Below are 72089 nucleotides of genomic sequence, written 5' to 3' on the forward strand. Positions count from 1 at the left end.
TAAATATACCCCATTGTATTTTCAGAAAATAATTCTAATGCATCAAAAAAATATGTAACCCAAATGCCCCAAAAAGTTTTTTTATTGACATTTCAAGAAAGGAAACCAAAGTGAAGATGAAACAAGAACTTTGTGGTTCCTGTTTCGCCAGTAATCCACTTTTCCAAAATAGTAAAAAGCAGGATTCTGTGTTTAGGTTTTGCCAAAAGAATCTGCACTTGAAATGAAACTGTATTATTTTATCATCACTGTCTCGATTTACATGCTTCTTATATGTACTAAGAATATGGTAGACCAACAAGGCCTAGGATTTTGACAACTAGACAACCTACGATATTAAATGAGGGATCATCTTTTTTATTTGACACAATCAGAGCCGGCCCTAGCCAATTTGCTGCCCTAAGCAAAATTTTGACTGGTACCCCCTATCAGATAATCCAAACACTAATCTTTGTGTTTATACAAGGACGCCAAAAATAACACATTGGTTTATAAAAAAATTTATTGTTAAAGAAACGTGCAAAAGCACAAATTATACAGTATATAAAAAGGTACCAAACAGCAATATAAATACCAGCCAAACTACACAAAATAAATAAAATAATTGTGCAAACTTCAATCAAAATGTAGTAATGCAAAATACTTAATGCTGATTACATGGGTTGGTTCACAGCGGTACTCGCCTTGCTAAGCTCCCCCTCCCCGCACCCTAAACCTAACCCTCCCCCCAGTACCTAACCCTAACCCTCCCCCAGATGCCTAACCCTTACTCCTAACTCTCCCCCCAACGCCCGATACATACCTTTGGGATGCCTGCGGTTTGGATTCTGGTACCGGGATCCCGACACTGTCGGGATTTCTACATCAGTATTTTACCCATCGGCATCCCGCATGGCCAGATGCTGACCACATCCCTCGATTGCTGCCAGGAAAATTAGTCACAATAAATGTGAATACTAGAAATTAAATTGTCAATGAAAAATATATGCCCACACTGTAGGGCCACATATGCCTTTCCTAAGGTTGTATAGGCCCCAGTAGTGTCCTTAAGCCCCAAAAATGGTGCCTCATAAGCACGGGCAGAATTAGAACTTTGTGAACCCCATAGCAACATTTTGAAGGTGCCCCCATCCTAATACTTCTAGTGAGACACCACTCTTCATAGCTAGTGAGACACCACTCTTCATAGCTAGTGAGACACCACTCTTCATAGCTAGTGAGACACCTCTATTCATAGCTAGTGACACACCTGTATTCATAGCTAGTGAGCAGAGCCGTACCTAGACTTTTTGGTGCCCTGTGCCAGAAAGAGCATTGGTGCCCCCCTCATTTTTCAAAGGGACATAATGCACCCAAAAAAGGGCCATGGTTTCATGGGGAAGGGTCAGGGAAGAGATAGGAGAGGCCAGGAGATGCTGGGGATGAAATAAGAGGAAGCTACAAGCAAGAGTGATAATAAACAGAAATTTGAGAGGCCCAAACAGCACCCCCTGATCTGTGGTGCCCTGTGTGATGGCACCGTCCGCACTACCCTAGCTACGGCCCTTCTAGTGAGATACCTCTATTCATAGCTAGCGAGACACCTCTATTCATAGCTAGCGAGACACCTCTATTCATAGCTAATGAGACACCTCTATTAATAGCTAGCGAGACACCTCTATTAATAGCTAGCGAGACACCACTCTTCATAGCTAGTGAGACACCACTCTTCACATAAGTTACTCATTTTATGAACCATAATAATGCTATAAGGCCTGAATCAGAGTTGCATTCTACGCCAATGTTTTCACAAATGGAGCAATCTGTTGCCACTGTGCGTGTGTTAAGGTACATTACTGTAGTTGCACACTGCAAGTCTCTTATCACAGTGCGCTTGACAGACAGGGAGTGTCATTTTGGGGATGGGGTCTCAGTTGTAGACATCTTCGAAGACTCAGGAGAGCATCTCAGTACAAGTCCCAGCCACTGCTGCATTAAAATATTTAAGAAGATCCAGCTACTGGAGCTTTAGTGTACAACTCTAATTCAGGTCCATAGTTAACAATATGCAACAATGTATTGATGCCAGTACACAGTGCCCCCAATTCAAATTAAGCCACATTCTAATGCCATCATTTGCTATTAATCCACATGTAAGTGCTCAGAATTCATACTATGAAACATTACAGTGCCTCCTTACAGTGGTGTAGCTAGGGAAGGGCTGCCGGGGCTCGTACCCTGGGTGCCGTGGGACTGGCAGCACAGGAGGCGGGGGGGACGGAAACCACGCCGACCATGGTCCAGGCCCGCATTAGTCAGCCAGTGTAGTGCAGACCCCAGTTGATGCAGTCCGCACTACACTGTACACACACATCGCCACCGGCACTGGGTAGTACACTCGTACTACCCGGCGGTGATGTGTGTGTTTCAGCAGCCAATGAGAGTCAGAAAGACTCTCATTGGCTGCTGTGCCCACTGCTGGGGGCACTGTATAAGGGGCACTACTTGGGGCCTGCATAAGGGGGACCGCTACTGGGGGCACTGTATAAGGGGCACTACTGGGGACCTCCATAAGGGGAACCACTACTAGGGGTACTGTATAAGGGGCACTACTGGGGGCTTGCATACTGGGGACACTGTATTATGGGCATTACTGGGGGAACTTTGTAAGGGGACTGTATAAGGGGCACTGTATAAGGGTGCACTACTGGAGGCACTGTATAAAGGGCACTGTATAAGGGTGGACTACTGGGGCACTGTATAAAGGGCACTACTACATGGGACACTGCTACTGGGGACATTGCATAAGGAGCACTACTACAGTGGGCATTGCAAGAGGGACACTGCAATTTTGGGGCATTAAAGTGCATATGGAATGGTAAAGAATGTTCCCAGAGTGATGAGAAAGGGGTGTGAGTCATGCTGACATGCCTCATTTTTTCAGTGGCCATGCCCCTTGTGGCATGTGACCACATTAATTTTTTGCTCACATAGGGGAGAGGGGGGCTACATTTTTCAATTTTCCCTGGGCTCCAAATACCCTAGTAACGCCATTATAACATCCACTACACATACCACTCCTTGAAAGTGTAATGTCACCCCATTCAAGCCAGGCAATGGTCCTGACCCAATTGCTCAGTTATTTGAGCAAACTTGGTAGACATGTATATGCTGTGGTCTGGGGCCCTCTAAACCTCTGAGCCCCAAAGCAATGGCACCCCTATACCGACTATACTAACATGCTCTCTACAGACACTCTTCCACACCTCTTCAAATAAGATATTCAAGTTACACTTACCTTTTAGGCATTTCTGCCTTCTCTTTCTTCCTCTTCTTTCTTCCTTTAGGTGTCTGGCAGAGGACACAATATACTGATTTATTTGCCCTCCTTATAAAATATCTATTACTGTATATCATTCTCCATTCCACACAGATGAAAGTTCTAATTTTATATAATATTATGTCCTCCTCTTCAGGGTAATTTTCAGGCAGTCAACACATATTTAGTTTAAATCATCTCCTCCATCCCCCAATTAATAAGAAAGTGCTGCACTGATTTGGCTGAGCCGCAGCTGCATGTAATTTAGGAAATCAGTGCAGCACTTTATTATCAATCAGCAGCAGGAAGACCGATTGACATCTCTGCCCTGATTGAATGGTTAATTGTTGCAAAAACAGTGATAGGGCTGCAGATCAACTTGGGTAAACAGAAGCTCAACAGTGTCAGTAAAACAACTAAACTGAAAGATAGCAAGAATACCTGTATATATTAGGAATGAGCAGTGGGGATCCGAGTCCACCCTAGGCACGGTTCGTGTGTTCCCTCCTGACTCGGATCCCACTGCGAGGCTGAACGCCATCCTCCCGAAGTCGGATTCTCGTGAGAGTTCGCCTCTACATAAGGTGCCACGATCGGGACTAAGCCCCACTTCACTCCCACTCTCTGCACATTGCGCGCTGCTCTGCTGAAGGTGGCTGTGTCCAGAGACTCACAAGTAGAGATGAGCGGTTTGGATTCTGAGGAATCCGAACTGCTACGAACAGGTGGAATCCGAGTCCACCCGAACGCAAGATCTTGTGTTCCCGTCTGACTCGGATTCCATCTCAAAGCCGAACATCGCGAGACCCGGGTGACATTCGGCCTCTATAAAAGGCGTGGCGCCTGATACATAGCGCAATTTCGTCAGAGAGGAGAGACCTACTGTAGTGTGTGTACAAGCTCCGAGACTGGGCATAAGCCCACTGGGTGTATACAAACTCCATGAGTGGACATAAGCCCACTGTGTGTATACAAGCTCCGTGACTGGGCATAAGCCCACTGTGTGTATACAAGCTCCGTGACTTTACTGGGCATAAGCCCACTGTGTGTATGCAAACTCCGTGACTGGGCATAAGCCCACTGTGTGTATACAAGCTCCGTGACTTTACTGGGCACAAGCCCACTGTGTGTATACAAGCTCCGTGACTGGGCATAAGCCCATTGTGTGTATATAAGCTCCGTGACTTTACTGGGCATAAGTCCACTGTGTGTATACAAGCTCCGTGACTGGGCATAAGCCCATTGTGTGTATACAAGCTCCATGACTGGGCATAAGCCCACTGTACTGGGCATAAGCCGTACTAGGCATAAGCACTGTGACTCCTTGGGCCATAGCTAACTGTGTATACAAGTACTGTGACGCTGCTGGCCGTACCTCACCAGGTGGGTGGGAGGGCCCAAGGACAATTCCATCTTGCATTACCTTTCATTTCTGCCACTTCAGTGTGGCAATGTTTCATAGATGTGCTTTAAACTGTGGTGTCTATGCCACTGCGCCACTGCTCTGACGCTTGTTAACCAGTCAGCTCACTGCAACCTTTGGCCAATAATGGTGAAAACAATATTATAAGCTGTGTGGTGGTCTAAATTGACTGTAAATGACTGGGAATTAATGTTATTGCGGTTTAGGAAGAAAAAAAAGCCCAATTTATGTGATTTTAGCTTTTTTTGTAAATTTTTTTAAAAATCCAATTCCAAAACCAGTCACCGCAGTTTGGCAAATCCAAATCCAAAGCCGGACGACGAATTAGACCCAAATCCAAATCCAGCAAAAATGGTCCGGCACACATCCCTACTCACAAGTGTCTGTGCAGGCAAAGTGACTGTGTATAGGGGGCACATTGCACTCTGATGTATGCTGCGCTATACTTTGCTGATTAAAGTGTCTGTGTCCAGACTCACAAGCGGCTGTATGTACAAAAAAAAGTATAAAAAAGTAAAAAAATTCAAGACAGCTTAAAAAGTAAAAAAAACACATTTTTTTGGTACTGTACCACACAGTGTATACAGGCACCGTGAGTCCGTGGGCCATACTTGCCGACAATCAGCTCCGTCTTTCCAGGAGGAAGCTGATTGTTGGCTAACAGCAGGGGGCAGGCCCGGTCATTGATGTCACATTGGGGGCGGAGCAGCACGATTGTGTCATTGTGGCCTCGCCCCCTCTTCACAATGCCGTTATTTTCAACATTGTGAAGCAGGGGGCGAGGCCACGATGATGCGATTCAGCGCGAATCGCATCACCAGCCCCCCCCCCAGCTGCGGGGGTTTCTAGTTTATTCTGGGGGGAGGTCAGGAGGGTTGCTGGCTGCCAGGTGGCTTGCCTGCCTTTCCGGGGGGCTGGGAGCGGGACCCAAAAACCAGAAGGCTCCCGGCCAAATCGGGAGGGTAGGCAAGCCTGCCGTGGGCTGTACCCCACTGTGTATACAAGTACTGTGACTCTGCAGGCCGTAGACCACTGTGTATACAAGCACTGTGACTCCTTTGGCCGTAGCCCTCTATGTATACAAGCACCGTGACTCCTTGGGACTTAGCCCTCTGTTTATACAAGCACTGAAACTCTTGGGCCTTAGGGGGTCATTCAGACCCACTCGCATGGGAACGCCTACCATCTGAAGCCGGCCCCACTGACATCACTAGTGATGTCAGTGGGAGTGATTTTGGCTCTGATAGAGCCAAAGTCACTCCAGGGCTTGTGGCAGGGAGACCCTACCGCAGGGTCTCCGTCGCAAGTCCGATGGTAGCGATGGTCAAGACCATCGCGACCATCATCATGGCCGCTCGCATATGCTGTGGGTGGTCACCCACAGCTATGTGAGCGGCCAGGAGGCCACTCCATTTTCATGGAGGAGAGCCCTGATTCAGAGCGAGCACTCTGGTCAGAGCGTCCGGCTCTGAATCAGGCCCTTAGCCCTCTGTTTATACAAGCACTGTAACTCCTTGGGCCTTAGACCTCTGTGTATACAAGCACTGTGACTCCTTGGGCCTTAGTCCTCTGTTTATACAAGCACTGTACCTCCTTGGGCCTTAGCCCTCTGTGCATACAAGCACCGTAACTCCTCGGGCCTTAGTGCTCTGTGTAAACAAGCACCATGACTCCTTGGGCCTTAGCCCTCTGTGTATACAAGCACTGTGACTCCTCGGGCATTAGCCTTCTGTGTATACAAGCACCGTAACTCCTTGGGCCTTAGCCCTCTGTGTATACAAGTACCATAACTTGTTGGGTCTTAGCCCTCTGGGTATCCAAGCACTGTGACTCCTTGGGCCTTAGCACACTGTGTATACAAGCACTGTGACTCCTTGGGCCATAGTCCACTGCATATACAAGCACCGTAACTCCATGGGCCTTAGCCCTCTGTGTGTCCATAACACACAAGTACTGTGACTCCGCAGTGAGTGGCAATGTTTCATATATGTGCTTTAAACTGCAGTGTCTGTGCCGCATGCGAAAATTTCTAATTTATTAATCTTTTTCATTCACGAGTGTCAGATCCCTGCAGCCACAAGTATATATATATATATATATATATATAAATTAACTTTTATATATAAATGTGTGTGTGTGTATATATATATATATATATATATATATATACTTATATATACATACATGTATACATTATATATATATAAATAGCGGAGATGCTGGCACTCCCAAACTCCATGATTAGTATGCGCCGGTGCCCTCCATCATCCTGGCCGAGCTGGGAAACAATACAATAAATCCATGGGGGGTTCGGTATGATTTACCGCCGGCCGCATGGCCGGTGGTTCAAATCCCGGCAGCGGAAGCCCGACACAGGTGGAAATCCCGAACGTTGGAAGGAAAGTATAAACTAACCTATTCTACCCCTAACCCTCCCTTAGGGGTGCCTAACCCTAACATCCGCCCCAAGTACCTAACCCTAATACCCCCTGTAAGTGCCTAAACCTAACCCCTCCTTTCCCGCCACCTAAATCTAAGTCCCCTGGGGGGGGCCTAACCCTAACCTCCCCCCGGGGGTGCCTAACCCTAACCCCCTCTTCCCCTAGCCTGACCCTAACCTCCTGGGGGGGTGCCTAACCCTAAGTCCCCCCCGGGAGCCCTAAATCTAACCCTTCCCCCCACACGGCTGTCTGTGCCGGGCACCGGTCTCCCGGGGTAGGTAAAATGACAGGAGTCGAGATTTCAATGCCTGTCATTTAACCCTTGCCGGGATTTAGCAGTCGGGAAGACGGCGGTCGGCATTGCGTCCGCCGGCTTCCCTCCATTAGTGGCGACACTCATAGTGACTTATAAATAATGCAAGGTAAGCCTCTCTAAGTCGCTACGAGTGCCGCCACCCACGGATTTGTTATATCTATTTATCTATATATACACATATCAGGGTTGCCTACCCTCCGGGAAGGCTCCAGATTTTTCGGGTAATCCCCGGAAGGGTAGGCACTTCTCCCGCATTCCGCTCACTTCCTAGTGAAGTGGGCAGAATGGGGAGAATATTCCCGGTGATCAGCGGTTCCAGAGATAGGGGACGGCTCTAATGACGCGATTCTATGAGAATCGAATCATTTTGCCGTTTGCCGCAAATTGTCACCTGGGGGCGGGGCTTAATGACGCTAACCGTACGCCCCCACCACCAACCTGTTTCTCCTCCCCGGGCTTCTCCGGGAAGAAAACAGAAGTCGGCAAGTATGACACATTAGGTACAACCGCATTTTTTTAGGACACTGAGGACACTTTTTCTGACGTCTCTGTACATTCTCGGTATCGCCTGCCTAGTGAAGTGGAATCCAGATGGGATTTGGTACTAGGGACACACTACCTCCATCAATTGTCTAAATCCCACTGCACTAATGGCGGATACCGGATGCACGTGAATATCAGCAACTGGACTGTGGGTGCTCCTTCCAGCACTTGCAGAGGGCGTGCAAATGGTGGAAGGAGCCACCTCTTCCCGTCCAGTGTTGGGAAGGTCAGGCATTGCAACCGCCGCCACACTTGGACTCTCCTTGGGGATTTGTGATATCTTCTTAGAATGCACAGTTCTTTGCTGTGCTTTTGCCAGCTTAACTCATTTAATTTTTCTAGCGTGAGGAGGGTTCCATCGTTATGTGAAGCTGAACCACTAGTCATGAACATTGGGAAAGACCTTAGCCGTTCCTTGCCACTCCATGTCATAAATGGCATATTGGCAAGTTTACGTTTCTCCTCAGATGATTTAAATGTATTTTTTAAGGTCATTTTCCTGAACTTTGTCATTTGGGATTTTATATGCCCTCTACTATGATATTGGGCATCGGCCTTGGCAGATGATGTTGATGGCATTTTAGCATTTATGTCATGACTAGTGGCAGCAGCTGCAGCACTTTGGGGGTTACAGACGAGCCAGCTGGCCCTTTACTTATGACACAGGCGCACGCTTGGCGCTACTTTTTTGATGCACGTGCAGCTACAGCGCACACAAGTCACAAACACAGAAAAATATATATATAATTTTTTTTGGAGCGCACTTTGGGGGTTACGGCACCCTTCAACAGATGAGCCAGCCGGCTCTTTACTTATGACACAGGCGCACGCTTGGCGCTGCTTTGTTGATGCACATGCGGCCACAGCACACACAAACAGAAAATATATATTTTTTTGTACTTGGGGGGAGCACCCCTGATGGACATCGCACCCCTTGGACAACACTACAGTACCCATTTAGGACTACAGCCTTTATGGGACACTGCACAACACAGCCCAGACAGCCCCTATGGACTTTGGAGTGGACACACCCCTATGGGACAACATATATATTAGGGGTGCACCGGCCACTTTTCGTGTTTTGGTTTTGGATCTGGATCTTTCTTTGTGTTTTGGATCTGGAATGGTTTTGCCAAAACCACCCTTCCGTGTTTTGGGTTCTGGGTTTTGGATCTGTATTTTTTGGGGAAAAAAGCATAAAAACAGCTAAAATCACAGAATTTGTGGGTTTTTCTGTTCCTATGCTATCATTAACCTCAATAACATTAATCTCCACTCATTTCCAGTCTATTCTGAACACCTCACACCTCACAATAGTGTTTTTATGTCCAAAAGGTTGCACCGAGGTAGCTGGATGACTATGCTAAGCGATACGAGTGGGCGGCACAAACACGTGGCCCATCTAGGAGTGGCACTGCAGTGGCAGACAGGATGGCAGTTTGAAAAACTAGGCCCCAAACAGTACATAATGCAAAGAAAAAAAGAGGTGCAAGATGGAATTGTCCTTGGGCCCTCCCACCCACCCTTATGTTGTATAAACAGGACATGCACACTTTAACAAACCAATCATTTCAGCGCACGGGTCTGCCACACCACCAGGGCCGTCTCTTCCATTGGTCTTTTTGGGCAGCTGCCCAAGGGCCCGAAGGTTCTAGGGGCCCACCAACCCGACCCCCTGCAGCCGTTTTTAAAACAGAGCGGGTCCTTGAGCCTCAAGGCTTGACGACGCACTGTGGCCTTGATTCAGAGCCGGACGCTCTGATCAGAGCGATCACTTTGAATCAGGGCCTTCCTAGTTAAATTTGGAGCAGCCTTTTGGGTGCTCGCATAGCTGTGGGTTACCACCCACAGCTTATGCGAGCGTCCATGATGATGGTCGCGATGGTCAAGACCATCGCGACCATCGGGCTTGCAACGAGACCCTGCAGTAGGGTCTCGCTGCCGCAAGCCCTGGAGTGATTTTGGCTCTATCACTAGTGATGTCAGTGGGGCCAGACCCAGACGGTAGGCGTTCAATTGAGAACGCCTCCGTCTGGCAGCCACGCCCCCGGCATGCCCACCAAAGGGGGCGTGCTGTCAATCACCATCGACAGCACGCCCCCTTTGGTGCGAGACCCGGAGCGTCAGCTTGGCTGTCGCTATGCGGGTCTCGCGCATGCGCACGACGGAGCTCCCTCCATCGTGCGCATGCGCATTTGGTTACCATCGACCCCCTTGCGAGCGTCCTGCGCTTGCGAGCGGGTCTGAATGAGACCCTGTGTGTGTTCTGTGCGGGGACGCTGACACAGGCAGAATCAGAGGGGGCCGCTCCTGCCACTGCTGCCTGCCGGCTCGCACTAACAGGAGGAGGAATGTGCCTGCTCCAACCTGGGAACCCACCCCCCCATGGACCGATTGGCCAATTTTCCTCTTCAGTTGCTTATGCTGATGACAATGAGGGCGGAGTCAATGCGACAAGCCTAATCATGGGAGTTGCATCCTGCTGTTGTTAAGTGTAAGTAATAGTTATGTATTGTATGTGTTTTAGCATGTGTATGTATGTGTCTAGTGTTAGTGTGTGTCTAGTGTTAGTGTGTATATATGTGTATGTATGTTAGTGTGTATATATATGTGTATGTAGTGTGTGTGTATGTGTTAGTGTGTTTATATGTATATGTAGTGTGTATATATCTGTATGTATGTGTTAGTGTGTACATATATATATATATATATATATATATATATATATATAATTATATATATATGTATATATGTGTATGTATGTATTAGTGTGTATATATGTGTTAGTGTGTATGTATGTGTATGTAGTGTGTATATATGTGTATGTAGTGTGTATATATCTGTATGTGTATGTAGTGTGCATATATCTGTATGTATGTATATGTATGTAGTATGTATATATCTGTATGTATGTGTTAGTGTGTATATATGTGTATGTAGTGTGTATATATGTGCATGTATGTGTTAGTGTGTATTTATGTGTTAATGTGTATATATGGGTATGTAGTGTGTATATATCTGTATGTATGTGTTAGTGTGTATATATGTGTATGTAGTATGTATATATGTGTATGTATGTGTTAATGTGTATGTAGTGTGTATATATCTGTATGTATGTGTTAATGTGTATATATGTGTATGTAGTGTGTATATATGTGTATGTTTGTGTTAGTGTGTATGTATGTGTATGTTTGTGTTAGTGTGTATGTAGTGTGTATATATCTGTATGTATGTGTTAGTGTGTATGTATGTGTTAGTGTGTGTGTATATATATATATATATATATATGTATGTATGTTTATGTATGTTAGTATGTATATATGTGTATGTGGTATACGTTTAATACGCTGGCGGATGGAATCCTGGATGTCAATATACCGACGTCGAATTCCCAACGCCCGGCATAATGCCGACGCTGATATCCCAAAGACATCAGGATACTGACGTCGGCATCTCGACCCCCGCCATCCCGAAGGTAAGTATACGGGTAAGTATGATACTTAGCCTGGGATGGGGGGGTTAGGTTTAGATATCCCTGGGTGGAGATTAGGGTTAGGCACCCCCCCAGGGAGGGTTAGGCTACGGGGAGGGGGGCTAGGGTTAGGCACCCCTCCGGGGAGGGTTAGGCTTAGGGTGCGAGAAGGGGGGAGTTAGAGTTAGGCACCACGAAGGGAGGGTTAGGTGAGAGAGGGGGATGGTTAGGGTACTTACCATCCCTGTCGGGATTGCAGATGATGGGCTTCTGGTGTCGGTATTTGAATCAGAGGCTGTTCAGCCACTGGCTATTCATACCGAACCTGTGTATGTATGTTAGTGTGTATATATGTGTCAGTGTGTGTATACTGCATATGTGTTATATAGCGTCTATATTAGGGGTGTGCACCGGCCACTTTTCGTGTTTTGTGTTTTGGTTTTGGATCTGGATCTTTCTTCGTGTTTTGGATCTGGATTGGTTTTGCCAAAACCACCCTTCCGTGTTTTGGGTTCTGGGTTTTGTGTTTTGGATCTGTATTTTTTTGAAAAAAAGCATAAAAACAGCTAAAATCACAGAATTTGTAGGTTTTTCTGCTCCTATGCTATTATTAACCTCAATAACCTTAATTTCCACTCATTTCCAGTCTATTCTGAACACCTCACACCTCACAATAGTGTTTTTATGTCCAAAAGGTTGCACCGAGGTAGCTGGATGACTATGCTAAGCGACACGAGTGGGCGGCACAAACACGTGACCCATCTAGGAGTGACACTGCAGTGGCAGACAGGATGGCAGTTAGAAAAACTAGGCCCCAAACTGTACATAATGCAAAGAAAAAAAGAGGTGCAAGATGGAATTGTCCTTGGGCCCTCCCACCCACCCTTATGTTGTATAAACAGGACATGCACACTTTAACAAATCAATCATTTCAGCGCCAGGGTCTGCCACACAACTGTGGCTGAAATGATTGGTTCGTTTGGGCCCCCACAAAACAAGCTGGCAATTAATGTGTCCCTGCACAAACTGGCTCTACGGAGGCAAGATGTCATCCTCATCCTCCTCATCCACCGATTCCTCACCCTCTTCAGTGTGTACATCCTCATCCTCACAAAGTATTAACTCGTCCCCACTTGAATCCACCACCACAGGTCCCTCTGTACGTTCTGGAGGCTGGTCTCCCTGGAAGAGCTGATAATTCATTTTGATGAACATCATCTTCTCCACATTCTGTGGAAGCAACCTCCTACGCCTTTCGCTGACAAGGTTCCCGGCTGCACTAAACACTCTTTCGGAGTACACACTGGAGGGGGGGCAACTCAGGTAAAATAGAGCCAGTTTGTACAGGGGCCTCCAAATTGCCTCTTTTTCCTGCCAGTACAGGTATGGACTGTCTGACATGCCTACTTGGATGCTGTCACCGATGTAATCCTCCACCATTCTGTCAATGGTGACAGTATCATATGCAGTGACAGTAGACATGTCAGAAATTGTTGCCAGGTCCTTCAGTCCGGACCAGATGTCCAAACTTGGTCCTGCCTGCCCTGCATCACCGCCAGCGGGTTGCTTAGGATACCTAAGTTTTTTCCTGGCAGCCCCAGTTGCGGGAGAAAATGAAGAAGGAGCCGTTGACGTGTCACGTTCCGCTTCAGCTGACAGTGTGTTCACCAGCAGGTCTTTGCACCTCTGCAGGCTTGTGTCGGCCGGAAGGAGAGACACCACATAGGCTTTAAACCTAGGATCGAGCACGGTGGCCAAAATGTAGTGGTCTGATTTCAACAGATTGACCACCCTGGAATCCTGGCAAAGCGAATGAAGGGCTTCATCCACAAGTCCCACATGCCGAGCGGAATCGCTCCGTCTTAGCTCCTCCTTCACTTTCTCCAGCTGCTTCTGCAAAAGCCTGATGAGGGGAATGACCTGACTCAAGCTGGCAGTGTCTGAACTGACTTCACGTGTGGCAAGTTCGAAGGGCTGAAGAACCTTGCACAACACGGAAATCATTCTCCACTGCGCTTGAGTCAGGTGCATACCCCCTCCTTTGCCTATGTCATAGGTGGATGTATAGGCTTGTATGGCCTTTTGCTGCTCCTCCATCCTCTGAAGCATATAGAGGGTTGAGTTCCACCGCGTCACAACCTCTTGCTTCAGGTGATGGCGGGGCAGGTTCAAGAGTGTTTGCTGGCGCTCCAGTCTTCGGCACGCAGTCGCTGAATGGCGAAAGTGGCCAGAAATTTTTCGGGCCACCCAAAGCGTCTCCTGCACGCCCCTGTCGCTTTTCAGAAAATTCTGCACCACCAAGTTTATTGTGTGAGCAAAACATGGGACGTGCTGGAATTTGCCCAGATGTAATGCCCGCACAATATTGGTGGCGTTGTCAGATATCACAAATCCCCAGGAGAGTCTAAGTGGGGTAAGCCACTGGGCGATGATTTCCCTCAGTTTCTCTAAGAGGTTGTCGGCGGTGTGCCTCTTACTGAAACCGGTGATACACAGCGTAGCCTGCCTTGTAACGAGCTGGCGTTTCTGAGATGCTGCTACTGGTGACGCTGCTGCTGTTGCTGCGTAAGGTGATACATCTACCCAGTGGGCTGTCACAGTCATATAGTCCTTAGTCTGCCCTGTTCCACTTGTCCACATGTCCGTGGTTAAGTGGACATTGTGTACAACGGCATTTTTCAGGACACTGAGGACACTTTTTCTGACGTTTCTGTACAGTCTCGGTATCGCCTGCCTAGTGAAGTGGAATCTAGACGGGATTTGGAACCGGGGACACACTACCTCCATCAATTGTCTAAATCCCACTGCACTAATGGCGGATACCGGACGCACGTCTAACACCAACATAGCAGTCAAGGCCTCAGTTATACGTTTTGCTTCAGGATGACTGCTGTCGTACTTCATCCTCCTCGCTAAGGACTGTTGGAGGGTCAATTGTTTAGTAAAAGTAGTGGTGTTCCTACTTCCTCTCTGGGATGATGAACGACTCCCAGCAGCAGCAGCAACAGCAGCAGCGGCAGCAGTAGGCGTAGCAATGCAGGATCCTCCGGAGGAATCCCGGATAGGAGAGTCAGTCATGCCAGTGATATGGCCTGCAGGACTACTTCCGATCCTGACTAAGGAGGAAATTGACGAGGAGGGAGTTGACGGTGTGGTTTGCAGGCGCTTGGATACAACAGGACAACGGGATTTAGGTGTCCCTGGACTGCTTACGGTCTGAGCCAAAGTTTCTAAACTTGACAGTAACTTTTTATGAACGCGCTGCAGGTGCCGTATAAGGGAGGATGTTCCTAGGTGGTTGACGTCCCTACCCCTACTTATTTCACCTTTACATATGGTACATATGGCAAGACAGTTGTTGTCCGGATTTGGATAGAAATATTGCCAGACCAAAGAGGTGGAATGTTTGGTCTTCTGCCCAGGCATGACCGTGATGGGCTTTTTCATCCCACGGACAACAACTGTCTCCCCCGGAGCCTGATTTAAACAAACCACATCACCATCAGAATCCTCCTCGCCAACTTCCTCCTCAGCGCCAGCTACACCAGTATCCTCATCCTGTTGTACTTCAACAGTGACATCTTCAATTTGCATATCAGCAAGTGGACTGTGGGTGCTCCTTTCAGCACTTGCAGGGGGCGTGCAAATGGTGGAAAGAGCCACCTCTTCCCGTCCAGTGCTGGGAAGGTCAGGCATCGCAACCACCACCACACTTGGACTCTCCTTGGGGATTTGTGATATCTTCTTAGAAAGCACAGTTCTTCGCTGTGCTTTTGCCAGCTTAACTCTTTTGATTTTTTTAGTGGGAGGAGTGCTTCCATCGTCATGTGAAGCTGAACCACTAGTCATGAACATACTAGGGATCGACCTTAGCCGTTCCTTGCCACTCCGTGTCGTAAATGGCATATTGGCAAGTTTACGTTTCTCTTCAGCTGATTTAAATGTCTTTTTCAAGGTCATTTTCCTGAACTTTGCCATTTGGGATTGTATGTGCCCTCTACTATGACATTGGGCATCGGCCTTGGCAGACGACGTTGATGGCATGTTATCGTCTATGTCATGACTAGTGGCAGCAGCTTCAGCACTAGGAGGAAGTGGTTCTTGATCTTTCTCTATTTTATTTTTATCGGAGAAAGTTTGGTCCTCCATTTATGTTATATCGATTTGATATATACGTGCGGCTAAACACAGAAAATAATTTTTTTTTTGGTTTGGACTGGAGTGTACTTTGTGGGTTACAGCACCCTTTAACGGTCAAGCCAGCCGGCCCTTTACTTATGACACAGGCGCACTCTTGGCACTACTTTGTTGATGCACGTGCGGCTACTGCGCACACAATTCACAAACACAGAAAATAATTTTTTTTTGGTTTGGACTGGAGTGTACTTTGGGGGTTACAGCACCCTTTAACGGTCAAGCCAGCCGGCCCTTTACTTATGACACAGGCGCACGCTTGGCACTACTTTGTTGATGCACGTGCGGCTACTGCGCACACAATTCACAAACACAGAAAATAATTTTTTTTTGGTTTGGACTGGAGTGTACTTTCGGGGGTTACAGCACCCTTTAACGGTCAAGCCAGCCGGCCCTTTACTTATGACACAGGCGCACTCTTGGCACTACTTTGTTGATGCACGTGCGGCTACTGCGCACACAATTCACAAACACAGAAAATAATTTTTTTTTGGTTTGGACTGGAGTGTACTTTGGGGGTTACAGCACCCTTTAACGGTCAAGCCAGCCGGCCCTTTACTTATGACACAGGCGCACGCTTGGCACTACTTTGTTGATGCACGTGCGGCTACTGTGCACACAATTCACAAACACAGAAAATAATTTTTTTTTGGTTTGGACTGGAGTGTACTTTCGGGGGTTACAGCACCCTTTAACGGTCAAGCCAGCCGGCCCTTTACTTATGACACAGGCGCACGCTTGGCACTACTTTGTTGATGCACGTGCGGCTACTGCGCACACAATTCACAAACACAGAAAATAATTTTTTTTTTGGTTTGGACTGGAGTGTACTTTCGGGGGTTACAGCACCCTTAACGGTCAAGCCAGCCGGCCCTTTACTTATGACACAGGCGCACGCTTGGCACTACTTTGTTGATGCACGTGCGGCTACTGCGCACACAATTCACAAACACAGAAAATAATTTTTTTTTAGGTTTGGACTGGAGTGTACTTTCAGGGGTTACAGCACCCTTTAACGGTCAAGCCAGCCGGCCCTTTACTTATGACACAGGCGCACGCTTGGCACTACTTTGTTGATGCACATGCGGCTACTGCGCACACAATTCACAAACACAGAAAATAATTTTTTTTTAGGTTTGGACTGGAGTGTACTTTCGGGGGTTACAGCACCCTTAACGGTCAAGCCAGCCGGCCCTTTACTTATGACACAGGCGCACGCTTGGCACTACTTTGTTGATGCACGTGCGGCTACTGCGCACACAATTCACAAACACAGAAAATAATTTTTTTTTTGGTTTGGACTGGAGTGTACTTTCGGGGGTTACAGCACCCTTAACGGTCAAGCCAGCCGGCCCTTTACTTATGACACAGGCGCACGCTTGGCACTACTTTGTTGATGCACGTGCGGCTACTGCGCACACAATTCACAAACACAGAAAATAATTTTTTTTTGGGTTTGGACTGGAGTGTACTTTCGGGGGTTACAGCACCCTTAACGGTCAAGCCAGCCGGCCCTTTACTTATGACACAGGCGCACGTTTGGCACTACTTTGTTGATGCACGTGCGGCTACTGCGCACACAATTCACAAACACAGAAAATAATTTTTTTTTTGGTTTGGACTGGAGTGTACTTTCGGGGGTTACAGCACCCTTAACGGTCAAGCCAGCCGGCCCTTTACTTATGACACAGGCGCACGTTTGGCACTACTTTGTTGATGCACGTGCGGCTACTGCGCACACAATTCACAAACACAGAAAATAATTTTTTTTTTGGTTTGGACTGGAGTGTACTTTCGGGGGTTACAGCACCCTTAACGATCAAGCCAGCCGGCCCTTTACTTATGACACAGGCGCACGCTTGGCACTACTTTGTTGATGCACGTGCGGCTACTGCGCACACAATTCACAAACACAGAAAATAATTTTTTTTTGGTTTGGACTGGAGTGTACTTTCGGGGGTTACAGCACCCTTTAACGGTCAAGCCAGCCGGCCCTTTACTTATGACACAGGCGCACGCTTGGCACTACTTTGTTGATGCACGTGCGGCTACTGCGCACACAATTCACAAACACAGAAAATATATTATTTTTTTAGCACTTGGGGGGAGCACCCCTGATGGACAGAGCACCCCCTGGACAACACTACAGCACCCCTTTAGGACTGGGACACTGCACAGGACTTTGGAGTGGACACAGCCCCTATGGAGAACTGACTGCACAACACAGTCCAGCCAGCCCCTATGGACTTTGAAGTAGTGGACACAGCCCCTATTAACAACAGCAGCACAGCACAACACAGCCAGCCCCTATGGACTTTGAAGTAGTGGACAACAGCAGCACTACACTACACTACACTACACAGCACTAACTCCCACCCTCCCTCTTCACTGTCCACAGCCGAGTGAGAAAATGGCGCCGACGCGGGTACCTTATATAGGATCCAAAACCCGCGAGACTCGGAAGGCGGGATGATGACGTTTTGCCTCGATGTCAGATCCGAGTCAGGCGGGAAAAGTCGAGCCTGACTCGGATCGGACTCGGATCGGGGGGGCTCGGGGGGGTTCGGATTTCAGAAATCCGAACCCGCTCACCCCTAGTCTATATATGTGTATGGGTTAATGTTTATATATGTGTGTTATATTATGTTATATACTGTATATTATATATATATATACATATATATATATATATATATTAGGGGTGTGCACCGGCCACTTTTCGTGTTTTGTGTTTTGGTTTTGGATCTGGATCTTTCTTCGTGTTTTGGATCTGGATTGGTTTTGCCAAAACCACCCTTCCGTGTTTTGGGTTCTGGGTTTTGTGTTTTGGATCTGTATTTTATTGAAAAAAAGCATAAAAACAGCTAAAATCACAGAATTTGTAGGTTTTTCTGCCCCTATGCTATTATTAACCTCAATAACCTTAATTTCCACTCATTTCCAGTCTATTCTGAACACCTCACACCTCACAATAGTGTTTTTATGTACAAAAGGTTGCACCGAGGTAGCTGGATGACTATGCTAAGCGACACGAGTGGGCGGCACAAACACGTGACCCATCTAGGCGTGATACTGCAGTGGCAGACAGGATGGCAGTTTGAAAAACTAGGCCCCAAACTGTACATAATGCAAAGAAAAAAAAGAGGTGCAAGATGGAATTGTCCTTGGGCCCTCCCACCCACCCTTATGTTGTATAAACAGGACATGCACACTTTAACAAACCAATCATTTCAGCGCCAGGGTCTGCCACACAACTGTGGCTGAAATGATTGGTTCGTTTGGGCCCCCACAAAACAAGCTGGCAATTAATCTGTCCCTGCACAAACTGGCTCTACGGAGGCAAGATGTCATCCTCATCCTCCTCATCCACCGATTCCTCACCCTCTTCAGTGTTGTGTACATCCTCATCCTCACAGAGTATTAACTCGTCCCCACTGGAATCCACCACCACAGGTCCCTCTGTACGTTCTGGAGGTTGGTCTCCCTGGAAGAGCTGATAATTCATTTTGATGAACATCATCTTCTCCACATTCTGTGGAAGCAACCTCCTACGCCTTTCGCTGACAAGGTTCCCGGCTGCACTAAACACTCTTTCGGAGTACACACTGGAGGGGGGGCAACTCAGGTAAAATAGAGCCAGTTTGTACAGGGGCCTCCAAATTGCCTCTTTTTCCTGCCAGTACAGGTATGGACTGTCTGACATGCCTACTTGGATGCTGTCACCGATGTAATCCTCCACCATTCTGTCAATGGTGACAGTATCATAAGTAGTGACAGTAGACATGTCAGAAATTGTTGCCAGGTCCTTCAGTCCGGACCAGATGTCCAAACTTGGTCCTGCCTGCCCTGCATCACCGCCAGCAGGTTGCTTAGGATACCTAAGTTTTTTCCTGGCAGCCCCAGTTGCGGGAGAAAATGAAGAAGGAGCTGTTTACGTGTCACGTTCCGCTTCAGCTGACAGTGTGTTCACCAGCAGGCCTTTGCACCTCTGCAGGCTTGTGTCGGCCGGAAAGAGAGACACCACATAGGCTTTAAACCTAGGATCGAGCATGGTGGCCAAAATGTAGTGGTCTGATTTCAACAGATTGACCACCCTGGAATCCTGGCAAAGCGAATGAAGGGCTTCTTCCACAAGTCCCACATGCCGAGCGGAATCGCTCCGTCTTAGCTCCTCCTTCACTTTCTCCAGCTGCTTCTGCAAAAGCCTGATGAGGGGAATGACCTGACTCAAGCTGGCAGTGTCTGAACTGACTTCACGTGTGGCAAGTTCGAAGGGCTGGAGAACCTTGCACAACACGGAAATCATTCTCCACTGCGCTTGAGTCAGGTGCATACCCCCTCCTTTGCCTATGTCATAGGTGGATGTATAGGCTTGTATGGCCTTTTGCTGCTCCTCCATCCTCTGAAGCATATAGAGGGTTGAGTTCCACCGCGTCACAACCTCTTGCTTCAGGTGATGGCGGGGCAGGTTCAAGAGTGTTTGCTGGCGCTCCAGTCTTCGGCACGCAGTCGCTGAATGGCGAAAGTGGCCAGAAATTTTTCGGGCCACCCAAAGCGTCTCCTGCACGCCCCTGTCACTTTTCAGAAAATTCTGCACCACCAAGTTTATTGTGTGAGCAAAACATGGGAAGTGCTGGAATTTGCCCAGATGTAATGCCCGCACAATATTGGTGGTGTTGTCAGATATCACAAATCCCCAGGAGAGTCTAAGTGGGGTAAGCCACTGGGCGATGATTTCCCTCAGTTTCTCTAAGAGGTTGTCGGCGGTGTGCCTCTTACTGAAACCGGTGATACACAGCGTAGCCTGCCTTGGAACGAGCTGGCGTTTCTGAGATGCTGCTACTGGTGACGTTGCTGCTGTTGCTGCGTAAGGTGATACATCTACCCAGTGGGCTGTCACAGTCATATAGTCCTTAGTCTGCCCTGTTCCACTTGTCCACATGTCTGTGGTTAAGTGGACATTGGGTACAACGGCATTTTTCAGGACACTGAGGACACTTTTTCTGACGTTTCTGTACAGTCTCGGTATCGCCTGCCTAGTGAAGTGGAATCTAGGCGGGATTTGGAACAGGGGACACACTACCTCCATCAATTGTCTAAATCCCACTGCACTAATGGCGGATACCGAATGCACGTCTAACACCAACATAGCAGTCAAGGCCTCAGTTATACGTTTTGCTTCAGGATGACTGCTGTCGTACTTCATCCTCCTCGCTAAGGACTGTTGGAGGGTCAATTGTTTAGTAAAAGTAGTGGTGTTCCTACTTCCTCTCTGGGATGATGAACGACTCCCAGCAGCAGCAACAGCAGCAGCGGCAGCAGTAGGCGTAGCAATGCAGGATCCTCCAGAGGAATCCCGGATAGGAGAGTCAGTCATGCCAGTGACATGGCCTGCAGGACTACTTCCGATCCTGACTAAGGAGGAAATTGACGAGGAGGGAGTTGACGGTGTGGTTTGCAGGTGCTTGGATACAACAGGACAACGGGATTTAGGTGTCCCTGGACTGCTTACGGTCTTAGCCAAAGTTTCTGAACTTGACAGTAACTTTTTATGAACGCGCTGCAGGTGCCGTATAAGGGAGGATGTTCCTAGGTGGTTGACGTCCCTACCCCTACTTATTTCACCTTTACATATGGTACATATGGCAAGACAGTTGTTGTCAGGATTTGGATAGAAATATTGCCAGACCAAAGAGGTGGAATGTTTGGTCTTCTGCCCAAGCATGACCATGATGGGCTTTTTCATCCCACGGACAACAACTGTCTCCCCCGGAGCCTGATTTAAACAAACCACATCACCATCAGAATCCTCCTCGCCAACTTCCTCCTCAGCGCCAGCTACACCAGTATCCTCATCCTGTTGTACTTCAACAGTGACATCTTCAATTTGCATATATATATATTTTTTTGGTTTGGTTTGGAGTGTACTTTGGGGGTTACAGCACCCTTAACGGTCAAGCCAGCCGGTCCTTTACTTATGACACAGGCGCACGCTTGGCACTACTTTGTTGATGCACGTGCGGCTACTGCGCACACAATTCACAAACACAGAAATTTTTATTTTTTTTGGTTTGGACTGGAGTGTACTTTGGGGGTTACAGCACCCTTTAATGGTCAAGCCAGCCGGCCCTTTACTTATGACACAGGCGCACGCTTGGCACTACTTTGTTGATGCACGTGCGGCTACTGCGCACACAATTCACAAACACAGAAAATATTTTTTTTTTGGTTTGAACTGGAGTGTACTTTGGGGGTTACAGCACCCTTTAACGGTCAAGCCAGCCGGCCCTTTACTTATGACACAGGCGCACGCTTGGCACTACTTTGTTGATGCACGTGCGGCTACTGCGCACACAATTCACAAACACAGAAAATATTTTTTTTTTTGGTTTGGACTGGAGTGTACTTTGGGGGTTACAGCACCCTTTAATGGTCAAGCCAGCCGGCCCTTTACTTATGACACAGGCGCACGCTTGGCACTACTTTGTTGATGCACGTGCGGCTACTGCGCACACAATTCACAAACACAGAAAATATATATTTTTTTGGTTTGGACTGGAGTGTACTTTGGGGGTTACAGCACCCTTTATTGGTCAAGCCAGCTGGCCCTTTACTTATGACACAGGCGCACGCTTGACACTACTTTGTTGATGCACGTGCGGCTACTGCGCACACAATTCACAAACACAGAAAAAATATTTTGTTTTGGTTTGGACTGGAGTGTACTTTGTGGGTTACAGCACCCTTTAACGGTCAAGCCAGCCGGCCCTTTACTTATGACACAGGTGCACGTTTGGCACTACTTTGTTGATGCACGTGCGGCTACTGCGCACACAATTCACAAACACAGAAAAAATATTTTGGTTTGGTTTGGACTGGAGTGTACTTTGGGGGTTACAGCACCCTTTAACGGTCAAGCCAGCCGGCCCTTTACTTATGACACAGGAGCACGCTTGGCACTACTTTGTTGATGCACGTGCGGCTACTGCGCACACAATTCACAAACACAGAAAATAATTATTTTTTTGGTTTGGAGTGTACTTTGGGGGTTACAGCACCCTTTAACGGTCAAGCCAGCCGGCCCTTTACTTATGACACAGGCGCACGCTTGGCACTACTTTGTTGATGCACGTGCGGCTACTGCGCACACAATTCACAAACACAGAAAATATATTTTGTTTTGGTTTGGACTGGAGTGTACTTTGTGGGTTACAGCACCCTTTAACGGTCAAGCCAGCCGGCCCTTTACTTATGACACAGGCGCACGTTTGGCACTACTTTGTTGATGCACGTGCGGCTACTGCGCACACAATTCACAAACACAGAAAAAATATTTTGGTTTGGTTTGGACTGGAGTGTACTTTGGGGGTTACAGCACCCTTTAACGGTCAAGCCAGCCGGCCCTTTACTTATGACACAGGAGCACGCTTGGCACTACTTTGTTGATGCACGTGCGGCTACTGCGCACACAATTCACAAACACAGAAAATAATTTTTTTTTGGTTTGAAGTGTACTTTGGGGGTTACAGCACCCTTTAACGGTCAAGCCAGCCGGCCCTTTACTTATGACACAGGCGCACGCTTGGCACTACTTTGTTGATGCACGTGCGGCTACTGCGCACACAATTCACAAACACAGAAAATATTTTTTTTTTGTTTGGAGTGTACTTTGGGGGTTACAGCACCCTTTAACGGTCAAGCCAGCCGGCCCTTTACTTATGACACAGGCGCACGCTTGGCACTACTTTGTTGATGCACGTGCGGCTACTGCGCACACAATTCACAAACACAGAAAATATATATTTTTTTGGTTTGGAGTGTACTTTGGGGGTTACAGCACCCTTTAACGGTCAAGCCAGCCGGCCCTTTACTTATGACACAGGCGCACGCTTGGCACTACTTTGTTGATGCACGTGCGGCTACTGCGCACACAATTCACAAACACAGAAAATATATATTTTTTTGGTTTGGACTGGAGTGTACTTTGGGGGTTACAGCACCCTTTAACGGTCAAGCCAGCCGGCCCTTTACTTATGACACAGGCGCACGCTTGGCACTACTTTGTTGATGCACGTGCGGCTACTGCGCACACAATTCACAAACACAGAAAATATATATTTTTTTGGTTTGGAGTGTACTTTGGGGGTTACAGCACCCTTTAACGGTCAAGCCAGCCGGCCCTGACACTTATGACACAGGCGCACGCTTGGCACTACTTTGTTGATGCACGTGCGGCTACTGCGCACACAATTCACAAACACACAAAAAATATTATTTTTTTAGCACTTGGGGGTAGCACCCCTGATGGACAGAGCACCCCCTGGACAACACTACAGCACCCCTTTAGGACTGGGACACTGCACAGGACTTTGGAGTGGACACAGCCCCTATGGAAAACTGACTGCACAACACAGTCCAGCCAGCCCCTATGGACTTTGAAGTAGTGGACACAGCCCCTATTAACAACAGCAGCGCAGCACAACACAGCCAGCCCCTATGGACTTTGAAGTAGTGGACAACGGCAGCACAGCGCAGCACAGCACAACACTACTCTGCACTACACTACACTACACTAAACAGCCCAGCCAGCCCTAAGTCCCACCCTCCCTCTTCAATGTCCACAGCCGAGTGAGAAAATGGCGCCGACGCGGGTACCTTATATAGGATCCAAAACCCGCGAGACTCGGAAGGCGGGATGATGACGTTTTGCCTCGATTTCAGATCCGAGTCAGGCGGGAAAAGTCGAGCCTGACACGGATCTGCCTCGGATCAGAAATCCGAACCCGCTCACCCCTAATATATATATATATATATATATATATATATATTATATATATATGTATGTGTATTTGTGTGTGTGTGTGTGTTTATGTGTGTTTTCCCCCCAGAAAATCCTGTGTTTGCCCCTGTTCAATAATTATTTTTTTTCTCTTTTGAGTCGGCACGCGTGACTTCATGACGTCACACAAAGCTGCTGGAAGAGGTCAGAGGAGCCGTGACGCGTGAGGTACAGCGCCAGCCAGACCTGGAGGAGAAGAAGCCAGCAAGAAAGGGGCACTCTTCAAGGCGATAATGCATACATGCCTACCCTCCCGAATCCCGCGGGAGCCTCCCGCTTTAAGGTGGGAGCTCCCGCTACCCCGGAAAGTATAGTCAATCCCCGATTTCCCCACTGCCACGTCTAAATCCCTATCTGCGCATGCGCGATGAACGGGGAGGGGTTCAGGCACGTTATGACGCTTGCCGTCATTTCACTTAATATAACTGTAGGCCGGCCACCGCGGGGTTGTGGGAAGCTGTGGCCGGGCCGCCTATCCCATGCAGTCTCCGTGTTAAAGTGCTCACAATGTCTTCCAGGGAGCCCGGTGCCAGTGAGTGCGGCTATGTGTCAACACATGCAGTAGCTGGGCGGGTGGTTGGCAGTGCTGTGCTGTGGCAGTGCAGCCTGTATGGTCACATGTCCCTTACCTTTGCTTTCCGATGGCTCCTCCTCACAATGCAAGCGGGACCAGCTTCCTCCTCCACGGCAGCCACACTGTAATTGTCGGAGCATGAGTCATGAGCTGGTGACACACTGGGGAGACTGCACACTGACCGGGATTGTACAGATGACTCAGGCAGGGCTAATCATCAACTTCCAGCACACACTGACATAAGGTATTATTTTTATTATTTACTATAGAGGGGACACAGCTCCTAGCAAACACTGATATGTGGCATCATTATATAGAGGAGAGGGGATTATAGTAATTATGAGAGGTAATAACACAGCTCCTAGCACACACTATATGTGGTATTATTATGGTATAGAGTTGAGGAAACTACACAATAATATATGACACTTCCTGCACCACCAACAACAGCAGTGAGACACCAGCCCACACAGCAACTGGACAGCAGTGACTCTTGCCCACAACCCCCAGGACCTGCATTCCGCAAAATCCAACCCCGATATCCCATTATTTTTGGCGCCCCAACCCTGAGTAGCAATCAGGGTTGCCTACCCTCCCGATTTTAGCGGGAGACTCCCGGTTTTTAATAAAGCCTCCTGCTCCCCCGCAAACATTTCCTTAACTTCCGATTTCTTTAAATCTTTGGACTGCGCATGTGCAAATCCGGACTGTGGGGGGGCGGGGCGGAGTCTGCGGGGGGACGTCATGACATCACAACACATGACGCCATAGTACTTAAAGGCCGGCCACTGCGGGGTTGTGGGTAGCGGTGGCCAGGCCATTCCGGCTAGTGAGCGTTGAGTGCGCACATGGAGTGTGCTTGGGCGATGGCGACAGCAACATCGGGCAGAGCCGAGCCTGTTAACAGCAGCGCCGCACTGATCAGGGACATCAGCGCAGGTATATGGTGGCCTTTTCTCCCCCACGTTGGCCTTAAATATAATTTTAAGCGGCCAATGAGACCTGCGACTGTGTCATATACAGTGATGGTGGCTGGGCTGGGTGCTGAGTGTCACAGGTATTATTAACTGCACTTTGAAAGGGCACTCACTGACAGACAATAAATGGATAGCTGTCAGCGAGTGCCCTTTCAGAGTGCAGTTAATGCTTGTGACTGACTGGATATATCACAATAAGGGAGCTCTGACTAAAAATACAGCTGCCCCCTCTGAGCACATTTAATTTCTTCACACCCAAATCATTGGCAACTGTTGTCTGGGGAATAGTCAAGAATGTATTAATATTATATATTTTTTTAAACAGGCAGCTATACTTTCAGGAGCCTCCTGCTAAAATACTGTAGTTAGTACTAAAGTTTTCACCTGCCACTGCAGAACACGCCCCTAAATGACTAGGCACACCCATAGGTGAAGCTAGACACGCCCCCTGGGCGGGACATGACACGCCTCCTCAGCGGCGTGATTATGCTACCACCTGCAATCTCCCTGAAACTAGTTTTCAAAAGTAGGCAAGTATGCGATAAGGTATGACTCCTGAGACTTAGTGGTAGGAGGGAAAGGGAGAGGGGGGCCCAGGGGCCCTGCCTATTTTGTCAGTCCCAGGCCCAAACATTTCTGATGGCAGTCTTTGTTCTGTGTCCACAGCAGTAGCAGCAATTGGTTTGGGAGACGCTGTCGGCAGTGATTTGTTGCTGTGGACATACCATATCATGGGTGGGTGGGGGCCCAGTGCATTGCTTTGCCCAGGGCCCACACTGTTGTTAAGACAGCCCTGCACACGACTGTGGCTGAAATGATCGGTTTGTTTGGGCCCCCACAAATCAAGCTGGCAATTAATCTGTCCCTGCACAAACTGGCTCTATGGAGGCAAGATGTCGTCCTCATCCTCCTCATCCACCGATTCCTCACCCTCTTCAGTGTTGTGTACATCCACATCCTCACAGAGTATTAATTTGTCCCCGCTGGAATCCACCACCACAGGTCCCTCTGTACGTTCTGGAGGCTGGTCTCCCTGGAAGTAGGGATGTGCGCCGGACCATTTTTGCTGGATTTGGATTTGGTTCTAATTCGTCGTCCGGCTTTGGATTTGGATTTGGATTTGCCAAACTGCGGTGACTGGCTTTGGATTTGGATTTGGATTTGGATTTTTTTACAAAAATTTACAAAAAAGCTAAAATCACATAAATTGGTCTTTTTTTTCTTCCTAGAGTATTATTAACCTCAATAACATTAATTTCCAGTCAATTTAGACCATATCACAGCTTATAATATTGTTTTCAACATTATTGGCCAAAGGCTGCAGTGAGCTGACTGGTTACTAAACGACAAAGCAGCGGCACAACGACACAGACACCACAGTATAAAGCACATCTATGACACATTGCCACACAGCAGTGGCAGAAATGAAAAGTAGTGCACCCACCCAGTGGGGTACGGCCAGCAGAATCACAGTACTTGTTTACAAAGTGGGCTACGGCCCTAGGAGTCACAGTGCACAATCTTATTTGCATTACACCGCACATAGTGCCCCTGATTCACATTACACCATAAAGTAGTGTCTCTTATTTATGTTACGACACAGTAGTGCCCCTTTTACACAATGCCCACAGTAGTGACCCTTTTACACAATGCCCACAGTAGTGCCCCTTTTACACAATGCCCACTGTAGTGACCCTTTTACCCAATACTTACAGTAGTTCCCCCCCCCAGTAGCGCCCCCGGCCCTTGCACAAGTAAAAAATAAAAAAATAAAAACTTACCTGTATCCCCGCTCCCGCGCCGTCCGCTCTGCTGTCACACGCTCAGGAGGGAGCCGGAAGACGGAGCTCATGTGTGAGCTCCAGCCGGCTCCCTCCATGCAGGAGCCAATGAGAGTCTGTGTGACTCTCATTGGCTGCTGTAACAAACACACAGCTGCCACTGGTGGCTGTGTGTTTGTGTCTGTGTAGGGCAGAGCGCTATCACAGCGCTCTGCCCTACACAATAGGAGCCCTGATGTCGGATTCTCTAGTGAGAATCCGACATTAGGCGGCCGCCGTTCGGCCCCGAACGGGGATCCGAGTCAGGCGGTGAACACCCGAACTCGGATCCCCAATGTTCGGAGCGGTTCGGATTCCACAGAATCCAAACCGCTCAACTCTACTTGGAAGAATTGATAATTCATTTTGATGAACATCATCTCCACATTTTGTGAAAGCAACCTCCTACACCTTTCAGTTTGTACAGGGGCCTCCAAATTTCCTCTTTTTCCTGCTAGTACAGGTACGGACTGTCTGACATGCCTACTTGGATGCTGTCACCGATGTAATCCTCCACCATTCTGTCAATGGTGACAGTATCATATGCAGTGACAGTAGACATGTCAGAAATTGTTGGCAGGTCCTTCAGTCCAGACCAGATGTCCAAACCGGCCCTTGACTTATGACACAGGTGCACACTTGGCGCTGCTCCTTTGTTGATGCACGTGCGGCTACTGCGCATACATTTCACACACAAACACAGAAAAAAAGAAGAATTTTTTATTTTTTTTGGAGTGCACTTTGGGGGTTACACTACCCTTTAACAGACGAGCCAGCCGGCCCTTTACTTATGACACAGGGGCACGCTTGGCGCTGCTCCTTTGTTGATGCACGTGCAGCCACAGTGCACACAATTCATAAACACAGAAAATTATTTTTTATTTTGTTTGGAATGCACTTTGGGGGTTACACCACCCTTTAACAGACTAGCCAGCTGGCCCTTTACTTATGACACAGGCGCATGCTTGGTGCTGCTCCTTTGTTGATGCACTTGCGGCTACTGCGCACACATTTCACACACAAACACAGAAAAAAAGCAGAATTGTTTATTTTTGTGGAGCGCACTTTGGGGGTTACAACACCCTTTAACAGACGAGCCAGCTGGCCCTTGACTTATGACACAGGCGCACGCTTGGCGCTACTTTGTTGAGGCACGTGCGGCTACAGCGCACACAATTCACAAACACAGAAAAAATAATTATTTTTTTTTTTTGGAGTGCACTTTGGGGGTTACACCACCCTTTAACAGACGAGCCAGCCGGCCCTATACTTATGACATAGGCGCACGCTTGGTGCTATTTTGTTGATGCACGTGCGGCTACTGCGCACACAATTCACAAACACAGAAATGTATTTATTTTTATTTTTTTGGAGTGCACTTTGGGGGTTACAGCACCCTTTAACGGACAAGCCAGCTGGCCCTTGATTTATGACACAGGCGCACGCTTGGCGCTACTTTGTTGATGCACGTGCGGCTACTGCGCACACAATTCACAAACACAGAAAAAAATTATTGTTTTTTGCATTTGGGGGGAGCACCCCTGATGGACAGATTACCCCCTGGACAACACTACAGCATCCTTTTAAGACTACAGCCTTTATGGGACACTGCACAACACAGTCCAGCCAGCCCCTATAGACTTTGGAGTGGACACAGCCCCTATGAACAACTGACTGCACAACACAGCCCAGCCAGCCCCTATGACAGCAGCACGAGACAGCCCAGCCAGCCCCTATCGACAACAGCAGCACAACACAGTCCAGTCAGCCCCTATGACAGCAGCACAACACAGCCCAGCCAGCCCCTATGACAGCAGCACAAGACAGCCCAGCCAGCCCCTATGGACAACAGCAGCACAACACAGCCCAGCCAGCCCTAGCTCCCACCCTCCCTCTTCACTGTCCACAGCCGGAGTGAAAAATGGCACCGAAGCGGGGACCTTTAATAGAATCCAAATCCCATGAGATCCGAAAGGCGGAATGATGACGTTTTGCCTCGATTTCAGATCCGAGTCAGGTGGGAAAACTCGAGCCTGCCTCGGACCCGACTCGGATCGGGGGGGCTCGGGGGGTTTCGGATTTCAGAAATCCGAACCCGCTCATCCCTAGTTATAATACCTTAGAGTTGAGTGTCTTATCATGAGGTATACTGAATAATTCACTTTATATTCACTTCATTATATTATTGATATGATACAGAGCCGGATTTAGACCTCATGGAGTCCCAGGCAAGATAACAGTTTGGGGCCCGCCTCACTCAAACAATCCATAGCACTATATTTGTGTTCCTGATTCATTCAAACCATCCCTACCCTAATCCTGCCCCTAACTCAACCCTAAGCTCAAACCTCACCCTAATCATAACCTCTAACCCTAATACCCCAACCGCTAAACCCTACACCAACCCTAATACCCTATCCCTAAAACCATAACCCAAACTAAACCTAATACCATAAGGATTTCCCTCTTAAGGATCCATCCGCTAGAAGATCAGGGAAAGACAGAACGATTACGACATTCTGGATTGATGTACTAATAGTACTAAATCATGATCATCATAATGTATATTTCTATATGCTTGTGATATAATGCAGTCCTGTCCACCTCCCAGATCCCACCTGCCAAAAAAAATAAATCCTACATAAGTCAATCTATATTAGAATAGTTGAGATAGCACACTAGTTTACCTACCTGCATGGCTGCTGTTCTTCCCTGAGATCCAGATCCTTGGTCAATGTCTCACACAGCCAGACTCTGCAGCTCTTCCTCTGCCTGTCCCTCTGCTCCTCGCTGAGTGCTGCCACTGCGTGTTGCTGGTGGCAAGCTGAAGGCCTGGCAGTCAGTGGTAGAGGCTGCTGTGCAGGGGGTGGGCTGGAGCTGGATGGGGCTGGGAGGAGGACCCGGTGAGTCGGTGACCCTATGCACAGTCACTCTGCGACAGTGCAGATAGCGGTGGCGCAGCAGGACTCTGGGAGTACAGGCAGGTCTATGTGTCATCATGACGTACCCGTGCAATGCTCCTCTGCGAGCGTTTCGACAGGTAAAAAATTTTTTGGGGAAAAGGGGCCCCTTGGGACTTGCGGGGACCTAGTCGAGCGCCTAGGTTGCCTTATGGGAAATCCGGTCCTGGGGGGGACACGGACCCAGCTGCGAGCAGCTGCTGTGGGTCCCCCCAGCACTGATGTGCTAAGACCTGGGACCCGGACGCACGCTGCAGGAAGCGGCGGCGGGTCCCTCCGGCTGGCTCCAACAGAGCAGGCAGACAGGGGCTAACTGTCTGCCTGTGTCCTCAATGAGTTGCAGTAAAGGAAAAAAAATATGAAAAGTAACTGCATCAACAGCCTAAGCTGACGACCAAGGAACCAGCTCCCTGGAGGCACAATTCTTGACTGGGGATGAGGGGGCCATAGAGGTGGAGGAGCCAGTCACTCTTATTCAATTCTTAAAGTGCCGGGTCCTCTCTACACCCCGTCTATACCCCACAGTACTGAGGACCGGATTCAGACCCGGATGCTAAGAAGTATTCACTCGTAGCTGGCCGATGTTCTATTCTGCGCATATGCATCGCAGTGCGCATACCAGTGCGAAAGCTCGGGAAACGTTCGCTCGCTGCGCATAGACTGCCCAGCAGAGTGCGTAAGAGGAGAAGCCGTTTGTAAGTGGTGACAGGGGCAGGCCACTAGAAATGGGGGAGTGCAGGTGTGAACGCAGGCAAGCCTGAGCGTCTCAATGCCGTTTCAGAGACGTGCATAATTTAGAGACAGCGTCATTGTACACGTCACCTGGCTGGTTTTTACACTGAATTGCTCGCAGTGCTTGCGGTACGTTATGGTCTGTCACAAGCGCTGCGATCGTATGCGATGGTACCGATGGTTGCATACACTTTCTGGAGATGATGTGCGCAAGTGGGCGTCTTAAGATAGACTAGTGGGCGTCTGCATACACAGAGTGATCGCACGCCAAGACATAGTGGGCATGCTAATGCCTTGCTGTGCGATCGCCTGCCTTCCCAAATTTGCATAGGCATTGTGCGAGCGAACACATCTAGCGAGTGGGTCTGAATGAGCTCCTGAGTTTCCAGAGTCCTCTGTGGCTGTGGAAGAAACATACAAACAAATTATGGGCCTGATTCAGAGCCGGACGCAATTTGTGGACGGTCGTTCAGGAAAAGGGGGTGGCTATTCAAATGAACCGTTCGCTCTTTGCGGTCTGTTCACGTCTATATGTCTGAACAAGCGTACAAAACTTTCGGTCGTTTTTTGGATAACTACGCCCCCTGGCCGCTCGCATCCTACGTCATGTCCACTATTTATTAGATTAATCGAGTACATCGATCAGCGTATGAACTGCTCGCTATTCTTGTGGTTGGTTTTTCCTACCACAATCTTGCGAGAAGTTCTGACTATAAAATAACCCAGTGACGTGGTCAATGACGATGCTGTATTAATTATGCACACCCTTAAAACGCCCGTTTTGACCTTTAAGCACGCCTGCGTTCGGATCTCCACTCCCCGTTTTCAAGCACCTTCCCCTGTTACCACCCACATACGCCTCCTCCTGTCACTCATATTAGCAGACATTCGCTATTTAGCGAACAAACGATTTTCGGCCGCACTGGCTGGTTCACGCATGCGTATTACGATCCGTACGCATGCGCAGTTGGGCAAACATCGGTCGGAACGAACGAGCGGCCGCTTACGAGCGGCTCTGAATCAGGCCCTATGTTAACATATATAGGCCCTCATTCAGAGCCGCACGTTACCAACAGTACGCTCGTTGCGTTCCGATGTTGACTAACCGCGCATGCGTCGGTGTTACACTGCGCATGTGCGTACGGCAGATTGCGAGCTTTTTTTCTCTCGTTCCTAAAATAGCGTACAGGAAGTGACATGTCAAATGTGATTGACAGAACAGGGCGTTTTTGGGTGTTGACGGGGGTGGAGATGGAAAAACGCAGGCGTGGCGAGGCATTTTTGGGGCGTACATACATTAGCAGATGCGAACGTCAAATGTGTTCGGACCGTCACATACGTCCCTGGAACATCCTCTTTCCCTTCAAAATGCTCGCACAGTTTAGGGTCTGGATTACTCGACCACATTGGCGATGGCCTTCTCCTCCATTCCGGGACTCCATGATGTTGCAGCGATTAATCGCGGGTGGTCACAAAAGCAATTAGTGTTGTATTGAAAACCGGCTTGGTATGTGTTTGGAAAGCAGTTTATTGGGATAGCACAAAACCGTACGCAGGTGGAAATCATACCTGCTAATGTCAGGATTACACAATCAATTGGCGTACATTTTTGGGGGGTTTTTTTGGCCTCAATTTGTTGTTTATGGCCTATTGTGACAATAATGTCATCATGTTTTAATTAGCTCCCCTTTTTTTTTTTAATGTGGAATTTGCATCGTTATGTGATTTTTTAAACGTTCCTTCAAGAGGCCTTTTTTTTTTACAAATGAAATGGTTTTTTGTGTCCTTTTTTGCCTTTAGGGCCAGGATTAAATGTAACCCATTTGTACAATAATGTCACAATACAATGTCAGATTTTTATCATAAATTTATTGTTTAAACACAAACCAATTGGCATAATATTTTGTTTTCTTTTTTTCTGGCAAAGATACTTTTTATCAAAAATAAATAATCAATAACTGCTAACATAAACGTACAAAAATAAATTAAAAACATTTCACAAGAAAGGAGAGGGAAGTTTTGACCAGAAAGGAATATGAGCCAAGCACAGAAGGAGTGTGGGAAAAGTCGCCATTGCTGTCACCGTTTTTTCGCCCGTTTGGATGGGGGAGGGTGGGCGCCAGACCGGGTCCGGGATGCCATCGGGCTGGCCTGTCCAGAGGCAGATGTTGTGGCCTCTGGACTAGGCACAGGGCTAGGCACATTTGGAGGATTGGCTGATGTTGTGCCAGAGGTGGAGGATCCTGATGTTCCGGCAGGAAGGGAGGTCGGCTCCACCATGTGCTGGCGAACGAGCTGCTCCAGGGCATCGGCGATGCGGATGTTGGCCCTGGTATTTTCCGCCAGGGCCTGACCAATGGTCACGTTGGCCGCAGCATTTTGCTCCAGGGCCTCAGCCACCCGTATCAGACTGGCGTCCATCCTCTGCAGAATCTCCGTATGGAAATCCGATTTGAAATTGAGTTCTGTGAGGAGGCCCACTGCCTGCGAGGGGGCACGCCCTGGACTGGCTTCTGCAGGGTCCTCAGCCGGATGTACTGGTTCCTCCCCTGCAGAGCCAGCAGAAATTCTGCGGCCAAGGCTTCCCTCTGGAGCAGACTCATCCGCCTGTGTCTCTGTAGGAAAAATGAGAAAAGAGTCACATTAGAATCTACATATTGGCACAATAGCATTTCAGAGTTGGTGACATCACAATACTTACCTGGGCCAACATGAGGAGCCGCAAAGTCTGGCATGTCCGTATCCATGTTGGACACGCCAAACACCTCCACAGGCTGCACACACCCCTGTGCCAGCTCTTCTAAATCCGTCAACTCCAATGACACAGGGGTGGGACCCCCACCTGTCCCCCTTGCATGCCTAGCCCTGTCCGCGAGTTTTTGCTTTAGGCGATATTTGAAGTCGCCCCATCTGTGGGGAAAAATGGAAGCCATTATCCTTTGGTTTAAAATGGGGTTTGTTTTTAGGTGGGGCAAGGGTTTACTTACCGCCGTTTGACATCCCGGGCTAGACGGACATAATCACCCACTCTATTGACAGCAACGGCTACCTCTTCCCACATTCTCCACTTCTGGCTTAGACTCATATTCCTGTCTGCCTGTGGCAGGATGTCCACACACTTCTGGATCAAAACCTCCATCTCCTTTCTTGTGAAATGTGGCTGCCTTTTTTTTTTGCCCGCTTTGGCCGGAATACTGGGCCCAGCAGCCTCTTCCATGTCATCCTCCTCACCTATTTGTGTAAATTTACAGAATTCACAAAATCACAACTTGCCTAATCTTATGTTTCAAATTATTCGTTGATAGAAAATGCATGAAAGACTTACCGCCTGACTCTTGGGCATTTTTTCCCTGGTCTGTCACCATGTCTGAGGTCCAAACAAGAAATACACCAGAATTTGAATGTGTTTTCGTGACGTATTTATACATGCGTCCTTATTTTGCGGCCGCATCATTGATTGTGCGGCCCTATGATCCCTCCTTAATTTGTGCGGGAAACGAAACACTATTTATGGCTTGGTGTGTCTCAAGTCGAGGTGGCGTTTTTGGATTGTTGGAGGTTATCTTGGCTGGAGTTTATTGATCGCGTAGAAAGGAGTTGGAGGTTGGAGATTCGTTTGTTGGTTAGATTTGCGTTTTTTTTTCCGTTATCTTTGTTGGTTTATATTTTTGGGACCTCGTTTCTTGATTTGGTAAGTTTTGTGAAGTCTAACTTTTGTTCAATTGTTGTTTCATTGTGTTTCGTATATTTTGTAATTTTTGGATCCCTAATTTCTTCTATTTTAGATTTTGTTTATTTTCGACCCCAAAGACCTTTTGATTTTGCATCTTAGATATTTGCTCTTGGTAAGTCCATTTTTTATCTTGTATTTGCAAACTAATTAGCGCATTTTTAGTAGTTACTCTTGTGACTTGTATTAGCGAACTAATTAGCGCATTTTTAGTAGTTACTCTTGTGACTTGTATTAGCGAACTAATTAGCGCATTTTTAGTAGTTACTCTTGTGACTTGTATTAGCGAACTAATTAGCGCATTTTAAACAGCTTAATAATCATTCTAACTTTTTGGTGGTTTATCTTTCGCTTTTTGAGCCAACATTTCGACCCGTTTTGATGTACTGTGTTAAATGTCGCTTTGCGGTTTTGCTAAATGGGTGTTTGGCATATTTTAACTTTGGTCTAGCACAAAATTTATAAACAAAAATGCACAGAGTGAAATGTGTCAAGTAATTTTGGAGTTTATTTTCAGTTTGGACGTATCATGACAATACCCCGGCATGTAAGCAGCAATGGATGGTATCATCAAGCTAAGTTGTTTTAATATAGTTTTGGGGTGGGTCAAAAGCCTTACTTTGAAATCTTTGAATTTCAGGTTGATCTGGGGCGGATTGTTCTGGCCATGCTCCCGGAAGCCGACCAACCTCAATCTCATCCCAGGCGTAGGCATCGTAGGCATGCAAGGCCCCAGATATTTCGAACACGTGTCACCCTTTTTGGAATGCCCGATGATGAGGTTTTAAGATGCTACCGTCTACCTCCCAAAATCATCATAGACACTCTCTCATTAATAGAAAGTGATCTTGAGCGGCAAATTGACAGTCCAACAGCAATACCACCACTGACGCAATTTATGGCGGTGTTACATTTCTGTGCCTCAGGATCGTTTCAAACAACGGTGGGAATAGTGGCGGGCATCTCCCAATCCTCCTTTTCCCGGATCCTGAGGGCAGTGATGGAGGCACTTTTCAAGCACCTCCATCATTTTATTCAAATGCCTTTGGATATGGGTGCCCTTAGTGTGGCCAAGGCCAATTTTTACCAAATAGCTGGCTTCCCACACATCATAGGGGTTGTGGATGGTACTCACATACCACTTCAGCCTCCAGCACGGCTGGAGGCAATATTTAGAAACAGGAAACACTATCACTCCCTGAATGTAATGGTGGTATGTGATGCCTCCCTCCAGATCCTGTCCCTGAATGCTAAATTACCAGGAAGTGCACATGACTCCTTCGTCATCCGGCAATCAGGGATATGGCAGAAATTAACCAACCTACAAGCTGGTGATGCGTGGCTTCTGGGTAAGTGGAGACCTTTAGTACATAACAATGTTAAGCTTGATACACAGTGTTCCTGATGTTGTCTCTTATTTTTCACAGGAGACAGTGGATACCCTTGCATGTCCTGGCTGCTCACTCCTTATTTGGCTCCCACACCAGGCCCACAAAGTGAGTATAATTCCGCACTTACAGCCACCAGGCAAGTGGTGGAGCGCTGTATCGGCCTTTTAAAAGGCCGATTCAGATGCCTCCACCGCTCTGGTGGCGAGCTCATGTATTTGCCGGATATGGTGTCGAAAATTGTGGTGCTGTGTGGGATATTTCACAACATCGCCATAAGGAGTGGTGTCCCAATGCAGCCAGAGGATGCCTTACCTGAGGATGGCCCCCCCGAGGTTGGTCGGAGGTCAGTATGTGGGGGGGCCATACGCGATGATGTGGTGGCCAGATTTTTTAGGTAAGTTTGACCCAAACTACAGTGTTTATACCTAATGTGTTTGTGTTTGTTTGCGAACATCTAATTTATTTTTATTTTTTTCACCATCTTCTGTTTGTTCACATAATCTTTGCCACTCCAACGCTCACTACTTCCTGCTACCCTTACCAAACCTGGATCTGGTGATTTTGGGCATATATTCTGGAACCCATATCGCAACGCCATGTTTGTGGAATCATGTTGGCATGGTCCTTCGTCAACCAGTTCTTGATTGTTTTTTTTATTTAAATATTTTATTTGTATGTGTTGTATTTGAGATTATCACTGTTTTTTTTTTTTGGGAGTGACCACTTTGATTTCTCATTTATGTTGTGAATAAATGTTTGGAGAGTGAAATGGTCTTCCTTTTTTTGGACGTTAACAGCAAGTGTAACCAGGTTAACACACCTTACATTTGACTAAGGGGTAATCCAGTACTGACACCAGTTGATGTAAACAGAAATATGTTTTCAGGTTCCCAACCCACACCAAAAGGAAGCCTGTCCAAACCTTTGGATTTTGAAGATTGGCCTAAGCAGCTTGCACACCAACTAGGAACCTGTAAAATGTCGAAATATCTAATTGACACTACACCCAAAAAGGGAAATTACATTGTTACTGTTATGTGTTTCTTGTGGCTGTTTAACATACAAATACAAAACACAATCTAACTTTTAAAAAAGGGAAATCCTTGCAGGAACAGTCTACTTATGTCAGGGAAAACTATTTTTGTTTTGGAAAAAAAGAATGAGCCAGAACGTATATTAGAACTAAAAAATGTATTTAGAAAACGAAAATAAACAAAAAAAACTACTGGCGAAGGATGCCAGACAGCCGGTCAAGGCCCACAAGAATGCCAATGACATGTTGGCGCATCTGGCCAACACATTCGTCCACCTCTTGTCGACGCCTCTGTTCCTCTGTGGGTGAGAAAAGTGTGTGGATTAATAAAACAATAGGGAATCCACATTAAAAAAACAAAAACACAACGAAATCACTCCTAAACCTAAAAAAACAAAAACAAAACAAAAAGGGGGTGCTGCCAAAAATACAAGGCCTATGTACAAATTCCCACAGGTGTGATATGTGTATGTTGAAATCAGCAGGAAGAGGTAAAGGCAAACTGCTAAATCACCAAAAGTAAACCAAACAAGCACGAATAAAGGCACGACACATGATTACATACAAACAGTTTGTGGTTAAAAAAAATGTGAAAGAGAAACATACCGGGAGCCAAAACGGGAGCTCCGGAAGTCCCTCCATGTTCCTCCTCGGAGGAGCCTTCATTCCCCAAAGAACGGGGAGGGGTAATGACAGACTCCGGGGAGGGGGTAATTGGAAGAGGGGTGGGTGGAGGAGAGGGGGAAGTGGGACGGAGGGGAAGGAGGCCCGACAGTTCCGGGAGAGGGTCTTGGAAGGCTGGGGAGGAGTGGGGTATAGGGGAAATATTTGGGGTGGAGTGTTGGCTGGGGGTTGGGGATAGTGGCCGGGAACGCCGTCTGGCCGGACGGTGACGGCGTAGTCTTGGCTGTCCTCCTAAAATATGTCAAACAAATTGAGGTTAGTTTCTGGGCAAATCCGGGGCCCAAATAAAAAAAAAAAAACCACCAACAAAAAACATGCAAATAGGAGTAGAATGAAAAAAACAGAAATAGAGGGAAAACAAGCACACGCAGATATGAGGACAAATAATAAATAGGACAGACAGGAAAACATGCACACGCAGATATGAGGACAAATAATAAATAGGACAGACAGGAAAACATGCACACGCAGATATGAGGACAAATAATAAATAGGACAGACAGGAAAACATGCACACGCAGATATGAGGACAAATAATAAATAGGACAGACAGGAAAACATGCACACGCAGTTTGCCCCACAAACACAAACATGAAAACCACAATACATAACACTTACTTTCCAGGATCTGCATGCGAAAGCATGCCAGCAAGCGGGGCGTTCGCCGTTGCAGGTCTGACCACCTGCGCTCCAGCTGCCCGATGTTGCGGCGTGAACCCAAGGACCGCAGGCGGGACCGTGCCTCCGCATACGAGGAGCGCTTCTGCCGGTTGGTGATGGGTGGAGGCTGGCTGGTGATACGGCGATCCATCACCTCCGTAAGCACCAGCAGCTCGCGCCTGGTGAATGTGGAGGCTCTCATGATGGCAATGGAGTTTTTCATACAAAACATTTTTGATAAAGTGTGCAAAAAATTTCTGATTGGCTAATGTATTTTGGAAATTAACAGGAGCAATTTTATTGGTTAGTGTATGAGTCATGTGTTCAACAGGGCCAGAAATCTCTGGAGAGTTATGATAGGCTTGATGCAGTGACATGCGTTTGCAAATTTAAATAAAGAAATGAACCCCGGAAAATATGCGGGGATCCACACCAATAGAACAATTGTTTAATTGTGGTTCACATGTTTTTTGAACAATAAAAGCGAATGTTCCATCCGTACGTATTCTGCGGGTAAACACAAACACGGACAAGAGTAAAGTTTCTTGCATTGTGTTGAAAAAAAAAAAACAATTAAGCTAATTGATACATTGATTGGCATGATACGATTGAGGGAGGTAGGCAGAATAAAGGAGCAGGTAATCGACATCTGACAAGGCCACTTCCGGTTTCACTTGTGCGTGCGTTCCCTTCATGCCATTTCGGGGATGTACGCTCGCTATTTCGCACGCTCGTTAGTTAGAGGAGGGGTCGCCTGAGTTTAGGGAGGAATTTTAGATGCGAACGAAAATACGAGCGAGCCATTGAATTTAAATAATTTTGTACGTACGCCTAACGTACGTGCGCCCGCTTGCGAGTGGATCTGAATGAGGGCCATAGCCCTGCTCCAGGCTTCCACATGCTGCAGTCCGGGAGCTGCTGTCCTGGCTCAGTGGTGCAAATACAGGACCTGATTCAGAGCCGCTCATAAGCGGCTCATAAGCGGCCGCTCGTTCGCTCCGAGCAATGTTCGCACATCTGCGCATGCGTATGGTTCGTAATGCGCATGCGCCAACCAGTCATTGCGGCCGGAAATCGAGCGCTCGCAAAATAGCGAGTGCCTGCTAATTTGAGTGACAGGATGAGGCGTTTGTGGGTGGTAACAGGGGAAGGTGCTTGAAAACGGGGAGTGGAGATCCGAACGCAGGCGTGCCAAACGGTCAAAACGGGCGTTTTAAGGGTGTGCATAATTAACAAAGCAGCGTCATCGACCACGTCACTTGGTTGTTTCTTAGCCTGAACTGTTCGCATGATTGTGGTAGGAAAATCCTACCACAAGCACTGCGAGCAGTTCAGACGCCTTTCGATGTACTTGATTAATCTAATAAATAGCGGAGATGATGTAGGATGCGAACGGCCAGGGGGCGTCTTTACAAAATAGTGAGCGCATGTTTCATTCGCTCGCTCAGACATAGAGGCGTCAACAGACCGCAAAGAGCGAGCCCTTTTTCTGACCGAACGAGCGCAAATAGCGTCCAGCTCTGAATCAGGCCCACAGTTCCTTAATTGCATACATTTATATTTTATACGAGAATACACTTTTTTTATTTACTTTTATACTGTGGTCAGCGCTGGGAACCCTTAGGACTGCTGGGGCTCTTCTAATTACCTGGCCACAGTGCTGCGGGTCCGGGGAGCTGGCTCTCCCTGTTCCCCATCATGCAGCCACCCTATCCACACCCTTACCATGAACCGAAGAGGGAGCCGGCTAGCCCTGTCCCCCTACGCGTGGTCACCCCCTCCCCGGGCTGGGCTCCACATGGCCCCCTTTCTCTGCACGGGGGTATCGGGAGCTGGCTCTCCCGATCCCCTGTGCTTGGTTAATCCACTTTGGAGTGCCGGGAGTTGACCCCCCATGTCCCCAGCGGTCAGGGCACAGTCCCTTCTGGCTTCTGCATCCGGAGCCGGTATTCCCGGTCTCACAGTGTGTGGCCATTCAGCCCTGCAAACCGAGACAGTGGTCCTGGCTTCAACGGCTTCCTGTAACCATTGAAGTGCTGGGTCCCCAGCGTGAAGCCCTCAACGGCTCCCTGCATCTAGTCCTCTGGAGCTGGGGCACCGCGAGCAATGCTCCTGGACCCCAGCGTGGAGCCCTCAGTGGCTCCTTAACACACCACACAGATGAAACAAATTTCATAATTTTTACACACCCAGCCCCGGTAACACATTTACAATGGGGTCCTAGCACCAATACGTTTAAAATATGGCGCCAAGGCACGGGGTTAACCCCTTCATTGCCACGGCCTCCATTAACCACGTGTGGCTACAATAGGTATGAAGTCCTGATAGCTAAATAGCCGGTTCATATCCCAACACCGGCAGCTGGAAGTGAGAAGATCCCGAAAGGGCAGGTAAGTACTCTATCCCTACTCTTCTCCCCCCCTAACCCTCCCTTAGTGGAGAATAACCTTAACCTACCTCCTAGTCCCTAACCTCCCCCAGGGGTGCCTAACCCTACTTTGCCGCACCCTAAACCTAACCCTCCCAGGGAAGGTGCCTGACCAATGCCTCCTGCTGGGGGTGCTGGGGGTAACCTCCCCCAAAAAACCTAACCCAAACCACACTACGCTCCCTAAAGCTAACCCTCCCCCCGCCCTGCACGCTGCTACTGCTAAGGTCGCCAAGACTTTCCTTGTTCGATCCAGCGCCCTTCTGTGTTTCGGTGTCAGGATTAAAATAGATAGGCGTCGGTATTTTGACACCTATCTTAAATACCTTGTCGGGATTCGGATGTCGGTAATGAGAATGTCAGCCGCAAAATAACAACATCCAGTGTGGCCGGCCTCCGGGGAATAAAACAGCTGTCTTTCCACATTATGCAATGGGTACAGGTATAGGTGGATGCATATAGAAAGGGAAAAGTGTGTGCGCTTAGGGGAACATAGAAAAATCTGAGTCTTTATATGGGACATATGCACTGTTTTAATGACAGATTTGCATGGGGATGGCAACTGGAACAGCTGTCATTCCGTAGTAAACGTGCGTCATTCCTTATTATGCGACATGTATAGTAGGGTACACTTATAGGTGGATGTATGTAGAAAGGGAAAAGTTTGTGCACTGAAGGGATCATATAAATATCGGAGTTTTTATATGGGACATATGCATTGTTTTAATGACAGATTTGCATGGGGACAGTAACCGGAACAGCTGTCATTCCATAGTAAACGTGTGTCATTCCGCATTATGTGACATGTATAGTATGGTAAACTTATAGGTAGATGTATGTAGAAAAGGAAAAGTTTGTTAGCTGAAGGGATCATATAAAAATCGGAGTCTTTATATGGGACATATGCACTGTTTTAATGACAGATTTGCCTGGGGATGGCAACCGGCAAAGCTGTCATTCCATAGTAAATGTGCGTCTTTCCACATTATGTGACATGTATAGTATGGTACACTTAGAGGTGGATGTATGTAGAAAAGGAAAAGTTTGTCCGCTGAAGGGATCATATAAAAATGGGAGTGTTTATATGGACATATGCACTGTTTTAATGACAGATTTGCCTGGGGATGGCTACTGGAACAGCTGTCATTCCATAATAAACCTGCGTGATTCCACATTATGCGACATGTATAGTAGGGTACACTTATAGACGGATGTAAGTAGAAAAGGAAAAGTTTGTGAGCTGAAGGGATCATATAAAAATCGGAGTCTTTATATGGGACATATGCACTGTTTTAATGACAGAATTGCCTGGGGATGGCAACCAGCAAAGCTGTCATTCCATAGTAAATGTCTGTCTTTCCACATTATGTGACATGTATAGAATGGTACACTTAGTGGTGGATGTATGTAGAAAAGGAAAAGTTTGTGCGCTGAAGGGATCATATAAAAATGGGAGTCTTTATATGGACATATGCACTGTTTTAATGACAGATTTGCATGGGACAGTAACCGGAACAGCTGTCATTCCATAGTAAACGTATGTCATTCCGCATTATGTGACATGTATGGTATGGTAAACTTATAGGTAGATGTATGTAGAAAAGGAAAAGTTTGTGAGCTGGAGGGATCATATAAAAATCGGAGTCTTTATATGGGACATATGCACTGTTTTAATGACAGATTTGCCTGGGGATGGCAACCGGCAAAGCTGTCATTCCATAGTAAATGTGCGTCTTTCCACATTATGTGACATGTATAGTATGGTACACTTAGAGGTGGATGTATGTAGAAAAGGAAAAGTTTGTCCGCTGAAGGGATCATATAAAAATGGGAGTGTTTATATGGACATATGCACTGTTTTAATGACAGATTTGCCTGGGGATGGCTACTGGAACAGCTGTCATTCCATAATAAACCTGCGTGATTCCACATTATGCGACATGTATAGTAGGGTACACTTATAGACGGATGTAAGTAGAAAAGGAAAAGTTTGTGAGCTGAAGGGATCATATAAAAATCGGAGTCTTTATATGGGACATATGCACTGTTTTAATGACAGAATTGCCTGGGGATGGCAACCAGCAAAGCTGTCATTCCATAGTAAATGTGCGTCTTTCCACATTATGTGACATGTATAGAATGGTACACTTAGAGGTGGATGTATGTAGAAAAGGAAAAGTTTGTGCGCTGAAGGGATCATATAAAAATGGGAGTCTTTATATGGACATATGCACTGTTTTAATGACAGATTTGCATGGGGACAGTAACCGGAACAGCTGTCATTCCATAGTAAACGTATGTCATTCCGCATTATGTGACATGTACAGTATGGTAAACTTATAGGTAGATGTATGTAGAAAAGGAAAAGTTTGTGAGCTGAAGGGATAATATAAAAATCGGAGTCTTTATATGGGACATATGCACTGTTTTAATGACAGATTTGCCTGGGGATGGCAACCGGCAAAGCTGTCATTCCATAGTAAATGTGCTTCTTTCCACATTATGTGACATGTATAGTATGGTACACTTAGAGGTGGATGTATGTAGAAAAGGAAAAGTTTGTGCGCTGAAGGGATCATATAAAAATGGGAGTCTTTATATGGACATATGCACTGTTTTAATGACAGATTTGCCTGGGGATGGCTACCGGAACAGCTGTCATTCCATAGTAAACCTGCATGATTCCACATTATGCGACATGTATAGTAGGGTACACTTATAGGTGGATGTATGTAGAAAGGGAAAAGTTTGTGCGCTGAAGGGATCATATAAATATCAGAGTTTTTATATGGGACATATGCATTGCTTTAATGACAGATTTGCATGGGGACAGTAACCGGAACAGCTGTCATTCCATAGTAAACGTGTGTCATTCCGCATTATGTGACATGTATAGTATGGTAAACTTATAGGTAGATGTATGTAGAAAAGGAAAAGTTTGTGAGCTGAAGGGATCATATAAAAATCGGAGTCTTTATATGGGACATGTGCACTGATTTAATCACAGATTTGCCTGGGGATGGCAACCGGCAAAGCTGTCATTCCATAGTAAATGTGTGTCTTTCCACATTATGTGACATGTATAGTAGGGTACACTTAGAGGTGGATGTATGTAGAGAAAGAAAAGTTTGTGCGCTGAAGGGATCATATAAAAATCGGAGTCTTTATATGGGACATATGCACTGATTTAATGACAGATTTGCATGGGGACAGTAACCGGAACAGCTGTCATTCCATAGTAAAAACTTGTGTCATTCTGCATTATGTGACATGTATAGTATGGTAAACTTATAGGTAGATGTATGTAGAAAAGGAAAAGTTTCTGAGCTGAAGGGATCATATAAAAATCGGAGTCTTTATATGGGACATATGCACTGTTTTAATGACAGATTTGCCTGGGGATGGCAACCGGCAAAGCTGTCATTCCATAGTAAATGTGCGTCTTTCCACATTATGTGACATGTATAGTAGGGTACACTTATAGACGGATGTAAGTAGAAAAGGAAAAGTTTGTGAGCTGAAGGGATCATATAAAAATCGTAGTCTTAATATAGGACATAGGCACTGTTTTAATTACAGATTTGCTTGGGGATGGCAACAGGAACAGCTGTCATTCCGTAGTAAACGTGCATCATTCCTTATTATGTGACATGTATAGTATGGTACACTTATAGGCAGATGTATGTAGAAAAGGAAAAGTTTGTGAGCTGAAGGGATCATATAAAAATAGGAGTCTTATATGGGACATATGCACTGTTTTAATGACACATTTGTCTGGGGATAGTGAGTTAAAAGGCTGTCAATCCATAGAAACGTGCGTCATTCCTTATTATGTGACATATATAGTATGATACACTTATAGGTGGATGTATGTAAAAAAGGAAAAGTTTTTGCGCTGATGTGATCATATAAATATCGGAGTCTTTATATGGACATTTGAACTATTTCAATGACAGATTTGCGTGGGGATGGCAAACGGAACAGCTGTAATACCATAATAAATGTGCCTCATTCCGCATTATGTGACATGTATAGTAGGGTACACTTATAGGAGGATGCATGTAGAAAGGGAAAAGTTTGTGCACTTAGGGGATCATAGAAAAATCGGAGTTTTTCTATGGGACATATACAGTGTTTTAATGACAGATTTGCCTGGGGATGGCAAACGGAACAGCTGTCATTCCATAGTAAACGTGTGTCATTCCGCATTATGTGACATGTATAGCATGGGACACTTATAGGCGGATGTAAGTAGAAAAGGAAAAGTTTGTGAGCTGAAGGGATCATATAAAAATCGGAGTCTATATATGGGTCATATGCACTGTTTTAATGACAGATTTGCCTGGGGATGGCAACCGGCAAAGCTGTCATTCCATAGTAAATGTGCGTCTTTCCACATTATGTGACATGTATAGTATGGTACACTTAGAGGTGGATGTAAGTAGAAAAGGAAAAGATTGTGCGCTGAAGGGATCATATAAAAATGGGAGTCTTTATATGGACATATGCACTGTTTTAATGACAGATTTGCCTGGGGATGGCTACTGGAACAGCTGTCATTCCATAGTAAACCTGCGTGATTCCACATTATGTGACATGTATATTAGGGTACACTTATAGACGGATGTAAATAGAAAAGGAAAAGTTTGTGAGCTGAAGGGATCATATAAAAATCGTAGTCTTAATATGGGACATATGCACTGTTTTAATTACAGATTTGTTTGGGGATGGCAACAGGAACAGCTGTCATTCCGTAGTAAACATTCATCATTTCTTATTATGTGACATGTATAGTATGGTACACTTATAGTCGAATGTATGTAGAAAAGGAAAAGTTTGAGAGCTGAAGGGATCATATAAAAATAGAACTCTTATATGGGACATATGCACTGTTTTAATGACAGATTTGTCTGGGGATAGTGAGTTAAAAGGCTGTCATTCCATAGAAAACGTGCGTCATTCCACATTATGTGACATGTATAGTATGGTATACTTATAGGTGGATGTATGTAGAAAAGGAAAAGTTTGTGCGCTGAAGGGATCATATAAATATCGGAGTCTTTATATGGACATTTGAACTATTTCAATGACAGATTTGCCTGGGGATGGCAAACGGAACAGCTGTCATACCCTAGTAAATGTGCCTCATTCCGCATTATGTGACATGTATAGTAGGGTACACTTATAGGAGGATGTATGTAGAAAGGGAAAAGTTTGTGCGTTGAAAGGATCAATATAATAAAAATCGTAGTCTTAATATGGGACATATGCACTGTTTTAATTACAGATTTGCTTGGGGATGGTAACAGGAACAGCTGTCATTCTGTAGTAAACGTGCATCATTCCTTATTATGTGACATGTATAGTATGGTACACTTATACGCGGATGTATGTCGAAAAGTAAAAGTTTGTGAGCTGAAGGGATCATATAAAAATAGGAGTCTTATATGGGACATATGCACTGTTTTAATGACAGATTTGTCTGGGGATGGTGAGTTAAAAGGCTGTCAATCCATAGAAAACGTGCGTCATTCCACATTATGTGACATCTATAGTATGGTACACTTATAGGTGGATGTATGTAGAAAAGGAAAAGTTTGTGCGCTGAAGGGATCATATAAAAATTGGAGTCTTTATATGGGGCATATGCACTGTTTTAATGCCAGATTTGCCTGGGGACAGTAACCGGAACAGCTTCCATTCCATAGTAAACGTGCGTCATTCCTTATTATGTGACATATATAGTATGATACACTTATAGGTGGATGTATGTAGAAAAGGAAAAGTTTTTGCGCTGATGGGATCATATAGATATCGGAGTCTTTATATGGACATTTGAACTATTTCAATGACAGATTTGCCTGGGGATGGCAAACGGAACAGCTGTCATACCATAGTAAATGTGCCTCATTCCGCATTATGTGACATGTATAGTAGGGTACACTTATAGGAGGATGTATGTAGAAAGGGAAAAGTTTGTGCACTTAGGGCATCATAGAAAAATCGGAGACTTTATATGGGACATATGCAGTGTTTTAATGACAGATTTGCCTGGGGATGGCAAACGGAACAGCTGTCATTCCATAGTAAACGTGTGTCATTCCGCATTACGTGACATGTATAGTATGGTACACTTATAGTCGGATGTAAGTAGAAAAGGAAAAGTTTGTGAGCTGAAGGGATCATATAAAAATCGGTTTCTATATATGGGACATATGCACTGTTTTAATGACAGATTTGCTTGGGGATATCAACAGGAACAGCTGTCATTCCGTAGTAAACATGCATCATTCCTTATTATGTGACATGTATAGTATGGTACACTTATAGGCAAATGTATGTAGAAAAGGAAAAGTTTGTGAGCTGAAGGGATCATATAAAAATAGAACTCTTATATGGGACATATGCACTGTTTTAATGACAGATTTGTCTGGGGATAGTGAGTTAAAAGGCTGTCATTCCATAGAAAACTTGCGTCATTCCACATTATGTGACAAGTATAGTATGGTACACTTATAGGTGGATGTATGTAGAAAAGGAAAAGATTGTGCGCTGAAGGGATCATAAAAAAATTGCAGTCTTTATATGGGGCATATGCACTGTTTTAATGCCAGAATTGCCTGGGGACAGTAACCGGAACAGATTCCATTCCATAGTAAATGTGCGGCATTCCTTATTATGTGACATATATAGTACGATACACTTACAGGTGGATGTATGTAGAAAAGGAAAAGTTTCTGCGCTGAAGGGATCATATAAATATCGGAGTCTTTATATGGACATTTGAACTATTTCAATGACAGATTTGCCTGGGGATGGCAAACGGAACAGCTGTCATACCCTAGTAAATGTGCCTCATTCCGCATTATGTGACATGTATAGTAGGGTACACTTATAGGAGGATATATGTAGAAAGGGAAAAGTTTGTGCGCTGAAAGGATCATATAAAAATCGGAGTCTTTATATGGACATATGCACTGTTTTAATGACAGATTTGCCTGGGGATGGCTACCGGAACAGCTGTCATTCCATAGTAAATGTGCGTTATTCCGCATTAAGTGACAAGTATAGTAGGGTACACTTATAGGCGGATGTATGTAGAAAAGGAAAAGTTTGTGAGCTAAAGGGATCATATGAAAATCGGAGTCTTTATATGGGACATATGAACTGTTTTAATGACAGATTTGTCTGGGTATGGAGAATTAAACGGCGGTCATTCCATAGTAAACGTGTGTCATTCCTAATTATGTGACATGTATAGTATGATCCACTTGTAGTCGGATGTATGTATAAAAGGAAAAGTTTGTGTGCTGAAGGGATCATATAAATATCGGAGTCTTTATATGGACATTTGAACTATTTCAATGACAGATTTGCCTGGGGATGGCAAACGGAACAGCTGTCATACCATAGTAAATGTGCCTCATTCCGCATTATGTGACATGTATAGTAGGGTACACTTATAGGAGGATGTATGTAGAAAGGGAATAGTTTGTGCACTTATGGGATCCTATAAAAATCGGAATCTTTATATGGGACATATGCACTGTTTTAATTACAGATTTGCTTGGGGATGGCAACAGGAACAGCTGTCATTCCATAGTAAATGTGTGTCATTCCTTAATATGTGACATGTATACTATGGAACACTTATAGGTGGATGTATGTAGAAAAGGAAAAGTTTGTGCGCTGAAAGGATCATATAAAAATCGGAGTCTTTATATGGACATATGCACTGTTTTAATGACAGATTTGCCTGGGGATGGCTACCGGAACTGCTGTCATTCCATAGTAAATGTGCGTTATTCCGCATTAAGTGACATGTATAGTAGGGTACACTTATAGGCGGATGTATATAGAAAAGGAAAAGTTTGTGAGCTGAAGGGATCATATAAAAATCTGAGTCTTTATATGGGACATATGAACTGTTTTAATGACAGATTTGTCTGGGGATGGAGAATTAAACGGCGGTCATTCCATAGTAAACGTGTGTCATTCCTAATTATGTGACATGTATAGTATGATACACTTGTAGGCGGATGTATGTAGAAAAGGAAAAGTTTGTGTGCTGAAGGGATCATATAAAAATTGGTCTTTATATGGGACATATGCACTGTTTTAATGACAGATTTGCCTGGGGATGGCAACCGGAACAGCTGTCATTCCATAGTAAACGTGCGTCATTCCTTATTATGTGACATATATTGTATGACACACATATATATGGATGTATGTAGAAAAGGAAAAGTTGGTGAGCTGAAGGGATCATATAAAAATCGGAGTCTTTATATGGGACATATGAACTGTTTTAATGACAGATTTGTCTGGGGATGGCGATTTAAACGGCTGTCATTCCATAGTAAACGTGCGTCATTCCTTATTATGTGACATATATTGTATGATACACTTATAGATGGATGTATGTAGAAAAGGAAACGTTGGTCAGCTGAAGGGATCATATAAAAATCGGAGTCTTTATATGGGACATATGCAGTGTTTTAATGACAGATTTGCCTGGGAACAGTATCCGGAACAGCTATCATTCCATAGTAAACGTGCGTAATTCCTTATTATGTGACATGTATAGTAGGGTACACTTATAGGTGGATGTATGTAGAAAAGGAAAACTTTGTGAGCTGAAGGGATCATATAAAAATCGGAAGCTTTATATGGGACATATGAACTGTTTTAATGACAGATTTGTCTGGGGATGGCGATTTAAACGGCTGTCATTCCATAGTAAACGTGAGTCATTCCACATTATGTGACATGTATAATATGGTACACTTATAGTTGGATGTATGTAGAAAAGGAAAAGTTTGTGCACTGAAGGGATCAAATAAAAATTGGAGTCTTTATATAGGACATATGCAGTATTTTAATTACAGATTTGCCTGAGGATGGCAACCGGAACAGCTGTCATTCCATAGTAAACATGCGTCATTACGCATTATGTGAAATGTACAGCAGGGTAGACTTATAGGCGGATATATGTAGAAAAGGAAAAGTTTGTGAGCTGAAGTTAACATATCAAAATCGGAGTCTTTATATGGGACATATGAACTGTTTTAATGACAGATTTGTCTGGGGACAGTAACCGGAACAGCTGTCATTCCATAGTAAACATGTGTCATTCCTTATTATGTGACATGTATAGTATGGTAAACTGATAGGTGGATGTATGTAGAAAAGGAAAAGTTTGTGCGCTAAAGGGATCATATAAAAATCGGAGTCTTTATATGGGACATATGCACTGTTATAATTACAGATTTGCTTGGGGATGGCAACAGGAACAGCTGTCATTCCGTAGTAAACGTGTGTCATTCCTTATTATGTGACATGTATAGTACGTTACACTTATAGGTGGATGTATGTAGAAAAGGAAAAGTTTGTGCGCTGAAAGTATCATATAAAATCGTAGTCTTTATATGGGACATATGCAGTATTTTAATGACAGTTTTGCCTGGGGATGGCAACCGGAACAGCTGTAATTCCATAGTAAACGTGCATCATTCCTTATTATGTGACATGTATAGTATGGTACACTTATAGGTAGATGTATGTAGAAAAGGAAAAGTTTGTGAGCTGAAGGGATCATATAAAAATCGGAGTCTTTATATGGGACATATGCACTGTTTTAATGACAGGTTTGTCTGGGGATGGAGAATTAAACGGCGGTGATTCCATAGTAAACGTGTGTCATTCCTAATTATGTGACATGTATAGTATGGTACACTTATAGGTATATGTATGTAGAAAAGGAAAAGTTTGTGCGCTGAAGGGATCATATAAATATTGGAGTCTTTATATGGGACATATGCACTGTTTTAATGACAGATTTGCCTGGGAACAGTAACCGGAACAGCTGTCATTCCATAGTAAACGTGCGTCATTCCTTATTATGTGACATATATAGTATGAAACACTTGTAGGCGGATGTATGTAGAAAAGGAAAAGTTTGTGTGCTGAAGGGATCATATAAAAATCGGAGTCTTTATATGGGACATATGCACTGTTTTAATGACAGAATTGCCTGGGGATTGCAACCGGAACAGCTGTCATTCCATAGTAAACGTGCGTCATTCCTTATTATGTGACAAAATATTGTATGACACACTTATATATGGATGTAAGTAGAAAAGGAAAAGTTGGTGAGCTGAAGGGATCATATAAAAATCGGAGTCTTTATATGGGACATATGCACTGTTTTAATGACAGATTTGTCTGGGGATGGAGAATTAAACGGCGGTCATTCCATAGTAAACGTGTGTCATTCCTAATTATGTGACATGTATAGTATGGTACACTTGTAGGCGGATGTATGTAGAAAAGGAAAAGTTTGTGTGCTGAAGGGATCATATAAAAATTGGTCTTTATATGGGACATATGCACTGTTTTAATTACAGATTTGCCTGGGGATGGCAACCGGAACAGCTGTCATTCCATAGTAAACGTGCGTCATTCCTTATTATGTGACATATATTGTATGACACACATATATATGGATGTATGTAGAAAAGGAAAAGTTAGTGAGCTGAAGGGATCATATAAAAATCGGAGTCTTTATATGGGACATATGAACTGTTTTAATGACAGATTTGTCTGGGGATGGCGATTTAAACGGCTGTCATTCCATAGTAAACATGCGTCATTCCTTATTATGTGACATATATTGTATGATACACTTATAGATGGATGTATGTAGAAAAGGAAAAGTTGGTGAGCTGAAGGGATCATATAAAAATCGGAGTCTTTATATGGGACATATGCACTGTTTTAATGACAGATTTGTCTGGGGATGGAGAATTAAACGGCGGTCATTCCATAGTAAACGTGTGTCATTCCTAATTATGTGACATGTATAGTATGGTACACTTATAGGTAGATGTATGTAGAAAAGGAAAAGTTTGTGCGCTGAAGGAATCATATAAATATTGGAGTCTTTATATGGGACATATGCACTGTTATAATGACAGATTTGCCTGGGGACAGTAACCGGAACAGCTGTCATTCCATAGTAAACGTGCGTCATTCCTTATTATGTGACATATATAGTATGATAAACTTGTAGGCGGATGTATGTAGTAAAGGAAAAGTTTGTGTGCTGAAGGGATCATATAAAAATCGGAGTATTTATATGGGACATATGCACTGTTTTAATGACAGAATTGCCTGGGGATTGCAACCGGAACAGCTGTCATTCCATAGTAAACGTGCGTCATTCCTTATTATGTGACAAAATATTGTATGACACACTTATATATGGATGTATGTAGAAAAGGAAAAGTTGGTGAGCTGAAGGGATCATATAAAAATCGGAGTCTTTATATGGGACATATGCACTGTTTTAATGACAGATTTGTCTGGGGATGGAGAATTAAACGGCGGTCATTCCATAGTAAACGTGTGTCATTCCTAATTATGTGACATGTATAGTATGGTACACTTGTAGGCGGATGTATGTAGAAAAGGAAAAGTTTGTGTGCTGAAGGGATCATTTAAAAATTGGTCTTTATATGGGACATATGCACTGTTTTAATGACAGATTTGCCTGGGGATGGCAACCGGAACAGCTGTCATTCCATAGTAAACGTGCGTCATTCCTTATTATGTGACATATATTGTATGACACACATATATATGGATGTATGTAGAAAAGGAAAAGTTGGTGAGCTGAAGGGATCATATAAAAATCGGAGTCTTTATATGGGACATATGAACTGTTTTAATGACAGATTTGTCTGGGGATGGCGATTTAAACGGCTGTCATTCCATAGTAAACGTGCGTCATTCCTTATTATGTGACATATATTGTATGATACACTTATAGATGGATGTATTTAGAAAAGGAAACGTTGGTCAGCTGAAGGGATCATATAAAAATCGGAGTCTTTATATGGGACATATGCAGTGTTTTAATGACAGATTTGCCTGGGAACAGTATCCGGAACAGCTATCATTCCATAGTAAACGTGCGTAATTCCTTATTATGTGACATGTATAGTAGGGTACACTTATAGGTGGATGTATGTAGAAAAGGAAAACTTTGTGAGCTGAAGGGATCATATAAAAATCGGAAGCTTTATATGGGACATATGAACTGTTTTAATGACAGATTTGTCTGGGGATGGCGATTTAAACGGCTGTCATTCCATAGTAAACGTGAGTCATTCCACATTATGTGACATGTATAATATGGTACACTTATAGTTGGATGTATGTAGAAAAGGAAAAGTTTGTGCGCTGAAGGGATCAAATAAAAATTGGAGTCTTTATATAGGACATATGCAGTATTTTAATGACAGATTTGCCTGAGGATGGCAACCGGAACAGCTGTCATTCCATAGTAAACATGCGTCATTACGCATTATGTGAAATGTACAGCAGGGTAGACTTATAGGAGGATATATGTAGAAAAGGAAAAGTTTGTGAGCTGAAGTTAACATATCAAAATCGGAGTCTTTATATGGGACATATGAACTGTTTTAATGACAGATTTGTCTGGGGACAGTAACCGGAACAGCTGTCATTCCATAGTAAACATGTGTCATTCCTTATTATGTGACATGTATAGTATGGTAAACTGACAGGTGGATGTATGTAGAAAAGGAAAAGTTTGTGCGCTAAAGGGATCATATAAAAATCGGAGTCTTTATATGGGACATATGCACTGTTTTAATTACAGATTTGCTTGGGGATGGCAACAGGAACAGCTGTCATTCCGTAGTAAACGTGTGTCATTCCTTATTATGTGACATGTATAGTACGTTACACTTATAGGTGGATGTATGTAGAAAAGGAAAAGTTTGTGCGCTGAAAGGATCATATAAAAATCGTAGTCTTTATATGGGACATATGCAGTGTTTTAATGACAGTTTTGCCTGGGGATGGCAACCGGAACAGCTGTCATTCCATAGTAAACGTGCATCATTCCTTATTATGTGACATGTATAGTATGGTACACTTATAGGCGGATGTATGTAGAAAAGGAAAAGTTTGTGATCTGAAGGGATCATATCAAAATCGGAGTCTTTATATGGGACATATGCACTGTTTTACTGACAGGTTTGTCTGGGGATGGAGAATTAAACGGCGGTCATTCCATAGTAAACGTGTGTCATTCCTAATTATGTGACATGTATAGTATGGTACACTTATAGGTATATGTATGTAGAAAAGGAAAAGTTTGTGCGCTGAAGGGATCATATAAATATTGGAGTCTTTATATGGGACATATGCACTGTTTTAATGACAGATTTGCCTGGGGACAGTAACCGGAACAGCTGTCATTCCATAGTAAACGTGCGTCATTCCTTATTATGTGACATATATAGTATGATACACTTGTAGGCGGATGTATGTAGAAAAGGAAAAGTTTGTGTGCTGAAGGGATCATATAAAAATCGGAGTCTTTATATGGGACATATGCACTGTTTTAATGACAGAATTGCCTGGGAATTGCAACCGGAACAGCTGTCATTCCATAGTAAACGTGCGTCGTTCCTTATTATGTGACAAAATATTGTATGACACACTTATATATGGATGTATGTAGAAAAGGAAAAGTTGGTGAGCTGAAGGGATCATATAAAAATCGGAGTCTTTATATGGGACATATGCACTGTTTTAATGACAGATTTGTCTGGGGATGGAGAATTAAACGGCGGTCATTCCATAGTAAACGTGTGTCATTCCTAATTATGTGACATGTATAGTATGGTACACTTATAGGTAGATGTATGTAGAAAAGGAAAAGTTTGTGCGCTGAAGGAATCATATAAATATTGGAGTCTTTATATGGGACATATGCACTGTTATAATGACAGATTTGCCTGGGGACAGTAACCGGAACAGCTGTCATTCCATAGTAAACGTGCGTCATTCCTTATTATGTGACATATATAGTATGATAAACTTGTAGGCGGATGTATGTAGTACAGGAAAAGTTTGTGTGCTGAAGGGATCATATAAAAATCGGAGTCTTTATATGGGACATATGCACTGTTTTAATGACAGATTTGCCTGGGGATAGCAACCGGAACAGCTGTCATTCCATAGGAAACGTGCGTCATTCCTTATTATGTGACAAATATTGTATGACACACTTATATATGGATGTATGTAGAAAAGGAAAAGTTGGTGAGCTGATGGGATCATATAAAAATCGGAGTCTTTATATGGGACATATGCAGTGTTTTAATGACAGATTTTCCTGGGAACAGTGGGCCTGATTCAGACCCACTCGCGAGCGGCTGTCCGCTCGCAAGTGGGTCGATGGTCTGCACTGAGCATGCGCACGACGGAGGGAGCTCCGTCGTGTGCATGCGCCAGACGCGACGAGCGAAGGACTTTCCTTCGCTCGTTGTGTCTGATCAAAGGGGGCGTGCTGTCGATGTTGATTGACAGCACGCCCCCTTTGGTGGGCGTACCGGGGGCGTACCTCCCTGACGGGGGCGTTCCCAAGGGAACGCCTACCGTCAGAAGCCGGCCCACTGACATCACTATTGATGTCAGTGGGAGTGATTTTGGCTCTGATAGAGCCAAAATCACTCCGGGCCTTGCGGTTGAAAACCTCAACCGCAGGCTCGGGCTCGCAGTGGCGATGGTCGCGATGGTCACGACCATCGCGGCCATCAAACTGCACGCTCGTATAGGCTGTGGGTGGTGACCCACAGCTATACGAGCATCCAGGAGGACGCTCCATAATTATCGAGGGCGGCCCTCATTCAGAGCGTGCGCTCTGCTCAGAACGTACGGCTCTGAATGAGGGCCAGTATCCGGAATAGCTATCATTCCATAGTAAACGTGCGTCATTCCTTATTATGTGACATGTATAGTAGGGTACACTTATAGATGGATGTATGTAGAAAAGGAAAAGTTTGTGCGCTGAAGGGATCATATAAAAATCGGAGTCTTTATATGGGACATATGCACTGTTTTAATGACAGATTTGCCTGGGGATGGCAACCGGAACAGTTGTCATTCCATAGTAAACGTGCGTCATTCCGCTTTATGTGACATGTATAGTATGGTACACTTATAGGTGGATGTATGTAGAAAAGGAAAAGTTTGTGCACTGAAGGGATCATATAAAATTCGGAGTCTTTATATGGACACATGCACTGTTTTAATAACATTTGCCTGGGGATGGCTAATGGAACAGCTGTCATTCCATAGTAAACCTGCGTCATTCCGCATTACGTGACATGTTTAGTAGGGCACACTTTTAGGCAGATGTATGTAGAAAAGGAAAAGTTTGTGAGCTGAAGGGATCATATAAAAATTGGAGTCTTGATATGGACATATGCACTGTTTTAATTACATATTTGCATGGGGATGGCAACCGGAACAGCTGTCATTCCATAGTAAACGTGTGTCATTCCGCATTATGTGACATGTATAGTATGGTACACTTATAGGCGGATGTATGTAGAAAAGGAAAAGTTTGTGAGCTGAAGGGATCATATAAATATCGGAGTCTTTATATGGGACATATGCACTGTTTTACCGACAGGTTTGTCTGGGGATGGAGAATTAAACGGCGGTCATTCCATAGTAAACGTGTGTCATTCCTAATTATGTGACATGTATAGTATGGTACACTTATAGGTATATGTATGTAGAAAAGGAAAAGTTTGTGCGCTGAAGGGATCATATAAATATTGGAGTCTTTATATGGGACATATGCAGTGTTTTAATGACAGATTTGCCTGGGGACAGTAACCGGAACAGCTGTCATTCCATAGTAAACGTGCGTCATTCCTTATTATGTGACATATATAGTATGATACACTTGTAGGCGGATGTATGTAGAAAAGGAAAAGTTTGTGTGCTGAAGGGATCATATAAAAATCGGAGTCTTTATATGGGACATATGCACTGTTTTAATGACAGAATTGCCTGGGAATTGCAAACGGAACAGCTGTCATTCCATAGTAAACGTGCGTCATTCCTTATTATGTGACAAAATATTGTATGACACACTTATATATGGATGTATGTAGAAAAGGAAAAGTTGGTGAGCTGAAGGGATCATATAAAAATCGGAGTCTTTATATGGGACATATGCACTGTTTTAATGACAGATTTGTCTGGGGATGGAGAATTAAACGGCGGTCATTCCATAGTAAACGTGTGTCATTCCTAATTATGTGACATGTATAGTATGGTACACTTGTAGGCGGATGTATGTAGAAAAGGAAAAGTTTGTGTGCTGAAGGGATCATATAAAAATTGGTCTTTATATGGGACATATGCACTGTTTTAATGACAGATTTGCCTGGGGATGGCAACCGGAACAGCTGTCATTCCATAGTAAACGTGCGTCATTCCTTATTATGTGACATATATTGTATGACACACATATATATGGATGTATGTAGAAAAGGAAAAGTTGGTGAGCTGAAGGGATCATATAAAAATCGGAGTCTTTATATGGGACATATGAACTGTTTTAATGACAGATTTGTCTGGGGATGGCGATTTAAACGGCTGTCATTCCATAGTAAACGTGCGTCATTCCTTATTATGTGACATATATTGTATGATACACTTATAGATGGATGTATTTAGAAAAGGAAACGTTGGTCAGCTGAAGGGATCATATAAAAATCGGAGTCTTTATATGGGACATATGCAGTGTTTTAATGACAGATTTGCCTGGGAACAGTATCCGGAACAGCTATCATTCCATAGTAAACGTGCGTAATTCCTTATTATGTGACATGTATAGTAGGGTACACTTATAGGTGGATGTATGTAGAAAAGGAAAACTTTGTGAGCTGAAGGGATCATATAAAAATCGGAAGCTTTATATGGGACATATGAACTGTTTTAATGACAGATTTGTCTGGGGATGGCGATTTAAACGGCTGTCATTCCATAGTAAACGTGAGTCATTCCACATTATGTGACATGTATAATATGGTACACTTATAGTTGGATGTATGTAGAAAAGGAAAAGTTTGTGCGCTGAAGGGATCAAATAAAAATTGGAGTCTTTATATTGGACATATGCTGTATTTTAATTACAGATTTGCCTGAGGATGGCAACCGGAACAGCTGTCATTCCATAGTAAACATGCGTCATTACGCATTATGTGAAATGTACAGCAGGGTAGACTTATAGGCGGATATATGTAGAAAAGGAAAAGTTTGTGAGCTGAAGTTAACATATCAAAATCGTAGTCTTTATATGGGACATATGCAGTGTTTTAATGACAGTTTTGCCTGGGGATGGCAACCGGAACAGCTGTCATTCCATAGTAAACGTGCATAATTCCTTATTATGTGACATGTATAGTATGGTACACTTATAGGCGGATGTATGTAGAAAAGGAAAAGTTTGTGATCTGAAGGGATCATATCAAAATCGGAGTCTTTATATGGGACATATGCACTGTTTTACTGACAGGTTTGTCTGGGGATGGAGAATTAAACGGCGGTCATTCCATAGTAAACGTGTGTCATTCCTAATTATGTGACATGTATAGTATGGTACACTTATAGGTATATGTATGTAGAAAAGGAAAAGTTTGTGCGCTGAAGGGATCATATAAATATTGGAGTCTTTATATGGGACATATGCACTGTTTTAATGACAGATTTGCCTGGGGACAGTAACCGGAACAGCTGTCATTCCATAGTAAACGTGCGTCATTCCTTATTATGTGACATATATAGTATGATACACTTGTAGGCGGATGTATGTAGAAAAGGAAAAGTTTGTGTGCTGAAGGGATCATATAAAAATCGGAGTCTTTATATGGGACATATGCACTGTTTTAATGACAGAATTGCCTGGGAATTGCAACCGGAACAGCTGTCATTCCATAGTAAACGTGCGTCATTCCTTATTATGTGACAAAATATTGTATGACACACTTATATATGGATGTATGTAGAAAAGGAAAAGTTGGTGAGCTGAAGGGATCATATAAAAATCGGAGTCTTTATATGGGACATATGCACTGTTTTAATGACAGATTTGTCTGGGGATGGAGAATTAAACGGCGGTCATTCCATAGTAAACGTGTGTCATTCCTAATTATGTGACATGTATAGTATGGTACACTTATAGGTAGATGTATGTAGAAAAGGAAAAGTTTGTGCGCTGAAGGAATCATATAAATATTGGAGTCTTTATATGGGACATATGCACTGTTATAATGACAGATTTGCCTGGGGACAGTAACCGGAACAGCTGTCATTCCATAGTAAACGTGCGTCATTCCTTATTATGTGACATATATAGTATGATAAACTTGTAGGCGGATGTATGTAGTACAGGAAAAGTTTGTGTGCTGAAGGGATCATATAAAAATCGGAGTCTTTATATGGGACATATGCACTGTTTTAATGACAGATTTGCCTGGGGATAGCAACCGGAACAGCTGTCATTCCATAGGAAACGTGCGTCATTCCTTATTATGTGACAAATATTGTATGACACACTTATATATGGATGTATGTAGAAAAGGAAAAGTTGGTGAGCTGAAGGGATCATATAAAAATCGGAGTCTTTATATGGGACATATGCACTGTTTTAATGACAGATTTGTCTGGGGATGGAGAATTAAACGGCGGTCATTCCATAGTAAACGTGTGTCATTCCTAATTATGTGACATGTATAGTATGGTACACTTGTAGGCGGATGTATGTAGAAAAGGAAAAGTTTGTGTGCTGAAGGGATCATTTAAAAATTGGTCTTTATATGGGACATATGCACTGTTTTAATGACAGATTTGCCTGGGGATGGCAACCGGAACAGCTGTCATTCCATAGTAAACGTGCGTCATTCCTTATTATGTGACATATATTGTATGACACACATATATATGGATGTATGTAGAAAAGGAAAAGTTGGTGAGCTGAAGGGATCATATAAAAATCGGAGTCTTTATATGGGACATATGAACTGTTTTAATGACAGATTTGTCTGGGGATGGCGATTTAAACGGCTGTCATTCCATAGTAAACGTGCGTCATTCCTTATTATGTGACATATATTGTATGATACACTTATAGATGGATGTATTTAGAAAAGGAAACGTTGGTCAGCTGAAGGGATCATATAAAAATCGGAGTCTTTATATGGGACATATGCAGTGTTTTAATGACAGATTTGCCTGGGAACAGTATCCGGAACAGCTATCATTCCATAGTAAACGTGCGTAATTCCTTATTATGTGACATGTATAGTAGGGTACACTTATAGGTGGATGTATGTAGAAAAGGAAAACTTTGTGAGCTGAAGGGATCATATAAAAATCGGAAGCTTTATATGGGACATATGAACTGTTTTAATGACAGATTTGTCTGGGGATGGCGATTTAAACGGCTGTCATTCCATAGTAAACGTGAGTCATTCCACATTATGTGACATGTATAATATGGTACACTTATAGTTGGATGTATGTAGAAAAGGAAAAGTTTGTGCGCTGAAGGGATCAAATAAAAATTGGAGTCTTTATATAGGACATATGCAGTATTTTAATGACAGATTTGCCTGAGGATGGCAACCGGAACAGCTGTCATTCCATAGTAAACATGCGTCATTACGCATTATGTGAAATGTACAGCAGGGTAGACTTATAGGAGGATATATGTAGAAAAGGAAAAGTTTGTGAGCTGAAGTTAACATATCAAAATCGGAGTCTTTATATGGGACATATGAACTGTTTTAATGACAGATTTGTCTGGGGACAGTAACCGGAACAGCTGTCATTCCATAGTAAACATGTGTCATTCCTTATTATGTGACATGTATAGTATGGTAAACTGACAGGTGGATGTATGTAGAAAAGGAAAAGTTTGTGCGCTAAAGGGATCATATAAAAATCGGAGTCTTTATATGGGACATATGCACTGTTTTAATTACAGATTTGCTTGGGGATGGCAACAGGAACAGCTGTCATTCCGTAGTAAACGTGTGTCATTCCTTATTATGTGACATGTATAGTACGTTACACTTATAGGTGGATGTATGTAGAAAAGGAAAAGTTTGTGCGCTGAAAGGATCATATAAAAATCGTAGTCTTTATATGGGACATATGCAGTGTTTTAATGACAGTTTTGCCTGGGGATGGCAACCGGAACAGCTGTCATTCCATAGTAAACGTGCATCATTCCTTATTATGTGACATGTATAGTATGGTACACTTATAGGCGGATGTATGTAGAAAAGGAAAAGTTTGTGAGCTGAAGGGATCATATAAATATCGGAGTCTTTATATGGGACATATGCACTGTTTTACCGACAGGTTTGTCTGGGGATGGAGAATTAAACGGCGGTCATTCCATAGTAAACGTGTGTCATTCCTAATTATGTGACATGTATAGTATGGTACACTTATAGGTATATGTATGTAGAAAAGGAAAAGTTTGTGCGCTGAAGGGATCATATAAATATTGGAGTCTTTATATGGGACATATGCAGTGTTTTAATGACAGATTTGCCTGGGGACAGTAACCGGAACAGCTGTCATTCCATAGTAAACGTGCGTCATTCCTTATTATGTGACATATATAGTATGATACACTTGTAGGCGGATGTATGTAGAAAAGGAAAAGTTTGTGTGCTGAAGGGATCATATAAAAATCGGAGTCTTTATATGGGACATATGCACTGTTTTAATGACAGAATTGCCTGGGAATTGCAAACGGAACAGCTGTCATTCCATAGTAAACGTGCGTCATTCCTTATTATGTTACAAAATATTGTATGACACACTTATATATGGATGTATGTAGAAAAGGAAAAGTTGGTGAGCTGAAGGGATCATATAAAAATCGGAGTCTTTATATGGGACATATGCACTGTTTTAATGACAGATTTGTCTGGGGATGGAGAATTAAACGGCGGTCATTCCATAGTAAACGTGTGTCATTCCTAATTATGTGACATGTATAGTATGGTACACTTGTAGGCGGATGTATGTAGAAAAGGAAAAGTTTGTGTGCTGAAGGGATCATATAAAAATTGGTCTTTATATGGGACATATGCACTGTTTTAATGACAGATTTGCCTGGGGATGGCAACCGGAACAGCTGTCATTCCATAGTAAACGTGCGTCATTCCTTATTATGTGACATATATTGTATGACACACATATATATGGATGTATGTAGAAAAGGAAAAGTTGGTGAGCTGAAGGGATCATATAAAAATCGGAGTCTTTATATGGGACATATGAACTGTTTTAATGACAGATTTGTCTGGGGATGGCGATTTAAACGGCTGTCATTCCATAGTAAACGTGCGTCATTCCTTATTATGTGACATATATTGTATGATACACTTATAGATGGATGTATTTAGAAAAGGAAACGTTGGTCAGCTGAAGGGATCATATAAAAATCGGAGTCTTTATATGGGACATATGCAGTGTTTTAATGACAGATTTGCCTGGGAACAGTATCCGGAACAGCTATCATTCCATAGTAAACGTGCGTAATTCCTTATTATGTGACATGTATAGTAGGGTACACTTATAGGTGGATGTATGTAGAAAAGGAAAACTTTGTGAGCTGAAGGGATCATATAAAAATCGGAAGCTTTATATGGGACATATGAACTGTTTTAATGACAGATTTGTCTGGGGATGGCGATTTAAACGGCTGTCATTCCATAGTAAACGTGAGTCATTCCACATTATGTGACATGTATAATATGGTACACTTATAGTTGGATGTATGTAGAAAAGGAAAAGTTTGTGCGCTGAAGGGATCAAATAAAAATTGGAGTCTTTATATTGGACATATGCTGTATTTTAATTACAGATTTGCCTGAGGATGGCAACCGGAACAGCTGTCATTCCATAGTAAACATGCGTCATTACGCATTATGTGAAATGTACAGCAGGGTAGACTTATAGGCGGATATATGTAGAAAAGGAAAAGTTTGTGAGCTGAAGTTAACATATCAAAATCGTAGTCTTTATATGGGACATATGCAGTGTTTTAATGACAGTTTTGCCTGGGGATGGCAACCGGAACAGCTGTCATTCCATAGTAAACGTGCATAATTCCTTATTATGTGACATGTATAGTATGGTACACTTATAGGCGGATGTATGTAGAAAAGGAAAAGTTTGTGATCTGAAGGGATCATATCAAAATCGGAGTCTTTATATGGGACATATGCACTGTTTTACTGACAGGTTTGTCTGGGGATGGAGAATTAAACGGCGGTCATTCCATAGTAAACGTGTGTCATTCCTAATTATGTGACATGTATAGTATGGTACACTTATAGGTATATGTATATAGAAAAGGAAAAGTTTGTGCGCTGAAGGGATCATATAAATATTGGAGTCTTTATATGGGACATATGCACTGTTTTAATGACAGATTTGCCTGGGGACAGTAACCGGAACAGCTGTCATTCCATAGTAAACGTGCGTCATTCCTTATTATGTGACATATATAGTATGATACACTTGTAGGCGGATGTATGTAGAAAAGGAAAAGTTTGTGTGCTGAAGGGATCATATAAAAATCGGAGTCTTTATATGGGACATATGCACTGTTTTAATGACAGAATTGCCTGGGAATTGCAACCGGAACAGCTGTCATTCCATAGTAAACGTGCGTCATTCCTTATTATGTGACAAAATATTGTATGACACACTTATATATGGATGTATGTAGAAAAGGAAAAGTTGGTGAGCTGAAGGGATCATATAAAAATCGGAGTCTTTATATGGGACATATGCACTGTTTTAATGACAGATTTGTCTGGGGATGGAGAATTAAACGGCGGTCATTCCATAGTAAACGTGTGTCATTCCTAATTATGTGACATGTATAGTATGGTACACTTATAGGTAGATGTATGTAGAAAAGGAAAAGTTTGTGCGCTGAAGGAATCATATAAATATTGGAGTCTTTATATGGGACATATGCACTGTTATAATGACAGATTTGCCTGGGGACAGTAACCGGAACAGCTGTCATTCCATAGTAAACGTGCGTCATTCCTTATTATGTGACATATATAGTATGATAAACTTGTAGGCGGATGTATGTAGTACAGGAAAAGTTTGTGTGCTGAAGGGATCATATAAAAATCGGAGTCTTTATATGGGACATATGCACTGTTTTAATGACAGATTTGCCTGGGGATAGCAACCGGAACAGCTGTCATTCCATAGGAAACGTGCGTCATTCCTTATTATGTGACAAATATTGTATGACACACTTATATATGGATGTATGTAGAAAAGGAAAAGTTGGTGAGCTGATGGGATCATATAAAAATCGGAGTCTTTATATGGGACATATGCAGTGTTTTAATGACAGATTTTCCTGGGAACAGTGGGCCTGATTCAGACCCACTCGCGAGCGGCTGTCCGCTCGCAAGTGGGTCGATGGTCTGCACTGAGCATGCGCACGACGGAGGGAGCTCCGTCGTGTGCATGCGCCAGACGCGACGAGCGAAGGACTTTCCTTCGCTCGTTGTGTCTGATCAAAGGGGGCGTGCTGTCGATGTTGATTGACAGCACGCCCCCTTTGGTGGGCGTACCGGGGGCGTACCTCCCTGACGGGGGCGTTCCCAAGGGAACGCCTACCGTCAGAAGCCGGCCCACTGACATCACTATTGATGTCAGTGGGAGTGATTTTGGCTCTGATAGAGCCAAAATCACTCCGGGCCTTGCGGTTGAAAACCTCAACCGCAGGCTCGGGCTCGCAGTGGCGATGGTCGCGATGGTCACGACCATCGCGGCCATCAAACTGCACGCTCGTATAGGCTGTGGGTGGTGACCCACAGCTATACGAGCATCCAGGAGGACGCTCCATAATTATCGAGGGCGGCCCTCATTCAGAGCGTGCGCTCTGCTCAGAACGTACGGCTCTGAATGAGGGCCAGTATCCGGAATAGCTATCATTCCATAGTAAACGTGCGTCATTCCTTATTATGTGACATGTATAGTAGGGTACACTTATAGATGGATGTATGTAGAAAAGGAAAAGTTTGTGCGCTGAAGGGATCATATAAAAATCGGAGTCTTTATATGGGACATATGCACTGTTTTAATGACAGATTTGCCTGGGGATGGCAACCGGAACAGTTGTCATTCCATAGTAAACGTGCGTCATTCCGCTTTATGTGACATGTATAGTATGGTACACTTATAGGTGGATGTATGTAGAAAAGGAAAAGTTTGTGCACTGAAGGGATCATATAAAATTCGGAGTCTTTATATGGACACATGCACTGTTTTAATAACATTTGCCTGGGGATGGCTAATGGAACAGCTGTCATTCCATAGTAAACCTGCGTCATTCCGCATTACGTGACATGTTTAGTAGGGCACACTTTTAGGCAGATGTATGTAGAAAAGGAAAAGTTTGTGAGCTGAAGGGATCATATAAAAATTGGAGTCTTGATATGGACATATGCACTGTTTTAATTACATATTTGCATGGGGATGGCAACCGGAACAGCTGTCATTCCATAGTAAACGTGTGTCATTCCGCATTATGTGACATGTATAGTATGGTACACTTATAGGCGGATGTATGTAGAAAAGGAAAAGTTTGTGAGCTGAAGGGATCATATAAATATCGGAGTCTTTATATGGGACATATGCACTGTTTTACCGACAGGTTTGTCTGGGGATGGAGAATTAAACGGCGGTCATTCCATAGTAAACGTGTGTCATTAGTAATTATGTGACATGTATAGTATGGTACACTTATAGGTATATGTATGTAGAAAAGGAAAAGTTTGTGCGCTGAAGGGATCATATAAATATTGGAGTCTTTATATGGGACATATGCAGTGTTTTAATGACAGATTTGCCTGGGGACAGTAACCGGAACAGCTGTCATTCCATAGTAAACGTGCGTCATTCCTTATTATGTGACATATATAGTATGATACACTTGTAGGCGGATGTATGTAGAAAAGGAAAAGTTTGTGTGCTGAAGGGATCATATAAAAATCGGAGTCTTTATATGGGACATATGCACTGTTTTAATGACAGAATTGCCTGGGAATTGCAAACGGAACAGCTGTCATTCCATAGTAAACGTGCGTCATTCCTTATTATGTGACAAAATATTGTATGACACACTTATATATGGATGTATGTAGAAAAGGAAAAGTTGGTGAGCTGAAGGGATCATATAAAAATCGGAGTCTTTATATGGGACATATGCACTGTTTTAATGACAGATTTGTCTGGGGATGGAGAATTAAACGGCGGTCATTCCATAGTAAACGTGTGTCATTCCTAATTATGTGACATGTATAGTATGGTACACTTGTAGGCGGATGTATGTAGAAAAGGAAAAGTTTGTGTGCTGAAGGGATCATATAAAAATTGGTCTTTATATGGGACATATGCACTGTTTTAATGACAGATTTGCCTGGGGATGGCAACCGGAACAGCTGTCATTCCATAGTAAACGTGCGTCATTCCTTATTATGTGACATATATTGTATGACACACATATATATGGATGTATGTAGAAAAGGAAAAGTTGGTGAGCTGAAGGGATCATATAAAAATCGGAGTCTTTATATGGGACATATGAACTGTTTTAATGACAGATTTGTCTGGGGATGGCGATTTAAACGGCTGTCATTCCATAGTAAACGTGCGTCATTCCTTATTATGTGACATATATTGTATGATACACTTATAGATGGATGTATTTAGAAAAGGAAACGTTGGTCAGCTGAAGGGATCATATAAAAATCGGAGTCTTTATATGGGACATATGCAGTGTTTTAATGACAGATTTGCCTGGGAACAGTATCCGGAACAGCTATCATTCCATAGTAAACGTGCGTAATTCCTTATTATGTGACATGTATAGTAGGGTACACTTATAGGTGGATGTATGTAGAAAAGGAAAACTTTGTGAGCTGAAGGGATCATATAAAAATCGGAAGCTTTATATGGGACATATGAACTGTTTTAATGACAGATTTGTCTGGGGATGGCGATTTAAACGGCTGTCATTCCATAGTAAACGTGAGTCATTCCACATTATGTGACATGTATAATATGGTACACTTATAGTTGGATGTATGTAGAAAAGGAAAAGTTTGTGCGCTGAAGGGATCAAATAAAAATTGGAGTCTTTATATTGGACATATGCTGTATTTTAATTACAGATTTGCCTGAGGATGGCAACCGGAACAGCTGTCATTCCATAGTAAACATGCGTCATTACGCATTATGTGAAATGTACAGCAGGGTAGACTTATAGGCGGATATATGTAGAAAAGGAAAAGTTTGTGAGCTGAAGTTAACATATCAAAATCGTAGTCTTTATATGGGACATATGCAGTGTTTTAATGACAGTTTTGCCTGGGGATGGCAACCGGAACAGCTGTCATTCCATAGTAAACGTGCATAATTCCTTATTATGTGACATGTATAGTATGGTACACTTATAGGCGGATGTATGTAGAAAAGGAAAAGTTTGTGATCTGAAGGGATCATATCAAAATCGGAGTCTTTATATGGGACATATGCACTGTTTTACTGACAGGTTTGTCTGGGGATGGAGAATTAAACGGCGGTCATTCCATAGTAAACGTGTGTCATTCCTAATTATGTGACATGTATAGTATGGTACACTTATAGGTATATGTATGTAGAAAAGGAAAAGTTTGTGCGCTGAAGGGATCATATAAATATTGGAGTCTTTATATGGGACATATGCACTGTTTTAATGACAGATTTGCCTGGGGACAGTAACCGGAACAGCTGTCATTCCATAGTAAACGTGCGTCATTCCTTATTATGTGACATATATAGTATGATACACTTGTAGGCGGATGTATGTAGAAAAGGAAAAGTTTGTGTGCTGAAGGGATCATATAAAAATCGGAGTCTTTATATGGGACATATGCACTGTTTTAATGACAGAATTGCCTGGGAATTGCAACCGGAACAGCTGTCATTCCATAGTAAACGTGCGTCATTCCTTATTATGTGACAAAATATTGTATGACACACTTATATATGGATGTATGTAGAAAAGGAAAAGTTGGTGAGCTGAAGGGATCATATAAAAATCGGAGTCTTTATATGGGACATATGCACTGTTTTAATGACAGATTTGTCTGGGGATGGAGAATTAAACGGCGGTCATTCCATAGTAAACGTGTGTCATTCCTAATTATGTGACATGTATAGTATGGTACACTTATAGGTAGATGTATGTAGAAAAGGAAAAGTTTGTGCGCTGAAGGAATCATATAAATATTGGAGTCTTTATATGGGACATATGCACTGTTATAATGACAGATTTGCCTGGGGACAGTAACCGGAACAGCTGTCATTCCATAGTAAACGTGCGTCATTCCTTATTATGTGACATATATAGTATGATAAACTTGTAGGCGGATGTATGTAGTACAGGAAAAGTTTGTGTGCTGAAGGGATCATATAAAAATCGGAGTCTTTATATGGGACATATGCACTGTTTTAATGACAGATTTGCCTGGGGATAGCAACCGGAACAGCTGTCATTCCATAGGAAACGTGCGTCATTCCTTATTATGTGACAAATATTGTATGACACACTTATATATGGATGTATGTAGAAAAGGAAAAGTTGGTGAGCTGATGGGATCATATAAAAATCGGAGTCTTTATATGGGACATATGCAGTGTTTTAATGACAGATTTTCCTGGGAACAGTGGGCCTGATTCAGACCCACTCGCGAGCGGCTGTCCGCTCGCAAGTGGGTCGATGGTCTGCACTGAGCATGCGCACGACGGAGGGAGCTCCGTCGTGTGCATGCGCCAGACGCGACAAGCGAAGGACTTTCCTTCGCTCGTTGTGTCTGATCAAAGGGGGCGTGCTGTCGATGTTGATTGACAGCACGCCCCCTTTGGTGGGCGTACCGGGGGCGTACCTCCCTGACGGGGGCGTTCCCAAGGGAACGCCTACCGTCAGAAGCCGGCCCACTGACATCACTATTGATGTCAGTGGGAGTGATTTTGGCTCTGATAGAGCCAAAATCACTCCGGGCCTTGCGGTTGAAAACCTCAACCGCAGGCTCGGGCTCGCAGTGGCGATGGTCGCGATGGTCACGACCATCGCGGCCATCAAACTGCACGCTCGTATAGGCTGTGGGTGGTGACCCACAGCTATACGAGCATCCAGGAGGACGCTCCATAATTATCGAGGGCGGCCCTCATTCAGAGCGTGCGCTCTGCTCAGAACGTACGGCTCTGAATGAGGGCCAGTATCCGGAATAGCTATCATTCCATAGTAAACGTGCGTCATTCCTTATTATGTGACATGTATAGTAGGGTACACTTATAGATGGATGTATGTAGAAAAGGAAAAGTTTGTGCGCTGAAGGGATCATATAAAAATCGGAGTCTTTATATGGGACATATGCACTGTTTTAATGACAGATTTGCCTGGGGATGGCAACCGGAACAGTTGTCATTCCATAGTAAACGTGCGTCATTCCGCTTTATGTGACATGTATAGTATGGTACACTTATAGGTGGATGTATGTAGAAAAGGAAAAGTTTGTGCACTGAAGGGATCATATAAAATTCGGAGTCTTTATATGGACACATGCACTGTTTTAATAACATTTGCCTGGGGATGGCTAATGGAACAGCTGTCATTCCATAGTAAACCTGCGTCATTCCGCATTACGTGACATGTTTAGTAGGGCACACTTTTAGGCAGATGTATGTAGAAAAGGAAAAGTTTGTGAGCTGAAGGGATCATATAAAAATTGGAGTCTTGATATGGACATATGCACTGTTTTAATTACATATTTGCATGGGGATGGCAACCGGAACAGCTGTCATTCCATAGTAAACGTGTGTCATTCCGCATTATGTGACATGTATAGTATGGTACACTTATAGATGGATGTATGTAGAAAAGGAAAAGTTTGTGCGCTGAAGAGATCATATAAAAATCTGAGGCCCTCATTCAGAGCCGGACGCTCTGAGCAGAGCGCTCGCTCTGAATGAGGACCGTCCTCCATAAAAATGGAGCGTCCTCCTGGACGCTCGTATAGCTGTGGGTCACCACCCACAGCACATACGAGCGTGCAGGATGATGGTCTCGATGGTCTTGACCATCGCGACCATCGCCAGTGCGACCAGAAGCCTGTGGTCGGGTTTTTCGACCAGAAGCCCTGGAGTGATTTTGGCTCTATCAGAGCCAAAATCACTCCCACTGACATCGCTGAAGGGATCATATAAAAATCGGAGTCTTTATATGGGACATATGCAGTGTTTTAATGACAGATTTGCCTGGGGATGGCAACCGGAACTGCTGTCATTCCGTAGTAAACGTGCGTCATTCCTTATTATGTGACATGTTTAGTATGGTACACTTATAGGTGGATGTATGTAGAAAAGGAAAAGTTTGTGCGCTGAAGGGATCATATAAAAATCGGAGTCTTTATATGGGACATATGCACTGTTTTAATGACAGATTTGCCTGGGGATGGCAACCGGAACTGCTGTCATTCCATAGTAAATGTGCGTCATTCCTTATTATGTGACATGTATAGTATGGTACACTTATAGGCGGATATATGTAGAAAAGGAAAAGTTTGTGCGCTGAAGGAATCATATAAAAATCGAGTCTTTTTATGGGACATATGCACTGTTTTAATGACAGATTTGTCTGGGGACAGTAACTGGAACAGCTGTCATTCCATAGTAAACGTGTATCATTCCGCATTATGTGACATGTATAGTATGGTACACTTATAGATGGATGTATGTAGAAAAGGAAAAGTTTGTGCGCTGAAGAGATCATATAAAAATCTGAGTCTTTATATGGGACATATGCAGTGTTTTAATGACAGATTTGCCTGGGGATGGCAACCGGAACAGCTGTCATTCCGTAGCAAACGTGCGTCATTCCTTATTATGTGACATGTATAGTATGGTACACTTATAGGTGGATGTATGTAGAAAAGGAAAAGTTTGTGCGCTGAAGGATCATATCAAAATCAGAGTCTTTATATGAAACATATGCACTGTTTTAATGACAGATTTGTCTGGGGATGGCGAATAAAACAGCTGTCATTCCATAGTAAACGTGCGTCATTCCATGTCATTCCACGTGTAAAATATGTGAAATCATCTTAGCAAGAAGTGTACTGAAGATATAGGGCCTGATTCAGAGCCGGACGCTATTTGCGCTCGCTCATTCAGAAAAAGGAGCCGGCTATTTAAATTGAGCGCTGCTACCCTTACCCATACCCACCACCTTTCCCTCTTGCTCAAATCCCACAACAATCTTTTCAGCCACCCCGTTCAAAATTATGTTTTAACTGTCACCAAGTGGGACACGTAAATAAGTACTGCAAAGCGAAGAACACCATACAGGAGCACGAGTTTCCCATGAGTTCATAGATAACCCCAGTATCTTCTCCCAGGCCTTATATGACTGTTTATATTTTTTTTCAACCTATCAATGGATCTGTTCTAATGTAAAATGTGGATGATTTATTGTTGTATTTTGGGTCATGTTTAAATGATATTAAACTGTTGTGCTTTATCTCCCACTCATAGGACACAAGGGCCCTCATTCAGAGCCGTACGCTCTGAGCAGAGC

This window comes from Taudactylus pleione, unplaced genomic scaffold, assembly GCF_031769625.1.
Source record: "Taudactylus pleione unplaced genomic scaffold, aTauple2 ptg000609l, whole genome shotgun sequence".
NCBI classification, from domain to species: Eukaryota; Metazoa; Chordata; class Amphibia; order Anura; family Myobatrachidae; genus Taudactylus; species Taudactylus pleione.